Source organism: Lolium perenne, chromosome 5, assembly GCF_019359855.2.
Source record: "Lolium perenne isolate Kyuss_39 chromosome 5, Kyuss_2.0, whole genome shotgun sequence".
In the NCBI taxonomy this organism is placed as follows: Eukaryota; Viridiplantae; Streptophyta; class Magnoliopsida; order Poales; family Poaceae; genus Lolium; species Lolium perenne.
The window spans coordinates 263,195,741-263,255,152 of NC_067248.2; the positions used below are offsets into that span (position 1 = coordinate 263,195,741).

At 45.7% G+C, this 59,412-nt stretch overlaps 2 protein-coding genes across 2 annotated transcripts; both read left to right on the forward strand.

Annotated features, from left to right (window-relative positions):
* The first annotated feature begins 14,198 nt into the window (after positions 1-14,198).
* LOC127304411 (probable E3 ubiquitin-protein ligase ARI5) lies at positions 14,199-16,301 on the forward strand. The gene has a single exon (XM_051335100.2). It carries the CDS (start codon positions 14,466-14,468, stop codon positions 16,299-16,301), a length of 1,836 nt encoding a protein of 611 aa, XP_051191060.1. The 5' UTR covers positions 14,199-14,465.
* Positions 16,302-24,682: 8,381 nt separating this feature from the next.
* Positions 24,683-29,646, forward strand: LOC127302937 (mediator of RNA polymerase II transcription subunit 8). Its single transcript, XM_051333676.1, has 12 exons — positions 24,683-25,006; positions 25,143-25,267; positions 25,764-25,888; positions 25,992-26,175; positions 26,276-26,386; positions 26,483-26,550; positions 26,900-27,160; positions 27,348-27,401; positions 27,504-27,710; positions 27,906-27,971; positions 28,511-28,571; positions 29,119-29,646. The coding sequence occupies exons 1-12, from the start codon at positions 24,813-24,815 to the stop codon at positions 29,379-29,381; spliced, it is 1,719 nt and encodes a 572-aa protein (XP_051189636.1). The 5' UTR covers positions 24,683-24,812; the 3' UTR covers positions 29,382-29,646.
* The last annotated feature ends 29,766 nt before the right edge of the window (positions 29,647-59,412 follow it).

Below are 59,412 nucleotides of genomic sequence, written 5' to 3' on the forward strand. Positions count from 1 at the left end.
TCTGTGCCCGCGTGGGCTGCCTGACAGGGGGGGTCCCGCATGTCAGCGGCGTTTAAAACCCGAAACGGTACGAGCGACGTGGCGCGTTGGATTAGAAGGCAATCCAACGGCGCACGGTCGTCGTCTTCTCCGGCGAGAAGCAGAGGTTCTGGCGGCGAGCCTAGGGGGTGGGAGAGCTAACCAGGGCTCCCGCGGTGGCTGGCAGTGTGCGTGATGTAGATGTGGACGACGGCGGTTCTCCTGGTACCGGCGGCGACTCCTGGATCGGCTCCAATCGACGGCGGCGAGGTGCGGTACTGGCGGGCTCCGATCTTCAAATTGAAGCAGCTCCGGCGACAATCGAGCGAGTGGTTTGGTGGAGGAGAAGCAGTGGAGGGTGGTGAACGAGATGGTGTGCTCAACTTCGTCCAGGGAACGCGGTATTTATAGATGGCCAAGGGTGCGGCTTGGCCGTGAAGAAGTCGACCATGGCGCGGCTTCTCCGGCAAGCGATCGAGCTAGGCGAGGTGGTGGCAGTGTTCTACGGCTCCTGGCGATGCTATAGGCGGCGACAGCGGGGTCGGGCGGTGGCTAAATTGGTCGCATTGCTTCCGTGTCCGTCGCGTCCGCGGCGGACCAGGGTTCTCTTCTCCGGCGACGGCGGTGGCGGGTCGTGGTCGAGGGCGTGTCTGGGAGCGTTGCGGTGTCACGGTGATGCTCAACTTGTTGCAAGCGGGGCCAGGGCGTGCTCGAGGTCGTGGCGCGGCGCGTGTCCAGTGTATGCCCGCGGCGTGCCCACGCGCGACGCGAGCGGCGTTCAGGGCGCCATGGACGCGTGCTTGTCTGGCCTGTGCTGTGTTCCTCCTCGACAACGGCCGATGCTAGGCGATCCAGTAGAGTGAGGTGGAGTGCAGGGACATGGTGGCCAGGGTCGGCGATGAAGGAGAGAGGAGGTGGTGCGGCATGGCCGGCATGTGGCCGGCATGGCCATGCCATGCTTGTTCTCTCTCCCTCCCTAGGGTTTCTATGTTGAGGTTAGTGAGAGAGGGGACCAGGGGACCATTTGGGGTTGGTTAGAGTAGGTTAGTTTGAGTAGATCACTATTTGCTATAGTGTAGGAATAGTGTTCAATTTTGGAAAATACAAAAATATCCAAAATGGAAATAATTCAGATGGTGAACCTTTTTGAAAAGTGAGTGTTGAGATAAGTTGTAATTGACCAGAGATGAATGGAGGTAGTGGTGGAAAAATTAGATTTCAAATTTTGGCCAAAATGGCTAAGTGGAGATTGTTAATCTTATTATAAAGTTGCAACTTTGGATGAGCATAGCTAGTGATCAAAGATGAATTTGGCAGGGTGGTCTTCATCAAAGTTGTTCACCTTGATGTTGACTTTGAAATGGTGCAAGGAGTTAGCAAAGAATGGTTTGGGAAAATTGAATTGCAGGGGCTCAAAGTGGTGATCAGACTGAAATTGGCAGATTTGGTCATCATCACATGTGAGTGGGAAATGTGTTGGAAAATTATTTGAAAAGTGAAACCTTGGTTCCAAAAGTTGTGATAAGTGTTTAGTAACATTATTCAACTAATGGTGAAGACCAAATAGGTCTAGGGTCAAAATTTATAAAAATGCCATAGGGCATATGTGAGGGTTTTTAGGGTTTTTCAATTATGGGAATTTCTTCCACTTTGATTTATTTGGTTGGTGATCTTCACATGATCACTCTAGGGTTTTAGAGCACATCAAGATACAAGTAACAACAATCATCATGGCATATCACTCAAATGCACAAGTCCTATGCATGGTACTATATGCAAAAGAAAAGTTTTTGTTGGTTTGAAATTTTGCTTTCTGAATTCTCTAACTTTCTTTTCATTGAAATTTGGGGTGTTACACCTGTCGTCGGTGAACTCTCTCCCCTCCCCTCCCCTCCCTATTCCTCTCTCGCGCGAGCACAAAGTGCTCGACGAAATGCTCGTGTGCTGCTCTGGTTGTGCTGCTGTTGCTGTGCTACTGGCTGCTGTTGCTGTTGATGTGCTACTGGATGCAATCTATCTATCTATGCTAGCTTGCTGTCATTGTTGCTGCAGCTAGATGCATGCTCTTGCAGCTTCTCACCATTCCTGGTGAACTACAATTGCTATTGCTTGTGTGTGCATGCTCTAAATGGTCAAATGATCATCATGTGCTAGTGATTTACTTACTGGCTCATTGCTCATGCCTTTTACTTAATGTCCTATGCTATTGCTATGTCTCTGTAGCTTCTCACCATGTATTGGTGACCGCTCATGCTTGTAAAAGCATGCTGGAGGGTTTTGGTGATGTGCCTGATGCTTCCATAGCATCCTGGTATGATTGTTGTTGCCTAATTCAATTATCTGAAAAGTTTTTCTTTATTGATGTCAGATAATTGGATGAACTGCTTATGCAGTAATGATTCCTTTGATGTGTTATTGAAGCTTGGATGGAAGCCAACTAGTGTTGGGTACCCTAGCTTTGTTTTGAACTCAACTGAGTAATGATAAATTTCTATTTCTTGTTGGCTTGGATGAATTTATGGTTGATGTAACCTCAGCAGTGGTTCACTGGTGTGATTTCTTGTGATGTGCTGTGACCTCATTAGCTCTTGCTACTGCCACTGGTTCCATCTCATAGTTGGATAATTGGTTAGTGAAAATAGAGATATTCATAGTAGGGAATCATGTAAATGAATGCCACTGTGGTATCCTTTGAAGAAAATGGGAAGTTTTTGATGGTTTAAAAGACTAGGTGATGCTAGGTTATTAAGTTGGCTGGCAAGGTTGGTTTTATCTGGTTAACTTGGATAGGCTATGTGTTCTTGCTTACTTATGCATATCCATCTCTACTGGATTTACTAGCTCAGGCTTGGCCTCTCTCTTGCCAGCATCACTTGGTTACTACCAAAGTGATGAGTAATCCCTTATGGTACCCCAGCTTTATTTTGAACTCAACTGAGTAATGATAAATTTCTATTTCTTGTTGGCTTTGACGAAAATAGAGATATCCACACTAGGGGATCATGTAAATGAATGCCACTGTGGTATCCTTTAAAGAAAATGGACTGTTTCTGATGGTTTTAAAAGGCTAGGTGGTGCTAGGTGATTCAGTTGGCTACCAAGACTTGTCTCATCTGGTTAGCTGGGATATGCTATGTGTTCTTGCATGTTTAGGCATATCTATCACTTACTGGATTTACTGGTTCTTGCTTGGCCTCTCCTTTGCCAGCATCACTTGGTCTATACCAAGTGATGAATAATCCCTATGGAGCATCTGCTCCATTTTAGTGCCGATGATTAAATTGTTTGGTCACTTGTACACTCTGGGGTGGGGCCAGTGAGCCTGGTGCGATGGCACAAATATCAATCTCTTGTGCATTCTACCTGGCCTCGCTGACTCCATCCCTGAATGTTAATATTTGTTTCGACCAACAAAGTATGAGCCATTCCATTTAGTTCATACTAGCTACTTCTTAATTGTATTGGCCTTTCTTCCATTTTAGTGCCGATGATTAAATTGTTTGGTCACTTGTACACTCTGGGGTGGGGCCAGTGAGCCTGGTGCGATGACACAAATATCAATCTCTTGTGCATCCTACCTGGCCACACTGACCCCATCCCTGAATGTTAATATTTGTTTCGACCAAAAAAGTATGAGGCATATGATATCTAGTTGAGATACCACTTGGCTCTTTCTTCCATTTTAGTGTCGATGATTAGAATGTTTGGTCACCTATACGCCGCAATATACTTTGTAGACGGGCCCCCCTTTCCCCGGCCGCCGTTCCGTGAACGAGTCCTTGACGAGACAACAACGCCGACCTGCCTCTCTGGCGCAGAACCACACCAGTCCCAGCCGCCTCCCTTGTGGCCGCGTCTCCTGCGCCCTGCGCTCTTCTCCATGGCCGGACCACGATTGGACTCACTAGGGGAATAATGATAATCGCCATCACCACTATCGTCAGACTCCACAGGTGCAGAGTACTTTGCAGCAGATGCCACTTTTCTTCCCTCGACGTCTTTGCATCAAGGACTCGTTCACTGGACGGCGAAGGAAGAAAAGTGGCATCTGCTGCAAAGTACTCTGCACCTGTGGAGTCTGACGATAGTGGTGATGGCGATTATCATTATTCCCCCGGTGAGTCCAATCGTGGTCCGGCCATGGAGAAGAGCGCAGGGCGCAGGAGACGTGGCCACAAGGGAGGCGGCTGGGACTGCCGTGGTTCTGCGCCGGAGAGGCAGGTCGGCGTTGTTGTCTCGTCAAGGACCCGTTCACGGAACGGCGGCCGAGGAAAGGGGGCCCTTCTGCAAAGTATACTGCGGCGTATACTGCAACTATGGTTTCTGACCATAGTATTTGTGTTGACCAACAATGTATGCGACATTTATTCCATTTTGTCTTGTGCATCGGACTTGTTGGTCTCACTTTCTTCCATTTTAATCATAGTAGGAACCGGATGAAGACCCCGATGTAAGCGAGCCTGGTGGGTAGAGAGGAGGGAGCAAAGGAGGAACCGGATGAAGATCACTTTGTATCTCGAAATTGTGAAATTTGTATGAATTAAGAGTTGTATGTAAAACATTTGACACTTGCCACTATATATGTATCTCGATCGGGTTGTAAGTAATGTGATGATGATGTCTACATTATATCTGTGCAATGTACATGCTATTTATATTATATCTGCATATTTCTGTATGTTGTTGTATATAACCTGTATATTGCTGTCTATAAACTGCATGTGTATAGCAGGCAGCACAAAATCGTGTATAATACAAGCAAATTCTGTGGCGCGCTGAAAATCAATTCTGTGGCGCACGCTTTTCTGTGGCGCACCTAAGCACCAGTGCGCCACAGAAACCTTAATTATGTGGCGCATGGGCCAGTGCGCCACAGAAACCTTATTTTTTTGGCGAAGTTTCTGTGGCGCACCTCCCATGCGGCACAGAATCCATTTTTGGTGCGCCACTGATGAGGCTTTTCCTACTAGTGCAACCAACCACTCATCTAGCCCGGGAACTCAGGGCCGAATCCATAGGTATCGCACCAGCTTCCTAGCCTGGCAAATCTAAGGATGAATAGGCTAGAAGCAAGGACGGCAGTAGTCAAGTTCATCGGAAGTTGGCCGCAGCCCCGCACCCTGAGCAGGAGCGGCCACCGTGGCGGAGCTCATCAAATATGATACCTTAATATCTGTGTGACGATATGGGGACACCGGCAGCGAAGTGTTTGACGCTGGCCACGGTGCGGCCACGGCGCTCTGCCGTTCCTGGAGAAATCCCCGGTAGCCCCGAGGGCAGCTGTGCGACGACGAAGAAGGGGCCCGCCAGCCCAACAAGGATCCCGAGGTTGATGAGAGGAAGTGGGGGGGGGGGGGGGTTGGAGGAGAACTTGGCTGGTGATACACGTACAACACGCGTCCGTTGGGAACCCCAAGTGGAAGGTGTGATGCGTACAGCAGCAAGTTTCCCTCAGTATGAAACCAAGGTTTATCGAACCAGTAGGAGCCAAGAAGCACGTTGAAGGTTGATGGCGGCGAGATGTAGTGCGGCGCAACACCAGGGATTCCGGCGCCAACGTGGAACCTGCACAACACAACCAAAGTACTTTGCCCCAACGAAACAGTGAGGTTGTCAATCTCACCGGCTTGCTGTAACAAAAGATTAGATGTATAGTGTGGATGATGATTGTTTGCAGAAAACAGTAGAAACAATATTGCAGTAGATTGTATTCGATGTAAAAGAATGGACCGGGGTCCACAGTTCACTAGAGGTGTCTCTCCCATAAGAAATAGCATATTGGGTAAACAAATTACAGTTGGGCAATTGACAAATAGAGAGGGCATGACAATGCACATACATGACATGATGAGTATTGTGAGATTTAATTGGGCATTACAAGAAAGTACATAGACCGCTATCCAGCATGCATCTATGCCTAAAAAGTCCACTTTCAGGTTATCATCCGAACCCCTTCCGGTATTAAGTTGCAAGCAACAGACAATTGCATTAAGTATGGTGCGTAATGTAATCAATAACTATATCCTCGAACATAGCATCAATGTTTTATCCCTAGTGGCAACAGCACATCCATAACCTTAGAGGTTCTTGTCACTCCTCCAGATTCACGGAGACATGAACCCACTATCGAGCATAAATACTCCCTCTTGGAGTTACAAGCATCAACTTGGCCAAAGCATCTACTAGTAACGGAGAGCATGCAAGATCATAAACAACACATAGATTGATAATCAACATAACATAGTATTCTCTATTCATCGGATCCCAACAAACACACATGTAGCATTACAGATAGATGATCTTGATCATGATAGGCAGCTCACAAGATCAGACAATGATAGCACAATGGGGAGAAGACAACCATCTAGCTACTGCTATGGACCCATAGTCCAGGGGTGAACTACTCACACATCAATCCGGAGGCGACCATGACGGTGTAGAGTCCTCCGGGAGATGATTCCCCTCTCCGGCAGGGTGCCGGAGGTGATCTCCAGAATCCCCCGAGATGGGATTGGCGGCGGCGGCGTCTCAGTATGTTTTCTCGTATCGTGGCTCTCGGTACTGAGGGTTTCGCGACGAAGGCTATTTGTAGGCAGAAGGGTAGGTCAGGGGGGCTCACGAGGGGGCCACACAACAGGGCGGCGCGGGCCCCCCTTGGCCGCGCCGCCTTAGTGTGGCGCCACCTCGTGGCCCCACTTCGTATCTCCTCCGGTGTTCTGGAAGCTTCGTGGAAAAATAGGCCCCTGGGCTTTGATTTCGTCCAATTCCGAGAATATTTCCTTACTAGGATTTCTGAAACCAAAAACAGCAGAAAACAGAATCGGCTCTTCGGCATCTCGTTAATAGGTTAGTGCGAGAAAATGCATAATAAGGACATTTACTGTGTATAAACCATGTGAGTATCATCATAAAAGTAGCATGGAACATAAGAAATTATAGATCCGTTTGACACGTTTCAAGCATCCCCTAGCTTAGTTCCGACTCGTGCCGAGTAGGTAAACGATAACAAAGATAATTTCTTAAGTGACAATGCTACCAACATAATCTTGATCATACTATTGTAAGCACATGTAATGAATGCAGCGATCAAAACAATGGTAAATGACATGGGTAAACAACTGAATCATAAAGCAAAGACTTTTCATGAATAGTACTTAAAGACAAGCATCAATAAGTCTTGCATAAGAGTTAACTCATAAAGCAATAGTTTCATAGTAAAGGTATTGAAGCAACACAAAGGAAGATGAAGTTTCAGCGGTTGCTTTCAACTTGTAACATGTATATCTCATGGATATTGTCAATGTAAAGTAATATAACAAGTGCAATATGCAAGTATGTAAGAATCAATGCACAGTTCACACAAGTGTTTGCTTCTTGAGGTGGAGAGAGATAGGTGAACTGACTCAACAATAAAAGTAAAAGAAAGGTCCTTCAAAGAGGAAAGCATCGATTGCTATATTTGTGCTAGAGCTTTTATTTTGAAAACAAGAAACAATTTTGTCAACGGTAGTAATAAAGCATATGAGTTATGTAAATTATATCTTACAAGTTGCAAGCCTCATGCATAGTATACTAATAGTGCCCGCACCTTGTCCTAATTAGCTTGGACTACCGGATCATTGCAATACACATGTTTTAACCAAGTGTCACAATGGGGTACCTCTATGCTATCTGTACAAAGGTCTAAGGACAAAGCTCGCATTGGATTTCTCGCTTTTGGTTATTCTCAACTTAGACATCCATACCGGGACAACATAGACAACAGATAATGGACTCCTCTTTAATGCATAAGCATGTAGCAACAATTAATGTTCTCATATGAGATTGAGGATATATGTCCAAAACTGAAACTTCCACCATGATTCATGGCTTTAGTTAGCGGCCCAATGTTCTTCTCTAACAATATGCATGCTCTAACCATAAAAGTGGTAGATCTCTCTTACTTCAGACAAGACGAACATGCATAGCAACTCACATGATATTCAACAAAGAAATAGTTGATGGCGTCCCCAGGAACATGGTTATCGCACAACAAGCAACTTAATAAGAGATAAAGTGCATAAGTAAATATTCAATACCACAATAGTTTTTTAAGCTATTTGTCCCATGAGCTATATATTGCAAAGGTAAAGAATGGAAATTTTAAAGGTAGCACTCAAGCAATTTACTTTGGAATGGCGGAAAAATACCATGTGGTAGGTAGGTATGGTGGACACAAATGGCATAGTGGTTGGCTCAAGGATTTTGGATGCATGAGAAGTATTCCCTCTCGATACAAGGTTTAGGCTAGCAAGGTTATTTGAAATAAACACAAGGATGAAGCGGTACAGCAAAACTCACATAAAAGACATATTGTAAACATTATAAGACTCTATACCGTCTTCCTTGTTGTTCAAACTCAATACTAGAAATTATCTAGACCTTTGAGAAACCAAACATGCAAATCAGATTTTAGCATGCTCTATGTATTTCTTCATTAATGGGTGCAAAGTATATGATGCAAGAGCTTAAACATGAGCACAACAATTGCCAAGTATCACATTATTCAAGATGTTATACCAATTACCACATATATCATTTTCCAATTCCAACCATTTAACAATTTAACGAAAAAGAAACTTTCGCCATGAATACTATGAGTAAAGCTAAGGACATATTTGTCCATATGCAACAGCGGAGCGTGTCTCTCTCCCACACAATGAATGCTAGGATCCATTTTATTCAAACAAAACAAAAACAAACAGACGCTCCAAGCAAAGTACATAAGATGTGACGGAATAAAAATATAGTTTCAGGGGAGGAACCTGATAATATTGTCGATGAAGAAGGGGATGCCTTGGGCATCCCCAAGCTTAGACGCTTGAGTCTTCTTGATATATGCAGGGGTGAACCACCGGGGCATCCCCAAGCTTAGAGCTTTCACTCTCCTTGATCATAGTGTATATCATCCTCCTCTCTTGATCCTTGAAAACTTTCTCCACACCAAACTCAAAGCAACTCATTAGAGGGTTAGTGCATAATTAAAATTCACATATTCAGAGGTGACACAATCATTCTTTATACTTCTGGACATTGCACAAAGCTACTGAAAGTTAATGGAACAAAGAAATCCATCAAGCATGACAAAACAGGCAATGCAAAATAAAAGGCAGAATCTGTCAAAACAGAACAGTTCGTAAAGACGAATTTTTAACATGCACCAGACTTGCTCAGATGAAAAAACTTAAAACTAATGAAAGTTGCGTACATATCTGAGGATCACTCACGTAAATTGGCAGAATTTTCTGAGTTACCTACAAAGAATTAGACCCAAATTCGTGACAGCAAAGAAAACTGTTTCTGCGCAGTAATCCAAATCTAGTATTATACTTCGATTAGAGACTTTACTTGGGGAAATCCACTTTGGCTCATAGGAGCATATGCTCTTATTATGTGAATCCACATTTCAAAGTGTCAAAAAATTTTAACCTAAATTTTTACATGTACATGTAGACATTTTATGTTGGTACACAAGTTTTCATCAAAAACTAAAAACAATTGTGGCTCCTGTAAAAAAGACAAGTTTTGATGCTATAACATGACTACGTACAGGATATTTTTTTGTCTTTTTTGTACACGTCATATAAAATGTTGTTTCTCCACGAAAATTTGTGCACTAACATAGAATGTCACGATGTACACCAAAAAAATTATATCAGTATTTTTTAACATTTTTAAAATAGTTTTTTAATTATTTTATATAATGAGAGCATTTGCTCCTATGAGCCAAATTGCCACCTCCAGCACAACAATGCAATAAAACTAAGATAAGGAGAGGTTGCTACAGTAGTAAACAACTTCCAAGACTCAAATATAAAACAAAATTACTGTAGTAAAAACATGGGTTGTCTCCCATAAGCGCTTTTCTTTAACGCCTTTCAGCTAGGCGCAGAAAGTGTGTATCAAGTATTATCAAGTGATGAAGCATCAACATCGACATGTACCTTAGATGCTCTATTATCTATAGTGGTCTTAAGAGCTTTGTCAATTTTAAGCCTATAATAATTTTTTGGTTTAGGCACCTTAGAGACATACATGAACTTTTGCTCCTTACCCACATAAGCTTTCTCCCTATAATTAAAAGAAGAAAAAGTTGAACCCAAAATTCTCATAGCTTCTTCAAGTTTATTTATCCTATGGGTTTGATTATCATGAGTAGCACAAGTTTTTTAAGATAGAAATTCTCTCATTAATTCCTCCTAGAGATTCATCAAGTTTATTAGTGCTACTGAATAGTATTCCCAATTTAGTTTCAATACTCGGAAGGTTTTGCTCTATGGTCTCTATCTTTTTCATAATATCTTCAAGAGAGATTTCAGTTTTCACTTCATTAACAGGTGGTTTTCCAAATAGACTCTCAATAATGCAACTAGCTTCTAAAGCAGGAGTACCTAGGAAATTACCTCCCGCGAGACAATCAAGAACATACCTATTCCAACTAGAGATACCAACATAAAAATTCCTGAGTAGGATAATAGTGGAGTGTTTCTTAGTGCACCTATTATGAGCATCACTAATTCTATACCAAGCATCTTTTAAACATTCTCCCCCTTGTTGTTTAAACGAACGAACTTCAACTTCAGGATTACTCATTTTAGTAATAGTAAATAAAGTAAACTAGATAAGGTAAATGCAAGTAACTAATTTTTTTTTGTGTTTTTGATATAGAGTGCAAGACAGTTAAATAAAGTAAAACTAGCAACTAAATTTTTTTGTGTTTTGTTTTAGTGCAGCAAACAAAGTAGTAAATAAAATAAAGCAAGACAAAAACAAAGTAAAGAGATTGGATTGTGAAGACTCCCCTTGATACGCGTACAACACGCGTCCGTTGGGAACCCCAAGTGGAAGGTGTGATGCGTACAGCAGCAAGTTTCCCTCAGTATGAAACCAAGGTTTATCGAACCAGTAGGAGCCAAGAAGCACGTTGAAGGTTGATGGCGGCGAGATGTAGTGCGGCGCAACACCAGGGATTCCGGCGCCAACGTGGAACCTGCACAACACAACCAAAGTACTTTGCCCCAACGAAACAGTGAGGTTGTCAATCTCACCGGCTTGCTGTAACAAAGGATTAGATGTATAGTGTGGATGATGATTGTTTGCAGAAAACAGTAGAAACAGTATTGCAGTAGATTGTATTCGATGTAAAAGAATGGACCGGGGTCCACAGTTCACTAGAGGTGTCTCTCCCATAAGAAATAGCATATTGGGTAAACAAATTACAGTTGGGCAATTGACAAATAGAGAGGGCATGACAATGCACATACATGACATGATGAGTATTGTGAGATTTAATTGGGCATTACGAAAAAGTACATAGACCGCTATCCAGCATGCATCTATGCCTAAAAAGTCCACTTTCAGGTTATCATCCGAACCCCTTCCGGTATTAAGTTGCAAGCAACAGATAATTGCATTAAGTATGGTGCGTAATGTAATCAATAACTATATCCTCGAACATAGCATCAATGTTTTATCCCTAGTGGCAACAGCACATCCATAACCTTAGAGGTTCTTGTCACTCCTCCAGATTCACGGAGACATGAACCCACTATCGAGCATAAATACTCCCTCTTGGAGTTACAAGCATCAACTTGGCCAAAGCATCTACTAGTAACGGAGAGCATGCAAGATCATAAACAACACATAGATTGATAATCAACATAACATAGTATTCTCTATTCATCGGATCCCAACAAACACACATGTAGCATTACAGATAGATGTTCTTGATCATGATAGGCAGCTCACAAGATCAGACAATGATAGCACAATGGGGAGAAGACAACCATCTAGCTACTGCTACGGACCCATAGTCCAGGGATGAACTACTCACACATCAATCCGGAGGCGACCATGGCGGTGTAGAGTCCTCCGGGAGATGATTCCCCTCTCCGGCAGGGTGCCGGAGGTGATCTCCAGAATCTCCCGAGATGGAATTGGCGGCGGCGGCGTCTCAGTATGTTTTCTCGTATCGTGGCTCTCGGTACTGGGGGTGTCGCGACGAAGGCTATTTGTAGGCGGAAGGGTAGGTCAGGGGGGCTCACGAGGGGGCCACACAACAGGGCGGCGCGGGCACCCCCTTGGCCGCGCCGCCTTAGTGTGGCGCCACCTCGTGGCCCCACTTCGTATCTCTTCCGGTGTTCTGGAAGCTTCGTGGAAAAATAGGCCCCTGGGCTTTGATTTCGTCCAATTCCGAGAATATTTCCTTACTAGGATTTCTGAAACCAAAAATAGCAGAAAACAGCAACTGGCTCTTCGGCATCTCGTTAATAGGTTAGTGCCGGAAAATGCATAATAATGACATATAATGTGTATAAAACATGTGAGTATCATCATAAAAGTAGCATGGAACATAAGAAATTATAGATACGTTTGAGACGTATCAGCTGGGAGTCCCGCTGCCGCCACCGCCGCCTAGTCAACCTCGAGCGGACAACGCGAGGGTCACGACCAAGCGTTCCACTCCCAATTAATAAGCATTAGAAGATGCTAGCAACATAAAATTTTGATTCAGCATTTCTGGTCTTTTGGTTTTAAAGGATTTTATTTGAGAATTTATGCTTGCCAGTACCATTACAAATTATAAATAAAAGAGGTTGTGTCTCTCTTTTTTCATCTATATATCTGAATTACATACTAGGGTACTAGCTCTGTACGCACTAGAGTGTACAGAAATTCAATTCAATTCGGCTCCCATGCATGTTCGTCAACAATATGCTCCTATGTTCCAAAACAACATTCTCCTAGAGTGTATATAATTTTTCTGTATGTTTTATATTTTGTATATGGGAAATTTGTGTTTTCTTGTGCGAAAAGTGTCTTTGACTCATGGGCACCAGTGCTCCCGCTGTTTTAAAAAATTCGACAATCATACATATTTATTTCAAAAAAATGTGAAAATAAATCTAGACATAATAAATAGCGTGTAAAATTTAATAAAAAATTCTTTATATTGTAGACTACACAAAAAATACAAAATCTGTTGAAATTTGGAGATTTGAAATATGCATACCCAGATCCACACGTTTGTTATTTTTGTGTAGTCCAGAATTTTTTGTATTTAAAACTGAAATTTTGCACGTTTATGGACAATTCATTAGCTACACCATGATTTGTTTTTCTAATTTTTTTGAAACACATAATTTTTTTTTATTTTTTTCTAAAATAGCAGGAGCACCAAATCTCCGTCCGTTCTTGTGCCTTTTTACATGAGATTTTTTTTTTTGCATTTGTATATGCTTATGTACATAATTTATAATATGTTTGAAATGCAAATTTGAATAATTCTCTATCGCAGTACCAATGACAAGTTAATTTGTATGCCTCGTGACTTCAATTTCATTCCCTGTTGCAACCAACGGGCATGCTTCCTATCTTTAATTTAGAACGTGACAAGTGTTGTAAGCAATCACCCTCAACTCAACTGATAGAGGGGCAATGACAGCAGCATGCCTTCGGGTCGTGCTAGTGTATGTAGTCGTCGCTAGGTGGTCCGAGTACCACTTTGTAATTTCATTATTTTGGTGAATATTGTACTATTATTAATGATTATTAATAAATCGGTGCATTTTTCGTAAAAAAGCTGATATTTGGTATTTCTACATAACAACAAAAAAATGATCAATTTTTTATAACATGAGAAAATCATTTCTTGTTTTTTTAACAAAGTGCGTTCTATTATTTAAAATATTTAAGAATTATACCCGGTCCCTGCATAACTAGAATGCATACAGCCGCACACCACACACACTACGTCCAACAAAAAGTACGATACATGAGACATGATGAAACTGCATGAACTCCTAAGACGGGTGAATGACCAATCCTAAGATTATGTTGCCACTTATGTTGGATAAAAAGTTCCTTCGCCGTATCCTCTAACCGTGTAGACACCTCCGTAAGTAAGATCGCGATTATCCGTATGCTGTAGAGGAGATTTTTTTATCGTCAAACACTATCGTTTCTACATAGCCATAACGATCAAATAACGTGCAAATGCTTCCACCTGAATAAGTACCTTAAACCTATGATGTTGGAGAAGTATCAAAGAATACGAAGTTCATGTAAAAAAGAGAATACGTGTTATTATATCAGATGAACCGACCTCCTATCTACGAAGAATCGGAGATTGAATCTGTAAACCCCGTGAGACCCGGCCGGAAACGCGCGGTGCAAGTTTGTTGTTAATCAAAGTCCGAGTAGGAGATCCATATATATACTGCAGGAAGATCAAATCAACGGAACCCTAACCCGACTCGTGACGGCCATGGCCACAATATAGTGATAGAGATCGAGCCACCAGACCCTCGATCCATCGCCAACAAGAACCACCTCCAACCCGCTGTATCGTGCGCACGTCCGAGATCGATCAGCTCGCCGATCTCGCTCGCACGCACAGGGCAGCAATAATGGCGTCCGGCGAGAACAACGAGGAGGAGTACTACAGCAGCCCGGAGGAGGCGGAGGACGACGACGAGAAGATGAGCTACCGTTCCGCCTCCAACGACAGCGATCCCGGCGAGAGCGACGGTGATGACTCCATGGGGTACAATGATGATGATGACGATGATTATGGTGAAGAGGACGAGTCGATGGAGGAGGAGGAGGAAGGAGTCATGGAGGAGCGGAGGGAGCGGGAGGAGCGGTACGCGGTGCTGACCATGGACGCCGTGCGCGCGCGGCAGGAGGAGCACGCGGCGAGGGTGGCCGACCTGGTCGCGCTCACGCCGGCGCAGGCCGCCGCCGTGCTGCGCCACTTCAAGTGGAGCGCCGCGGCCGTCGAGGACGGGTGGTTCGCCAACGAGCAGCGCGTCCGCGACGCCGTCGGCCTGCCCCAGTACTCGTGCTCCGGCGTGTCCGCCAACGCCGCGCCGCTGACCTGCGCCATATGCTTCGACGTCCACCCCGCCGGCGCCATGCGGTCCGCCGGGTGCCAGGCCCACTTCTACTGCTGCGGTTGTTGGAGCGGCTACGTGCGCGCGGCGGTGGAGGACGGCGCCCGCTGCCTCTCGATACGGTGCCCTGACACGTCCTGCTCCGCCGCCGTCGTGCAGGACCTGGTCGACGACGTCGCCGACCCCGACGACGCGCGCCGGTACGCCGAGTTCCTGGCCCGGTCGTACGTGGAAGAAAGCAAGAAGCTCCGGTGGTGCCCGGCGCCCGGGTGCGACCACGCCGTGGAGTTTCTGGATGGTGAGCGCTGCACGGTGCAGCTGGACGCGGACTGCATGTGCGGCTACGGTTTCTGCCTCGGCTGCGGCGAGGAGGCGCACCGGCCCGTGGCCTGCGACACGGTGCGGGCGTGGCTGGTGAAGAACGGGTCGGACTCGGAGACGGCCAACTGGGTGCTGGCCAACACGAAGCACTGCCCGGAGTGCCGCCGGCCCATCGAGAAGAACCAGGGGTGCATGCACATGACTTGCTCGCCGCCCTGCCGGCACGAGTTCTGCTGGCTCTGCCTCGGCTCCTGGAAGACACACAACGACAACGGCGGGTTCTACCAGTGCAACAGATACCAGGCGGCCAAGCGGGAGGGCAAGTTCAGCGCGGAGGAGGTGCGGCGCCAGCAGGCCCAGGCCTCGGTGGACCGGTACCTGCACTACTACGAGAGGTGGGCGGCGCACGAGCGGTCGCGGAACAAGGCGCTGGACGACCTGGCGGCGCTGGGCTCGGCGGAGACCGGGAAGATGGAGGAGGTCGCGGCGGCGTTCGGGGTGCTGGAGACGGAGATGGACTTCCTCAAGGACGCGTACCGGCAGGTGGCCGAGTGCCGGCGCATGCTGCGGTGGACGTACGCATTCGGCTTCTTCGTGGAGGACCCGGCCAAGCTGCAGCTGTTCCAGATGCTGCAGACCGACGCCGAGACCTCGCTCGAGCGCCTGCACGGCTGCGCCGAGAAGGAGAGGGTGGACATCGTCGCCGCCGCCGCCGCCGCCACCGTCTACAGCGACAGCGGCGACCTCGTCCCCCAGGCGCCCGCCCCGGAGCACTACGCCAAGTACAGGGAGAAGCTGTCACTACAGGAAAAAAGCTCAGTGCCGTGCACGGGTCTTTGCCGTGTGCTTCCAGTGCCCTTTGCCGTGCGGAAGTTCTTTACCGTGCGACTCGCGCACGGCAATGAATTCTTTGCCGTGTGGCTCCGGGGCGACGCACGGCAAACCAGCAGCGCACGGCAAAGAGCCAGCACGGCGCTCGGCAAAGCAACCCCGCACGGTAAAGCAGCCAGACGGCGCACGGCAACGTAACCCCCCACGGCAAAGAGGCCACGAAGGCGCACGGCAAAGATGCATGCACGGCAACGACGGCTTTGCCGTGTAGGCCAACCCTTTGCCGTGCGTTTTTGCACGGCACAGAGTACAGTTTCATTTCTTTCCCTTCTTTTGTAGTATTCATATTTATATTAATACTTATATTTGTTGTAAAATTAGTTTTTACTTTTTGTAGACTATTTGTTAGTGTTACTTAATACAATCTGTATACCGATAAAACAAGTAATCTACATCTTCATCGACCCCTCCCCCCAACATATCAGGGTTTTGGAGCAAATTAACGGGGGTTCGGTGTCTGCTAAGTGTTATCGCCCCCACATATTTGGTGCAATTTCTTGCAGCTTTACACCTTACACGACACTTCCAAACATATTCTAGGTCCACATGAAAGTTTTGGTGGCATTCCGGTGCTCCGGCGGTCGTTCCCCCCCGATAACGGCGGTCTACGTGCCTCGGGGGGTCTACCCCCCTAGATTTCACCGCGCGAGGTTTCACAAATATACTTTTTGATAGGTATAGTTTTGTTTAGGACATATACACATGGAAAGCTAGGTTTGGCACACTTTGGCACACTATAGCCACCGGTATACCCTTGTGGGACACTTCAGCCTACAAGTCGAGGAATCTTCCAAGTGTTATCACCCGAAAGAGAGGAATCTCACACATGGGAGCTATGCCTTGCACCATTTGGTGAATCACACCTTCCAACACACTTTCACACATATCCTAGGTCCACATGCAAGTGTTGGTGGCATTCCGGTGCCCCGGCGGTCGTTCCCCCCCGATAACGGCGGTCTGCGTGCCTCGGGGGGTCTACCCCCCTAGATTTCACCGCGCGAGGTTCCACCAACATACTTTTTGATAGGTTTAGTTTTGTTTAGGACATATACACATGGAAAGCTAGGTTTGGCACACTTTGGCACACTATAGCCACCGGTATACCCGCAGCGGGACACTTCAGCCTACAAGTCGAGGAATCTTCCAAGTGTTATCGCCCGAAAGAGAGGAATCTCACACATGGGAGCTATGCCTTGCACCATTTGGTGAATCACACCTTCCAACACACTTTCACACATATCCTAGGTCCACATGCAAGTGTTGGTGGCATTCGGTGCCCCGGCGGTCGTTCCCCGATAACGGCGGTCTGCGTGCCTCGGGGGGTCTACCCCCCTAGATTTCACCGCGCGAGGTTTCACAAATATACTTTTTGATAGGTATAGTTTTGTTTAGGACATATACACATGGAAAGCTAGGTTTGGCACACTTTGGCACACTATAGCCACCGGTATACCCGCAGCGGGACACTTGACCTACAAGTCGAGGAATCTTCCAAGTGTTATCACCCGAAAGAGAGGAATCTCACACATGGGAGCTATGCCTTGCACCATTTGGTGAATCACACCTTCCAACACACTTTCACACATATCCTAGGTCCACATGCAAGTGTTGGTGGCATTCCGGTGCCCCGGCGGTCGTTCCCCCGATAACGGCGGTCTGCGTGCCTCGGGGTCTACCCCCTAGATTTCACCGCGCGAGGTTCCACCAACATACTTTTTGATAGGTTTAGTTTTGTTTAGGACATATACACATGGAAAGCTAGGTTTGGCACACTTTGGCACACTATAGCCACCGGTATACCCGCAGCGGGACACTTGACCTACAAGTCGAGGAATCTTCCAAGTGTTATCGCCCGAAAGAGAGGAATCTCACACATGGGAGCTATGCCTTGCACCATTTGGTGAATCACACCTTCCAACACACTTTCACACATATCCTAGGTCCACATGCAAGTGTTGGTGGCATTCGGTGCCCCGGCGGTCGTTCCCCGATAACGGCGGTCTGCGTGCCTCGGGGTCTACCCCTAGATTTCACCGCGCGAGGTTCCACCAACATACTTTTTGATAGGTTTAGTTTTGTTTAGGACATATACACATGGAAAGCTAGGTTTGGCACACTTTGGCACACTATAGCCACCGGTATACCCGCAGCGGGACACTTCCTCTATCAAGTCGAGGAATCTTGCAAGTGTTATCGCCCGAAAGAGAGGAATCTCACACATGGGAGCTATGCCTTGCACCATTTGGTGAATCACACCTTCCAACACACTTTCACACATATCCTAGGTCCACATGCAAGTGTTGGTGGCATTCCGGTGCCCCGGCGGTCGTTCCCCCCGATAACGGCGGTCTGCGTGCCTCGGGGGGTCTACCCCCCTAGATTTCACCGCGCGAGGTTCCACCAACATACTTTTTGATAGGTTTAGTTTTGTTTAGGACATATACACATGGAAAGCTAGGTTTGGCACACTTTGGCACACTATAGCCACCGGTATACCCGCAGCAGGACACTTCAGCCTACAAGTCGAGGAATCTTCCAAGTGTTATCGCCCGAAAGAGAGGAATCTCACACATGGGAGCTATGCCTTGCACCATTTGGTGAATCACACCTTCCAACACACTTTCACACATATCCTAGGTCCACATGCAAGTGTTGGTGGCATTCCGGTGCCCCGGCGGTCGTTCCCGCGCGATACCGGCGGTCTGCGTGCCTCGGGGGGTCTACCCCCCTAGATTTCACCGCGCGAGGTTCCACCAACATACTTTTTGATAGGTTTAGTTTTGTTTAGGACATATACACATGGAAAGCTAGGTTTGGCACACTTTGGCACACTATAGCCACCGGTATACCCGCAGCGGGACACTTCAGCCTACAAGTCGAGGAATCTTCCAAGTGTTATCGCCCGAAAGAGAGGAATCTCACACATGGGAGCTATGCCTTGCACCATTTGGTGAATCACACCTTCCAACACACTTTCACACATATCCTAGGTCCACATGCAAGTGTTGGTGGCATTCCGGTGCCTCGGCGGTCGTTCCCCCGATAACGGCGGTCTGCGTGCCTCGGGGTCTACCCCTAGATTTCACCGCGCGAGGTTCCACCAACATACTTTTTGATAGGTTTAGTTTTGTTTAGGACATATACACATGGAAAGCTAGGTTTGGCACACTTTGGCACACTATAGCCACCGGTATACCCGCAGCGGGACACTTCACCTACAAGTCGAGGAATCTTGCAAGTGTTATCGCCCGAAAGAGAGGAATCTCACACATGGGAGCTATGCCTTGCACCATTTGGTGAATCACACCTTCCAACACACTTTCACACATATCCTAGGTCCACATGCAAGTGTTGGTGGCATTCCGGTGCCTCGGCGGTCGTTCCCCCCCCCCCGATAACGGCGGTCTGCGTGCCTCGGGGGGTCTACCCCCCTAGATTTCACCGCGCGAGGTTCCACCAACATACTTTTTGATAGGTTTAGTTTTGTTTAGGACATATACACATGGAAAGCTAGGTTTGGCACACTTTGGCACACTATAGCCACCGGTATACCCCCATCGGCACACTTCAGCCAACAAGTCGAGGAAACTTCCAAGTGTTATCGCCGAAAGAGAGGAATCTCACACATGGGAGCTATGCCTTGCACCATTTGGTGAATCACACCTTCCAACACACTTTCACACATATCCTCGGTCCACATGCAAGTGTTGGTGGCATTCCGGTGCCCGGCGGTCGTTCCCCCGATAACGGCGGTCTGCGTGCCTCGGGGGGTCTACCCCCCTAGATTTCACCGCGCGAGGTTCCACCAACATACTTTTTGATAGGTTTAGTTTTGTTTAGGACATATACACATGGAAAGCTAGGTTTGGCACACTTTGGCACACTTTGGCACACTATAGCCACCGGTATACCCGCAGCGGGACACTTCAGCCTACAAGTCGAGGAATCTTCCAAGTGTTATCGCCCGAAAGAGAGGAATCTCACACATGGGAGCTATGCCTTGCATCATTTGGTGAATCACACCTTCCAACACACTTTCACACATATCCTAGGTCCACATGCAAGTGTTGGTGGCATTCCGGTGCCCCGGCGGTCGTTCCCCCCCGATAACGGCGGTCTGCGTGCCTCGGGGGGTCTACCCCCCTAGATTTCACCGCGCGAGGTTCCACCAACATACTTTTTGATAGGTTTAGTTTTGTTTAGGACATATACACATGGAAAGCTAGGTTTGGCACACTTTGGCACACTATAGCCACCGGTATACCCGCAGCGGGACACTTCAGCCTACAAGTCGAGGAATCTTCCAAGTGTTATCGCCCGAAAGAGAGGAATCTCACACATGGGAGCTATGCCTTGCACCATTTGGTGAATCACACCTTCCAACACACTTTCACACATATCCTAGGTCCACATGCAAGTGTTGGTGGCATTCCGGTGCCCCGGCGGTCGTTCCCCCCCGATAACGGCGGTCTGCGTGCCTCGGGGGGTCTACCCCCCTAGATTTCACCGCGCGAGGTTCCACCAACATACTTTTTGATAGGTTTAGTTTTGTTTAGGACATATACACATGGAAAGCTAGGTTTGGCACACTTTGGCACACTATAGCCACCGGTATACCCGCAGCGGGACACTTCAGCCTACAAGTCGAGGAATCTTCCAAGTGTTATCGCCCGAAAGAGAGGAATCTCACACATGGGAGCTATGCCTTGCACCATTTGGTGAATCACACCTTCCAACACACTTTCACACATATCCTAGGTCCACATGCAAGTGTTGGTGGCATTCCGGTGCCCGGCGGTCGTTCCCCGATAACGGCGGTCTGCGTGCCTCGGGGGGTCTACCCCCCTAGATTTCACCGCGCGAGGTTCCACCAACATACTTTTTGATAGGTTTAGTTTTGTTTAGGACATATACACATGGAAAGCTAGGTTTGGCACACTTTGGCACACTATAGCCACCGGTATACCCGCAGCGGGACACTTCAGCCTACAAGTCGAGGAATCTTCCAAGTGTTATCGCCCGAAAGAGAGGAATCTCACACATGATGTGCAAATACTCTATATGTTATGCTATATATGGATCTGGATATATATTTGTATTTGTGAATTGTATATGCAGGGATTAATGAGAAACAGAAAAAATCTGGAATTTTTCCAGCACCTTTGCCGTGCATATGCACACGGCAAAGACACATGCACACGGCAAAGAAGGCCTTTGCCGTGCACATACACACGGCAAAGGTTGCCCTGCTGTGCACTGCGCGGCTGTGGCAGTGCTGCTGTAGCATCTTTGCCGTGCGGGGAGAAGTGGAAGCGCACGGCAAAGAGGAGACTTTGCCGTGCGGGATGGGGGCGGAGCACACGGCAAAGCCGGCCGCACGGCAAACGCTCAAGGCGCACGGCAACCACACTCGCACGGCAACGCTGTCCCAGCACACGGCAAAGCCAGTGCGCACGGCAAAGGCCTTTGCCGTGCCTCTTCCGCGCGGCGCACGGCAAAGGCGGCTTTGCCGGGCGGTTCATTGCCGAGCATTCTTTGCCGTGCAAGCCCGCTCGGCAAAGGCTTTGCCGAGCGTATTTGGCCCTTTGCCGTGCGTTTTGGCTGCACGGCAAAGCCCTGTTCTGCCGTAGTGTGTCGAGGCTGACAATGGTGACCAGGGACCACTTCGAGAACCTGGCTAGAGCCTTCCGGGACGGCCTCTCGGAGGTCGACACCACGGCGGCGGCCGCCAATGCCATCGCCAATGCCGCCAAGGCCGCTCAGAAGGCCGCCCAACGCGCCGACCCTGTCGCTTCTACACGTTTCTTGTTTACTGAAGAAGATGAAGATTGATTGTATGGTTTTGCTGTGGACATGTAATTCAGCGTCAGAAAATGCACAATGTACTGGGTCAATGTTCAGAAAATCATTTCTTTTTTGCCTTCATGGGACAAAGTGTTCTTCTAATGGAAACCTCCTATCTTCAAGATTTAGTGTCGCTTTCTTATTGAGCCTCTTATTGGGTGGTTGCCATCACACCGTAAAAGAATGATCTTCTTTTTGACTGAAATCATATACTCTCCTATCATGAATTATTTGTCGTACATTTGTGTAGATAAGTAATATCGAAACACATTTTAATGAATAAATAAATATAAATCTAGACAAATATGGGATATCTAATTCTTGCTAGGAGGGAGTAATATGTCACTATCAAGAAACATGTTCGGACATCGTCAAACCTATGTAGCATGAAACGAAAGGAAGAGCGTAGTGGTGCATACGAGGCTCGATTCGGTTCAACAAGGCTCAAAGGTCGAAGCCAAGCTTGAAAACTAACTTGGTGCAATAGAAAGAAACCGGCATGGCCTTTGGTGTAGTGATGCGTACAATGCTCGAGGCATTGACGAGAAATGCAAAACAAGGGAAAAGGGAAAAAAGGCTCGGTCAAGGATGGTCTGATTGGGCTGTGGTTGAGGGATGTAGGGCCGGATTTAGGGAGTGACGCCCTTGTGGACTTCTTCCTCCTGTGGCAAAGGCTCGTGGCCATCGCTCTCGTGCCGGAACAGGAGGATGTGTTGGTGTGGCGGTGGTCGGGAGACGGCCAATACTCCTCCAAGTCGACCTATGAAGCTTTCTTTGCGAGCGCGGTCGAGGCCCCCGTCTCGGCGAAGATTTGGCGGTCAAGGGCACCCTGCAACTGCAAGTTCTTTGCGTGGCTCGACTCGAAGAACCGTTGCTTTGCTGGATGGAGGACCGGCTGGGCCGTCGGGGCTTGCCTTGCCCGGCGGCCTGCCCCCTCTGCGACCAAGAGCCAGACTTGGGCTCTAAGGCGGTGGGACATGATGGACTAGCTCCCCGATTGAGACGCAGAGCTTCTTGAGTGCAGGACGTCTCTGCATTGCCCCGCGGCGGTCGCGGAACAAGGCGCTGGACGACCTGGCGGCGCTGGGCTCGGCGGAGACCGGGAAGATGGAGGAGGTCGCGGCGGCGTTCGGGGTGCTGGAGACGGAGATGGACTTCCTCAAGGACGCGTACCGGCAGGTGGCCGAGTGCCGGCGGATGCTGCGGTGGACGTACGCATTCGGCTTCTTCGTGGAGGACCCGGCCAAGCTGCAGCTGTTCCAGATGCTGCAGACCGACGCCGAGACCTCGCTCGAGCGCCTGCACGGCTGCGCCGAGAAGGAGAGGGTGGACATCGTTGCCGCCGCCGCCGCCACCGTCTACAGCGACAACGGCGAGCTCGTCCCCCAGGCGCCCGCGCCGGAGCACTACGCCAAGTACAGGGAGAAGCTGTCGAGGCTGACAATGGTGACCAGGGACCACTTCGAGAACCTGGCCACAGCCTTCCGGGACGGCCTCTCGGAGGTCGACACCACGGCGGCGGCCGCCAATGCCATCGCCAATGCCGCCAAGGCCGCTGAGAAGGCCGACCCTGTCGCTTCTACACGTTTCTTGTTTACTCAAGAAGATGAAGATTGATTGCAGCGAGGCTGTAGCTATGGTTTTGCTGTGGACATGTAATTCAACGTCTAGATTTAATACACAAAATGCATAATGTATTGGGTCAATGGTCAGCGTCTAGCTATGGTTTCATTTTGTGTAGATAAGTAATATCTAGACGCGTGTTAATGAATAAATAAATATAAATCTAGACAAATATGGGATATCTAATTCCTGCTAGGAGGGAGTAATATGTCACTATCAAGGAACATGTTCGGACATCTTCAAACCTATGTAGCTGTGCCGAAGCCGAAGATCCTCCCATTCACGTGGCACATCGGCTAGGAGGTAGAAAGTTTGAGGTGCATGGAAGGCACCAAAGCACATAGTGTCTACCTCACGGGACAATGATCATAAGGGAGAGACATGGGTGAACCATGATTTCAGAAACAACCCAAGGAACTACATATATGGTACCCCATCCTCCCTCCCGCCACCATGATGGACTGATCGAACAAGAACACCAATAAATATAGCTCATTCGAGCTTACTGAAGAATCCCGAGCCAGATTGACACCTCTTCCCTCCACCATGGAGGGAGGATACAGGAGGTTGCCGACGACCGCAACTTTCATGCGATATGGAGAGGCTTCGGAAGAGTGGCATAATGCCAAACTTCACAAGGTCGAACACTAATCTACAACTAGCCTACTACTAGTAGTTCTCCAGGAGGAAGCCGACCTCCTCTCCCCCTCCAACTCAACTCCGACCAACGAGGGCGCTGAAGGAGGGAGGAAGAGGAGCCGATGCGAACTTTTCAATTCTCAGTACGGGAACGGGGGGACAAAATGAGACATCACCTCTGACGTAGGTTAGAGAAACACTTTGGTCCAATGAAGCCGATTTGACGAGGAGAACAAAACGGTGGACGAAGAAGGGGATGAGATTTGGATGTCTGATTCGAAACCTGCAATATTATGTTGTACTTTTTTCAATACTAGATTTTTTCCCTTTTCTACATTCTGTTCTTTTAAATTTGTTGGGATTCCAGTCAAGTGTCCAGAACTCTTTATTTTTTTGATTTTGATGAGGAAAATACTCCGTCTGTGTCAGGCTGACCCCCGCTGAAGTCTGAAGCCGACCTCTTCTCCCCGCCGGCACCTCCTCTGACACCTTCCGATCGAACCTCCCCGTCCTCTGCCCCACCGCCACCACCCAGCTCCGGCGATGGACGCGGCGGCGGCACAGGCCGCCGGGGCGGCGGCGGTTCCCCGGGTGGAGCGGCTCAACTCGGAGGTGCAGAACCAGCTGAACCTGGAGGGCATGCGCGCGCGCGCCGTGGGGCTCTACAAGGCCATCTCCCGCATCCTCGAGGACTTCGACGTCATCGCCCGCGCCAACCCCAACGCCTCCCCCAAGTGGTACGCGCCCTAGGGTTTCCCTCCCCGCCCCTCCATTGCTGCCGCTGAGCGACACCCTAGGGTTTCGCTGGCTGGATCCCCCCTGCTTGTGTGCGCGATTGGTTGCTGACCGGTGCCTCTTGGTGGTGGTGGGCAGGCAGGACGTGCTCGGGCAGTTCTCCATGGTGAGCATGGAGCTCTTCAACATCGTGGAGGACATCAACAAGGTGAACAAGGGCTTCGTGGTGTACCCCAAGAACGTCAACGCCGAGAACGCCTCAAGTACGCGTGCTCCTCTGAATTTTCCCTTTTAGTTGAATATACATGTCATACAGGTTCGTTTCCTCTTTTTTGGTTAGTGTATGCAATATTCATGAGATCAGGAGAACTGCTGAGTGAGGTTGATGTTTTGGTCAGTGGAATGGTACTTTTCCTGATTTAAACATGCTGATTGCAATTTCAAGAGATACGGTGAATGGATTCGTAGATGCCAATTTCAGTCCGGCGTGACAATAAACCATCTAATATGAAGAAACTTGCTCAGTTTCCTATGCTGGTGTGGCCTCTTAAGTTAGTTTCTGCCCTAAATAAGTACGATAGGAATCAGTAGAAATCAGTTACCAAAATGGTATTCCAGGATTGCTCTAGGTGGTTTTGATGTGTTACAGTTTAGTGTTCCCGTGTCACTTATTGTCAATACAAACAGTTATTCTTCATTTGCTACTACTAGTATTGAATTATTTTCCCTTTCTGACCTGTACGCGTATTGCGGCCGCAGTACTACCTGTAATGCTGTCGTCGAAGCTCCTACCTGAGATGGAAATTGAGGAAACTACAAAGAGGGAACACTTGTTGGCTGGGATAACGAACCTACCTGTGCCTTTGCAAATCGACAAGTTAAAGGTGCTTAATGCTGACTGGAAGACGTAAACCTGTATTACACTGTGGTTGATTGATCTGTTGGCTGTCTATTAGATGAAATGAGATTTGCTGCTATTCCTTTCAGACTCGGATATCGATGATTGGAAGTGCGTGTGAAACTGCTGAGAGAGTAATTGCTGAGTGTCGTAAGACTTACGGTCTAGGAACCCGTCAGGGCGCAAATCTTGGTCCTACATTGGACAAGGTACAAGCTGCAAAGATACAGGAACAGGAAGGCCAACTTAGAGCGGCTGTGAATTATGGTGAAGGTGGAGAGATATTAATTCTTATTTGACTTTCAAAATAAATAACTCCTGCGTTTCTCCTATTTGTATTATGATCCCAATGAAAAAATAACCTGATCCTCAGGACTGAGGGTACCGGGAGACCACCAAAGGCAGATGCATTCTGCTCTTCCTAGTCATTTAGTTGAAGTGCTTTCTACTGGAGATGGTGCCCATAATTTCGGTGATAATTCTGGTATGCTTCGATGTTGTGAGGGTATCAACTTCACGATGAAGGCATGTGTCGTAGAATGCTCCAGCATCATTGTCTAACAGGTATTTATATCTGCAGGTGCCTATCCCAAAAATACATCAGGATTTGCACCTAATGGTGTCAGCGCACAGGGAAATCCAATGCAGGTTTGTGTTGTGCCAGTATTAGAACTTCTAATTATTATGAAATTAGAACAGGTCCATCTTATTTCTCATTGGGTTGAAAGCAAGATAGTCATAGAAGGGAGGTTTACAACGCATGTGCGTAATTCTTTTTTTGTTCTTGTGTCATGACGTTAGTGTTCTCTCCAAGGTGCTGTTTTCCTGTTTTACTGCTTAATTATATGATTTATTCACTGTAATTTTCGACTGTAGCAAGTGCTGTTTAAAGGGTACCTTCTGTAGAACATCAAAACATGATTTTGTTTGAGACTTGAGAATGGCAATCAATCTGTATTTTCTTAAGATGTGTGACGTTCATACGGGATTCATGCAGGCATCTGGAGGACTTGGCAGATCTGCTCCATCACCTGGAACTGCAGGAACCCCTAATTTTGAGAATGTGTCCACTCCTCCAATGCCATATGCTAACTCCCCTAGGTCAGGTACCAATATGATGAATACCCCTTCACCGCAGCAACATCTGACACCACAGCAGCAGAGGCAAAAGATGATGCAAGCATCTCAGCAGCAGCAGCAGCTGCTATCTCAACAACAGCAGCAGCTGAGGCCAACAGCTGTTGGGATGCTGGCTCAGGTAAGGCAAATTCTCCTTTTAGTTATAAAGAAGTTGTTTCACGCTTGTGGCACTGACAGCATGTTGTATATTTTCTTAGCATATTTCTTCTATGCTTTTCTATTCTGATGAGTGATGTCTTGCAATAATTCTACACCATTTACTTCAAACTGGTTTAGTGCTCACAAAATCGACACTTTTCTTGTAGAGCACAGTTCCTCAGTTACAAGATTTACAGGGACAGGCTCAACAAAAACCACAGGCAATTTTACCATTGAACGCCTTTTGTCTTCTATATTTACTGTACACAGAAACGTTTTTAGTTTCACAATGCTCATGACTTGCCGTTGAAAACCTTTGTCAGGTTCCTGGCCAACAGCAGATGCAGTACAGCCAAGCAGCCTTGTCACAGTTACAAAATAGGCACTTGCAGGCTGCACGCATGCAACCGGGCATGGCCCAGAGCCAATTGAACCAAGGAAATCAGTTGAGAAGCCATTTGGGCCAGTTCACTGGTGCTGCAAACAATGCAATGTTCACTGCTGCCCAGGCATCTTCAAATTCACAAATGGTTTGATAACACCTTTCTTGTTAGTAATTTGTGAAAAAATAAGTTTGTTGTTCTAAAAGGATAACTGGACTCTCTATGTATGCACATTCATGAGCTCGTGAAGAAAGATTTGAGTTTGTTCAGTTGTCACTCTGTCGGCTGGATATTATGAACGCATTCCTGTGTCGATTGAACTGCCTGTTTTTTGCATTTTAGATGGCAAACCTACCTGGGACAATGCAAGGGACAATGCAATCACAGTCAATCTTGCCGCAGATGCAGGTAAATGCCTTGTTCGTTATCACCAAGTTGCTTTGGCTGCAGATGTATTTGCTGAAACAAAATAGTGCACTGCATATGGTTTGATCATAGCTAACACCAGGCAGTCACACAAGTTAGTAATCTTTGCCCTTTTAAATCTTCAAAGTGATGCCTAATGTCACTACAATGGAGGTGAGAAATGGTTAATTAGAATAATCAGATTGCCTGGTTTTCTTACTTGCATGGCTCGTCCTACTGGTGTGAGAAGCTGGCTAGTCCCAGACTACCAGATAACTTTGGCAAGTACAACTCGTAATTGGTAGGCTTGGGATCTAGGACAATAAGGCAAGTGCTGGTAGTGGTAGGCAGTAGATTGGAATGGCAGCAGAGGTTCACTATTTCCCATCCATCTTTCATTGATAATGCTCCTCAGCATGGCATGGAGAATGTATAATATGTTCAATTTTCCCATATGTTTCTGCTATGCCTTTTTTGCACATGTCTAAATCCTTTCTTATATTTATAAACTATAATATTGTCTTCTTATGATTGTTCATCAGTTTGGTCTGACTGGTGGGCATCCTCAGAGGAGTCATCCATCCCAAATGATGACTGACCAAAGTACGTACAGTTTCATATTCTTTAAAGCTTTTGTCATTGTTAATAAGTGGATGGAAAATGTACATTTTCAAGTCATGAAACGGTGATACATTGTTTTGTACAGCTAGTGCTAAACTCATAAGATATGAACACTGGACTACTGCTAGGAAAATAGTTACTGTTGTATAAAACTGCACTCTGGTCACAGTTCTGAAGATAACATAAATTAATTCTATATTGTTCAGTTCACTTCGGCGCATAATTGAGCATGTAATTACCAAGGCAATTCTACGAAGTAAAAGTTAGATGCACCGGTTTATAGCCCTTTGCCATTCCAGATACATTTGGTTTCTCCAGTGCAAGTTTCTAGCTCTGTAGTGTTTCAAAATTCAAATAGCAGTGTCGGCGAAAAGCTTTAAATCTACATGATTCACAGCTGCACATCTTTATATCATTTTTGTATGCTGTCCTAATTTTAGGTCGTGGTCACATCCTCCTTAACCCTCACTAGGTAGCTTCATTTTGAAGATAAAGTTTGAGCAAATTTCCCCATCGTTTCTTGATGCAGTGTATGGTTTGGGAGGCACAAATGCCAGCAGCATGATGGGAATGCAGCAGCAGCAACAACAGCAACAGCAGCAGCAAGGGCTCTATGGGAACATGCAAGGAGGCGGCCAGAACTTGCAGCAGCAGGGCATGGTGGGCCTTCAGAACCAACAGAACCAAATGCAGAACCAGCAGAACCAAATGCAGAATCAAATGCAGAACCAGCTGCAGAATCAGATGCAGAACCAGAATTTCCCCCAGCAGAGACAACAAAACCAGCAATGATTCGAGCCAGCTAACAGCATGCTGCTATAACCAGCTCCTAAGCAGAGTCGAGACTGTTGTTTGGCTGGACGATGTTGCTCCTGTCACATCTCGGTCTTTACTGACGGTTTGCCATCAGATTGCTCCCCTCTAGTAGCTCTCCACGCTGGGCAAGTGGCGTAGCCATGAAATTGTTGTAGATCGATATAGATGTATCGATGTTTGTGGCTTTCGGCTGGAATATGTTGCCGTTTATGATATGTGCTAAGATATGTATCTGCACGCATTGAGCTTGTTTCTTCAGTATGTTTTACCCATATGTTGCAACATATGGGTAATACCTGCAACATATGGCTAATACTATAGATTTTACATTGTAGATGTTGCTATTTAAAAAAAATAGTCAAATTTTATAAAATTTCGACTAACCTTGTTGACGCAAGGCACCATGCTGATTGTAGAAGAGGTAGGTAACCTGGCGGTTGTAAGAAAACAAAACATACTGGAGTAGTGCATTGAGATTCACATGTGGGTAATACCTGCGCAGGACTGTCTCCATGTATAAGTAAAGAGATCATAATTCCTCGTTATACCTCTTGCCTACTAGGCGCACCAACTTTTCAATCAAATACTCCGGTTTGCCTCTTTCGACTAGATGCCTCAAGGGTACAGATGTGAAGCTCCATATTGACAAAGTCCTCAAGGGTAGAGATGTGCAGCCCCATATTGACAAGTCGCTTCCAAGCTCGTCCCATGGCAATGCAAGACTATCACCGTCACCGGTAGAGGCACACTTGTTAAATCGACGATCACTTCCCAAGCCATCTTCAACACCACAATCTCTTGTGGTGTCCCATGGTACCTTGCAAACCATCAACAAGCTTGAGAGGTCCTTCTTTTGGGCGCGGATGGGCAAAGTGTCAAACGATCAATGCAAAGTTAATTGGAAAATTGTTTGTAAGCAAAAAAGAGAGGGGTGGAATGGGTGAAAGGACACAGATGTCACCTAGGGGGGGGGGGGGGGGGAGGAGGTGGTTCAAAACTTATGAGATGGGCTTAACAAATACGGAATAAAACTACTGTTTACTTTGTCAAACTCAAAGCCTATATACTATGGTTCACCTATGTGCACTAACAACTTATGCTAAACAATACAAGCAACTATGTGATAGCAAGATATATAACTTCAAGCATGATGGCTATCACAAAGTAAAGTGCATAAGTAAAGAGCTCGGGTATAGAGATAACCGAGGCACGCGGGAGACGATGATTTATCCTGAACTTCACACTCTTGCGAGTGCTCATCTCCGTTGGAGAGGTGCGGTGCTTAGTGCTCCCGAACGCCACAAATGGCCTCACCTTGAGGTGTGGTTGCTCGATGCACACCAACGCCACAAAGGCCTCACCCCAAGACGCGGTAGTCACACCACACACCGAGCGCCACGAAGGCGCCTCACCTTATTCTCCGGTGACCCTCACCACAAAGGCCCAGGTCACGGTTCCACTAAGGGATTTCCTTCGAGGCGAAAACCGGACCTTACACAAAGGTTGGGGCAGTGATAACCCACAAGTATAGGGGATCGCAACAGTCTTCGAGGGAAGTAAAACCCAAATTTATTGATTCGACACAAGGGGAGGTAAAGAATACTTATAAGCCTTAACAACTGAGTTGTCAATTCAGCTGCACCTGGAAAAGCACTAGTAACAGGGGTGATGTGAAAGCAGCAGTAATATGAGAGCAGTAGTAACAATAACACAGCAGCAGTAGCAGTAATATGAGAGCAATGGCACCAGAAAATAGTTGGTACTACTTCCAATGACATATAGAACGAGTATATGATGATGAGAGATGGACCGGGGTTCCCAGCTATCTACACTAGTGGTAACTCTCCAATAACAAGTGTTGGGTGAACAAATTACAGTTGGGCAATTGATAGGATTGAAATAGCATTAAGACAGAACATCAAGATTATTAATCATGTAGGCATGTTTCCCATATATAGTCATACGTGCTCGCAATGAGAAACTTGTACAACATCTTTTGTCCTACTAGCCGGTGGCAGCCGGGCCTCTAGGGAATCTACTGGAAATTAAGGTACTCCTTTTAAAAGAGCACCGGAGCAAAGCATTAACACTCCGTGAAAACATGTGATCCTCATATCTAAGCCTTCCCCTCCAGTTGTCCCAATTTCTGTCACTTTGGGGCCTTTGGTTCCGGACATAGACATGTGCATACAACTTGTAGATACAATCTAAGCAATAAGTATAGAGCTTAAATCTAAGATCATGCCACTCGGGCCCTAGTGACAAGCATTAAACACAACAAGATTGTAGCAACAATAACTTCACAAACTTTATAGATAGACTAATCATAATGTAACAATCCATCGGATCCCAACAAACACAACACCGATTACATCAGATGAATCTCAATCATGTAAGGCAGCTCATGAGATCATTGTATTGAAGTACATGAGGGAGAGAATACCAACTAGCTACAGCTAGAACCCGTAGTCCATGGGGGAACTACTCACGGAGCATGATGGAGGCGGTGGCGTCGATGGAGATGGCTTCCGGGGGCACTTCCCCGTCCCGGCAGGGTGCCGGAACAGAGACTTCTGTCCCCCGAATTGGAGTTTCGCGATGGTGGCGGCGCCCCTGGAGTCTTTCTGGAGTTTCGTCAATCGGTATCGATGTTTTAGGTCACCAGGGCTTAAATAGGCGAAGAGTCGGAGTCGGAGGGGCCATGGGCCTCCCCACACTAGGCCAGCGCGGCCAGGGTGGAGCCCGCCTGGCCCTGTTGTGTGGGGCCCCCAGGGCACCCCTCTGGTCCCCCTCTGACTTTCTGGAAGGTTCCAGGAAAAATAAGGTTCTGGGCGTTGATTTCGTCGAATTCCGAGAATATTGCCCGAACAGCCTTTCTGGAACCAAAAACAACAGAAAATAGCAACTGGCCCTTCGGCATCTCGTTAATAGGTTAGTTCTGGAAAATGCATAAAAACATTATAAAGTGTAAGCAAAACATGTAAGTATTGTCATAAAACAAGCATGGAACATCAGAAATTATAGGTACGTTGGAGACATATCAGCATCCCCAAGCTTAGTTCCTGCTCGCCCTCGAGTAGGTAAACGATAAAAAGAGTAATTTCTGTAGTGACATGCTACTTACATAACCTTGATCATACTATTATAAAGCATATGACATGAATGCAGTGACTCAAGGCAATGATCTATAGTTGCTAACAAATAGATAACATATAGCAAAACTTTTCATGAATAGTACTTTCAAGACAAGCATCAAAAGTCTCGCATAAGAGTTAACTCATAAAGCAATAAATTCAAAGTAAAGGCATTGAAGCAACACAGAGGAAGATTTAAGTTTCAGCAATTGCTTTCAACTTTCAACATGCATATCTCATGGATAATTGTCAACACAAAGTAATATGATGAATGCAAATAAGCAAGTATGTAAGAATCACTGCACAGTTGACACAAGTGTTTGCTTCTAAGATGGAAGGGAGTAGGTAAACTGACTCAACATAAAGTAAAAGAATGGCCCTTCGCAGAGGGAAGCAGGGATTAAATCATGTGCTAGAGCTTTTTAAGTTTTGAAATCATACAGAGAGCATAAAAGTAAAATTTTGAGAGGTGTTTGTTGTTGTCAACGAATGATAGTCGGCACTCTAACTACCTCATCAACCAGACTTTCAAGAGCGGCTCCCATGAAGGACGTTATCTCTACCAGCAAGGTAGATCATCCCTCTTCTCTTTTGTTTACACATGTATTTTAGTTTCATTATTTATGGATGACACTCCTCCCAACCTTTGCTTACACAAGCCATGGCTAACCGAATCCTCGGGTGCCTTCCAACATTCTCATACCATGGAGGAGTGTCTATTTGCAAAATTAAGTTGCTTACTGATGAATCAGAGCAAAACAGGTGAAGAGAATTATTAATGAAGGTTGATTAATTGGGGGCTGGGAACCCCGCACCAGCTCTTTTTGCAAAATTATTGGATAAGCGGATGAAGCCACTAGTCCATTGTGAAAGTCTGTCAGAAGTAAATGACAAGATCGAAAGATAAACACCACATACTTCCTCATGAGCTATAAAACATTGACACAAATAAGAGATAATAGCTTTTGAATTGTTTAAAGGTAGCACATGAAGTATTTGCTTGGAATGGCAGGAAATACCACATAGTAGGTAGTTATGGTGGACACACATGGCATAGGTTTTGGCTCAAAGTTTTGGATGCACGAGAAGCATTTCCTCTCAGTACAAGGCTTTGGACTAGCAAGGTTGTTTGAAGCAAACACAAGTATGAACTGGTACAACAAAACTTACATAGGAACATATTGCAAGCATTATAAGACTCTACACTATCTTCCTTGTTGCTCAAACACTTTTACCAGAAAATATCTAGACCTTAGAGAGACCAATCATGCAAACCAATTTAAACAAGCTCTACGGTAGTTCTCCACTAATAGGTTTAAACTACATGATGCAAGAGCTTAAACATGATCTACTTGAGAGCTCAAAACAATTGCCAAGTATCAAATTATTCAAGACAATATGAGGCATTTTCTGTTTCCAACCAAATAGCGATAAATGCAATAGCTTCCCAATTTTATCATTGAACATTAAAAGTAAAACGAAGAACACAAGTGTTCATATGAAAAAGCGGAGCGTGTATCTCTCCCACACAAGGATTGCTAGGATCCAATCTTATTCAAGCATAAACAAAAATAAAAACACACAGACGCTCCAAGTAAAGCACATAAGATGTGACCGAATAAAAATATAGTTTCAATAGAAGAACCTGATAAGTTGATGAAGAAGGGGATGCCTTGGGCATCCCCAAGCTTAGACGCTTGAGTCTTCTTGAAATATGCAGGGATGAACCACGGGGGCATGCCCAAGCTTATACTTTTCACTCTTCTTGATCATATATCATCCTCCTCTCTTGACCCTTGAAAACTTCCTTCACACCAAACTTCTCATAAACACTACTAGGAAATGCCTTACCGCCGGCGTCCCAAAATGCCTTACCGCCGGCGTTTACGCATTCGCCGGCGATCACCTCGCCGGTGGTAATGTCGTATCGCCGGCGTTTTCCAAATCGCCGGTGGTAACTGCCATTATCCCCGGCGCTTTCCCCTAATCGCCGGCGGTAATGACTTAGCACAGGCGGTTTGCGAATTCGCCGGGGGTAATCTGCTGCAGCGCTGGCGAAATTGAAATCGCCAGGGGTACAGTTTAGGGGGCGCCGGTGGTATTGTTTACAGGATTAAAAAAATAAAACTCGAAATATACACCAGAATACACACAGAATACATAGTATACCAGAATACACAGAATACACAGAATACACAGTTATATAGAAAGTCCCAAATGTTCATAACATGCATGCATTAATAACACAAGTTTAGATACTAGATAGTTGACCATATGGTTCAAACTCGAAGTAGCACATGTTACACAAATACATATAAGTCCAGTGTCGATGGCCTAGCTAAACAACAATGACATAATAAACTAGAGAGACGGTGGCGACAAGCATCATCACGATGAAAGGGGTCCTCCACATCTCCCTCCTCTGTCCCGCTCGAAAGTTGGCGTATCGAGTTTCCGCCTCCTCCAAAGTGGTGTACCCCTTGTAGCTGTTGCCGCTGAAACGGTGGACCTGCCTCCTACAGTCTTCCTAGTCCTCGTAGACTCCAGGAACCCTGCCGTGGTAGACGACATAGTACGTCATCTATGCAAACACATAAAAAAGAAATGAAAGTTGTTAGTACATTAGTAGAGAGAGATATAACATAGAGTAGTGCAAAGAAAAAGCATGAAAATTACTTAAGTAATTTTATGACTAACATTTGCAAAGGACAAAAGTGTTTGAGTCAAGTCGGCTTCGGCGGGAAGGGACGGATGCCCTCAAGCGTGTTGAATGTTCTGTCATCATATCCATCTTCTAATCGGCCTTCTATCTCGGCCTTAGAAAGTGCGGGACCATAGTGGAACAAGCCACCATTACCGCAGAAATCCCTCCAGAGTATTGTGCAAATGGTCCGCTGGATGGCACGGAACTCGGCTCTCACGTTTTCATCGGTGGTGTCCGCCATGTTCACGAACATCCGCTGAAGACTGGATGGCAACAAGAGATCGTTACGAGACCTTACAATCGACCTCATCTCGTAGGATGGCAAACCAGGCCTCCATCCCATTGTCATGCGCCGATTGCTTGAGGCAGGGGAACTTGGTTATGTGGTTGCACACATAGCAACCTTTCACTTTCTTCTCATGCCTGATTTTGTCGATGCCAACCTCGGCTATGAAGCCGCTGAGGGCTTTATCAAGTGTAGACTTAAGGTCGGTGAAGTCCTTGTCCGGATCAAGCCCGGAGTCGAGGTAACTGACATGTGAATGATACGGGTGAAAGAGGAGGAGGGTGCAGTACTTGAATCTGCGCAAAATGGAAATAAACCATCATACTCGATCAACTATGAAGGAAATTCATGAAAGAATGTAATAGAGGGTACTCTAGTAACCAAATACTTACTCGCGGAAATATGGTATGGCAAAGCATTTCTTATCCTTGTTTAACACCAAGAAATCCTTGATGTACTTCGCGTAAACGCTTGTTCGTTCTGGACGACAGTTGGAGTCATGTAGAAGGGGTCCATGATAGCGATGTCCGCTGTGTTCTCCATGGCGATATCGTGCGCCATGCTGAGCGATAGGAGGCGGACCAAGTTTCGGTCGAGCTGTTGCATGTTCAATAGCCTGAAGATGTCTTCATATCGAATGAACATCAAGTCCGCAGGGTATGTGGTGACAAAGCCAAAGCCACTGGGCACCTTGGCCATCAAAACCGGGTACGAGGGATTTCTATCTCGAAGAAGTAGTTCCTCCTTCATTAGAACAGCATCATGCAAGCTCCTCATATCGGGCGTCACCTGCTGGACAATGTGTGCCGGCAGCATAGGCTGGCCTAGGTGATGCATCTTCCTCCACGGGGTCGGCAACTTGTCATTAACCACTTTCTTGCTTGCGGCAACATCTCCGGACTTCTTCCGCTTCCTGGCCTTCTTCTTACTGCAACTGGGAGTGGCGTTTTGTTTCATACCCTCCGTGGTCGCACCAAGGAGTGTCCTCGGGGTAAGCCCAACTCGGGGTGGAGCGGTGAAGGCGGTAGGGTCTTCCTGCTCGGGAGTTTCTTGTGAAAGGAACAACTTCTTCTTTAGCGTACGATCGGCGGGTGGCTTGTAAGGAGAAACCCCGTCGCCCTCCATCTCAGCGATGAACGTATCGATTGGAGCTTGATCGATGTCCAACGCGTCGCCGTGCTGACTCTCGGGCTGACTGTCGGGCTAGCTATCGGGCCCAAAAGGACCACCAGCCGGTGGAGGACTCGGGGCAGCCGTCGCATCCTGAGGAGTGACCATGCCATAGCTTGCCTTCGAACCTGAGGCGGCGGTGTTCAGCCGAATTAGGGCTTTCGGCCATAGAAGGATGTGATTCTTGAGGTCCCCGAGAGTGAGCGGGGTTTCCGTTTCCGGGGGTTGATAAGGAGGATGGAGGTCTTGGCATCCCGGTAACGACCGGTTCACGCGAACCCGGCTCACGCTATCATCCATCCTGACGCAGTGGAAAATCCGCTGTGTTGGCAGGATGACACTGCCGCTCGCTACAGCCTTCAACTTGTTGTCCACATTCAGTAGCAAGGTGCAAGGAGTCGCGTTCTCCTGTGAAAACATGTGTAGGTCAGAGAGGGGCGACGACAAAGTAACTAATTTGTAGAGCTTGAGAGACTAAATTAATTACCGTGAGGGCGTCGAGCTCGGCTCGCGTTGAAGGACCGAGGCCAGGCGTGCAGGTGACTGAGGGGCTAGTACTGTGGCCCCCCGCCAGGTCCGACGAATGCTCTCTAGCGCCCACATTGCCGGCGGGTGGAGTCACCAAGTTGGGTGTGCATTGAGCGTGTCTAGTTGGAGGCCGGTTGTCCGAGTTGCTGGCGCCTAGGCTGATAACCGGCATCGGTCCCTTTTGGCCGCCGGCGAAGTAATTCTTCATCGACAACACAAGATCAGGGATGATTTCATTGACCCTGGTGGCCACCGCGTCATCGACCTTGCTAGCAACCTCGGCACTGACGCGTTGCTGAACCTCGGCACTGACTCGTTGCTGAACCTCGGCACTGACGCATTGCTCCATGGTTGTTTCCAAGTCGGCCACCTTTTTCAGCAGAGCCTCGTGCTCCCGGTCCTTCTGCGCCTGCCGCGACTCCTTAGTGCTTGCGGGCACGTCCAAGCCATAGTCGGCAAGCTTGCGACCTCCTCCGGCGCCGGGGACACGGTGGGGCTTGTCCAAAAGCGGCCGCGCCTTCACGGTGTTCAGACCCCTGATAAAAGGCGTGTCCCACGGGACTTTGCCCGTCGACGTCTGGGATGAGGAGCCAGCTGATTCAGCGGCTGCTTGTTCCGCCAACTGCCAGAAGTAACATGAACAATTTTAGAATGTAATGGACTTGGTGAGCAGTATCAAATTAATAAGCTGGTAAATTGCTTACCACTGCTATCTCTAGTGCCATCACCTTCGCGTCGGCGACCAACTCAACTCCCACCACCACATCAGGTTTTGTGACACGTTTCCCAGCCAATTCTCGATGGTATCGGGACCTGAGATATGCCCTGAAGAGTGGGTCTTTGTACTTGCCAAAAGGGGGCTCGAGGCCAGCATTTATGTAGGCCTGGTCCTCCTTGTCCCATATCGGCTGCTTGCCTTCGAAGCCACGGCAACCGAGATTGTGGTGACCGATGTTCTTATCCGCCAGCTCCTTCCCCCAGGTCGATTGTCTTTTGGTGTACTCGAGCTCCTCGTTTTCCAAGAATTTATTATACTGCTCCAGCGTCATCCGCGGGAAGTGGCGCTGGATCTCTTCCCAAGTCTCATTGTCACCAAGCATCCCCCTCAGCATGGTTTTATAACCGCTGAGGTTCTTGGAGAACTTAGAGAGGGCTCGTCTGTTCACGATGTTATCCTTGGTATCCTCGTTCCTGTATTCCACAGGGAACTCATACCGTGCGTGCAGCCGCGCAAGGAGTTGGGCCTGCAGATGCTGCTTCTTCTTGGTTCGGAGTTTCGTCTCGTTGACGTCGACGACGTCCCGAAGGATTGCTCCCAGTTGGAGGCCGTACCCCTTCGCCACGTGCTTGGGCTCAGTAGGAATCCCGGTCTTGGCGTCCACCGCGGTGATTATGTCACGAGTGGTGCCGACCCTGTTTGGGCGCCGCTGCTTCCGTTTCCTCTTGGCCTCGGTAGTAGTATCCGAGCTACCCCCGGCAACGCCACTGTCGGTGGTCTCGTCGGCAGCCCCCCTCTCATCCTCACCATCGTTGTCCATCTCATCATCCCCCTCCTCTGAGGACTCGTCATCGCTGCACGGAAGGTCCTCCGGCTGATCCGAGACCATGAGCACCGTAGTGCTCATCCAACTTCCGCTGAGAAGACCCGTCAACGTCTTCGTTGGGGTCTGCAGAAGACGACATCGCTAGCTATACCTTCTGTAAGTGCACAAGCTATTGTAAGTGCAAAAGCTACTGTAAGTGTTCATTTTAAAAATATACTCAGAAATTCATATACTGTAACTATCACTTGACAAATTCAGAAATTCATATAAAGTAGCACATTAGCATGGTTAGTCACTAGTGATGTTCAGTTGATCCAGAAACCTATTGTTCAATGTAGGTTACAAGTTGGAGTACAGTAGCACAGTCATCAATTCAGGTTTCAGACATAAACTACTCCACATATGTTTCAGTCATCAATTCAGGTTTCAGATCATATAGGTGCACAAGATTTGGATATGGGTGCCTACACTATCCATCACAAAGAAGGATGCATATAAATACATAATAAAAAAGAAAGATTTATCAAAGAGGTCATAATGAAACCATACATATATATGCATGCTTTATTAACAGGGTGGAAATCCACTACTAGTTACTACCCCTAGCTCTGTTAAGCTTATGCTTTTCATTTAATTGCAATCTCTCTGCCTACATCGAAAATTCGGCATGACCTTTGCTAAAAATGGTCATGCCGGAGTGCCAGAAATTCGCCGGAACGGAAGTTAATCGACATTCCGGCGAAACATTGGCACTCAATGTACCTGCAGACACATATCTAGGCAACAAACTACATGCAGAGATACATAATTTTCAATACATCTGGGCAACAAGCTGCATGCCATGATCAAGCATACAGTGTTATCATTTCAAAGTTGCTTTTTGTACCCGCAGAGACATATCTGGGCAACAAACTGCATGCAGAGATATATAAATTAATCAGGTAATACTTCGTGGTGTTTTGCATACTTGGATCAGAAGTAGAATCATATTAATGGAACAGGTACATATAAAATTCCTTTAGGACTTCCTTAATGGCATGTGTTGATTAGCTAATCCAATAAGATACCAGTGGCTCCAAGAACTTATCAGTTAGTAAGTTGAGTGTTGTTACATCATTTTGTGAACTCTTGCAAGTTGATGTTCGAAAAATATAGATATGCAGGCTATGTGATGTTCAGTGTATGTGTTACTGACTTCAAAAGACTACAAACACTGAAAAGCAGGGGGGAAATGAACAGGTAGCAGGCTACTAAACAGTTATCCTAAGCAGTTACCTGTCTGAGCTCATAAGCCTTATTTCTGTTGCTATCATTTCAAAGTTGCTATGCTTTCTGGATAGTAAATAACAATCATGCTATGCTTTTTACCAAGTAATGAATTAATCAGGGATGGGGCCAAACTAATGCAATTACTATATACTATTATCAATGCTCAAAATATGCACATTACATTTTCTGAAGTTTAAAACAGTATGAAGCAAGACTTACAGGTACAGTATGAAGTTTAAAAATTGCCTGCTCTCTGCAGAAGTTGCAGAGTAGCTAAACACATCTAATTTTCTAATGTATAATCTACTTAGTGGATGAGCAGTGGGAGTGACACTTTTCCCGTGGCTTGATCATGGCGACAGAACCGCAGCAATTAACAAACAAAGCGAGAGCAAACCACACGAGCAGATGCGTAGTAGTAGGAGCAATGGAGGGGGTACGTACGGGCGGGGTGGTGGTAGAAGCGCGCGGCGAGGGAGTCGAAGCCCCAGCGGATGGGGAGGAGGAGATCCGGCGGGACGGGCACGCCTGCGACGAGGTACTTGTAGATGAGCGCCTGGTGCTCCAACTCCTCGTACTGCGCCACCGTGAAGGGATCCTCGGGGTCAACGGAGGGCGACGGGACGAGCTTCTGCGACGGCGGCCTCCTTCCTCCTGCTAGTGGCACGGCGGCGGAGGTCTGGGGGAGGCGGCGACGGTGAGGAAGGAGGAGAGGGGAACGACGGTAAGGGAGAGAGGGAGGCAGGGGAGAGGGGCGCACCTGCGGTGGATCGACGGCGGCAGGGGGCAGCGACGGTGGTGGATCGACGACGGCGGCTGGGGAGCGATGGCGGCGTGGGGGATTTTTTCGTCGATTTGGCCGTGGAGGGGAGCGACGCGCACACGGCTAAGTCATGGAACTACTACCCCCGGCGTTTTGGCGTAAACGCCGGTGGTAACTTCGCACTCACTAACATGTGGGCCACAGTTAGTTTCCACTGGCGGAAAGGGCCTAATTCGCCGGGGGTATTTTTTTCGTTCCCAGCTGGCGAGACGCCTTTAGTTGTATAAGCATGTTAATTAATCAAAACCGAGTCCTTAACACAGTGGTGCCACTCTCGATCTTATGCTGAAGCACCCAGGGTTCGAATCCCTGTGGATGCAAAAAGGCCAACCTTTTTTTCCTTCCCTTTTCTAGCTAACACTTAATTCTTAAATTGTAAAGTGCTTTTGGCGACATATGATAAAAAATCAATGAAGGATAAATTGCGAGACATCAATTTATGATTTTAATTCTTGAATGACTTCAAAGTCCTTTCGGCGAGATCCGATAAAAAACCATTACATAAATTTAGGATACACTTGAGAAGAACAAATGGTTGTTCGAGAGATAATTATTATAAATACACAAATGACTTCAAAGTCCCTTCCGCTTGGTCCTTGTGACCCCACCGGTATCATCGCGACTCCTTGTGTACGGAGGAACACTTGACCTAGGTAGCGTCGTCCTTCTTCTTCTTAGTGTGTAGGTTCTATCGTCTTCATCGGGTTCTTCCATCATTGGGTCTCCGACGAGGCCGTCGAAGTCTTGCTCGTCGGCAACTCCATCCATTCCGACGAGGGCCCTTTTTCCTCTCCTTACGACAACACGGCTAGGCCTTGACGGGTCAGTTATGAAGAAGCATTGCTTGACGTGCTTAGCCAATACCCAAGGCTCATTTTGCGCGGTGGGGTTCTTGGTCTTGGATTTGGGGGGCAGTCGCATGGTGGTGACATACACATCTTCTTTTGTGACGTCCGTAGCCCATCTGACACGAAACATCGGTAGCTTCTCCCCGACGTAGTCGAGCTCCCAGATTTCCTCGATCCTTCCGTAGTACCTTTTCTTCTCTTCACCCGTGTACGATTCCATCGTCACACCCGAGTTCTGATAGTCGCTTCTTTTGTCTCTCTCCTCTGTAGAGAATGTGTAACCATTGATGTCGTATTTCTGATAAGTCATGAGGTTGGGGGCGGGCCCACAAGACAAGGCCAATATCATTTTGTCTACGACGCTTGCCATTGGTGGGGGATTGGCATCAATCTGGTCTTTGAACCAGCTCGCGAAAGAGGAGTTGTGCGCTCTAAATACCTCTTGTTCCGTCATCGGCTTGTCAGCCCTGCTCTTGATCATGTTTATGTGCTGATCCACCCAATGCTCTACCTCGTTCATGTGCTGTAGTGCTACTAAGTGGGCCCTGTTAAAGTCTGTTCTCCTATCATCTTGATCCGCGTCGAGTTCCCTCCTGCCAGCGTTGTGGCCTACTCCCTCGAATCTGCCGAGGTGCTTGTTGGCGGGCAATCCAACCGGACGTGGGTCGTCCTCGTTTAAATAATTCTTGCAGAAAGAGATGCACTCCTCGGTGAGAAAGCCCTGGACGATGCTTCCATCCGGATGTGCCCTGTTACGAACGTATCCTTTGATGAAGCCGTTCATTCTTTCTAACGCCATCATGTTGTGAAGGAACGCGGGCCCAAGATCCTCGATATCGTCCACTATATGCACCAGCAGATGGACCATGATGTCAAAGAATGCGGGCGGGAAGTACATCTCCATCTCGCATAGGATGGTGACGATCTCTTCCTGCAGCCTCCCGAGTTTCTTGACGGTTATCGACTTTCGAGTGATGACGTCGAAGACGTTACACAGGTCAGTCAGCGTCGCACGAATGTGCGGTTCCATTATCCCTCGGATAGCAACCGGAAGTATCTGCGTCATCATGACATGACAGTCATGAGACTTCATCCCGTCGAAGATTTTTTCGTCGGGTCCAGCCATCTCTGCGTATCAGCCCGCGTAGCCTAGGGGAAATTTGACTTCTAGTAGGCACTTGAAGAATTGTTCGAGCTCATCGGGATTTAGAGTGAAGCAGGAGGGGCGAGGAGTTTCGCGCTGCTTGGCCACCCTTTTGCGTTTGCGACCATCTGTTTCCTCCTCCTCGGTTTCCTGGTCAACCTGGGCGAAATGAAGCTCTTTTCTGATATCAAGGGCCATCAGGTCGTGTCTTGCTTTCGACCCGTCTTTGGTCCTCTCCGGCATGTTGAGCACAGTGCCAAGCAAGCTCTCGCACACGTTCTTCGTGATATGCATGACATCAAGGCTATGAGGCGTACCGAGGATCTTCCAGTACGGCAAGTCCCAAAACACGGACCTCCTTTTCCATACCCCCAAGAGCGGCCCGGGTTCCTTTTTCTTTCTCTTGTCTCCTTTCTTCCGCTTCTGGATCTTTATCTTACCCGCCGGAGGGCAGTCTTTCCAGCTTTTTCAACAGAGTATCTATCTCTTCGCCGCTTCTCCTAGGTGGAGGTCCCTCGACCTCATCCTTCCCATTGAACAGGTCTCCACGCTTCCTCCACGGGTCATTCTTGGGAAGCCACATTCGATGCCTCATGTAGACGGTTTTTGAAGACCCGGGATCCTTACCCAGCTGTAAAAACGGCGTATTTTCCATGCACCTCACACATGCCTTGTGTCCGTGGCACACCTGGCACGCGATATATCCGTATCCAAGATAGTCCCGCACCGTCGTCAACAGTGCGGCTTTCATACGGAAAGGTTCTTGGCCGGAGGCGGCCCCAGGTTCGGTCCCTTCCTCCCCCAGAGTGACGAGCTCCTCCCACAATAGCTCCAGATACAGCGTTGATATCGCTCCCCGGCTGCGTCGGCCCTTGGATTAGCATACTCATGTGTATGTACTTCTTCTTCGTGCATAGCCATGGAGGGAGGTTGTACATCCATACAAACACGGGCCAGGTGCTGTGCTTGCTGCTTTGGTTCCCAAACGGATTGAGTCCGTCGGTGCTCGCACCCAACCTGATGTTCCTTGGTTCTTTCCCGAATTCTTCGTAATACTCATCGTCTAATGTTTTCCACTGGCTTGCATCCGAAGGGTGTGTTAGCACTGGGTTTTCAACCCGTTCCACATCACGCATCACCGCCTCCTTTCTTTCCGCGTGCCAGCGCATGAGCTTTGCTTCCTTGGGGTCCACGGGTACCGCTGCAGACGGGGCGTGAGCGGGAAGTACCACACAACTTTTCGAGGAGATTTTCTTGTCCCTCTCTTGTATCAAGATTCGCCACACTGTGGGCATGTATCGAGATTGGCATGCTCGTTCCGATATATTACGCAGTCACTGATGCATGCGTGGTATTTCTGGTGCGGTAAATCGAGAGGGCACACGATTTTCTTGGCCTCCTGTAGGCTACCGGCACACGTGTTATCTTTAGGAAAGTGGATCTTCAAGTATCCGAAGAGTTCGTCCACGCTTGTGTCCGTCCATTTGTGCTTTGCCTTCATCTCCATAATATCGAGAGCGTATCTCAGACGGCTCTCCTCCGTCCCACGAGCTGCATCGTACAACGGAGTTCTCGAGTCTACCTCGAGTTGATCCAGCTTAGCCTTCCGTCTACCAGCGATTTTGGGGTCGGTCGATGTGTTGCTGAGAAGAAGTTCTTGAACATGACGGTCCTGCACGGCCACGGTTAGCGGGGTATTTCTACTCATGTCCTCGTCGGCCGCATGTTCTTCCCGGCCTTCTTGATCACCATCAACGTGTGCGCCATCCTCTTCAACCTCCTCTCCATTGTCGTGTGGGGCATCCTCTCCATCACCTTCGTTATCATCATCTCCACCATCATCACCTCCATCTTCATCACCATCGATATCATCATCTCCATCATCACTCATCCACTGAGTATGCCCCTCCATGAAACTATACCTGAGCAGGTGTTGATTCACTATGCCTGAGAAGGGGTCAAACAACGATCCTAGCTTGCATCTTCGACAAGGACACATTATATCCTTTCGCTTTTTTTGATACATGTCGGCCGTCGCGCGTTCCACGTATCTATCCACGACGCTTTCCCTCATCGCGATGACCATCGCCGCCTACAAGACAAGATAATTGATTACACCGCCGTCTCGGTTTTCACGGAAAAAATTCGGCATGACCTTTGCTAAATATTGTCATGCTGGAGTTCCAAAATTCGCCGGAACGGAAGTTAATCAACATTCCGGCAAAACATTGGCAACTCAATGTTCCTGCACGCGTAAACCAAATGCAAAACAATGCATTTACATATATGGACCACCTTTTGCCACCACTAGTACTAGATATAACCGCGAATTTTCGCCAACACATGAACATTCCACTCATTAGTTATGTACCTATTAGTTGACGCGACGTCCAAAAGCACCGGAGAGACGCCACACGTCGACTTTAATGCTTGAGAGATCTAGAGATCTAAGAAATGGAGAGATCTAGCTAGATCTAGTGGAAAAGGTGGTGGGAGGAGATAGATCTAGATCTAGATTATGCAAATCATGCTAGAGGGGCTAGGTAGTGCATGATTTGCTCAAATACATCATATTTTATTGGTTGAAATAGCTAAAATGGGTGGGGGAATGAGCTAACTAGTGCTTGGGTTGATTTGCCATCACATATGAGTGTGTGTGGGTGGTGGTAGGTGGCTGGTCGTCCTAAATGGACATGCCCAGGTTACCGCCGGCGCCTATAACATAAAATGCCAGCGGTAGGGCACGTTACCGCCGGCATCTGCTGGCCGAAAACGCCGGCGGTAACTTAAGGCCAGGTGGCCCACCCTGGCTCGGCTATACCGCCGGCATCTACTGCGCGCGTTCGCCGGCGGTAGAGCCCACTATCCCTGGCGCTTCGGCCCGAAGACGCCGGCGGTAAGGCTAGGCCCAATTGGGACCCCGGGGCCCATTGCACCCCCGGCGCCTCGATTTTATTTTCGCCGGCGGTAAAGGAGCTACCCCCGGCGCCGTCCTACCTGTTCGCCGGCGGTACTGTTAGCCCCCCCTGGAAGGTATTACCGCCGGCATCTTCAGCTCGTATTTGCCGGCGGTAAGGAGTGCGGCTATAAGCCTTTCCCTAGTAGTGAAACTTCATTAGAGGGGTTAGTACTCAAAAACTTTAATCCACTTTAGCCCTGTAGTGACACATTGCAAGAACTCAATAAAACATTAGCTACAGCTCTCCACGTCTAGAAAGCCTCACTTAAAGTCCACAAGAGACAATGCAAAAAACAGAGACAGAATCTGTCAAAACAGAACAGCCAGTAAACACGAATTTTTAAGAGGTACTTCCGTTGCTCAAATCAGAAAACTCAAAACTAATTAAAGTTGCGTACATATCTGAGGATCACTCACGAGTTACCTACAGAGAATCATTCCCAGATTCGTGACAGCAAGAAATCTGTTTCTGCGCAGAAATCCAAATCTAGCATCAACCTTCTATTAGAGACTTCACTTGGCACAACATTGCAATAAAATAAAGATAAGGAGAGGTTGCTACAGTAGTAACAACTTCCAAGACACAACAAAACAGTAGCAAAATAAAGACATGGGTTATCTCCCAAGAAGTGCTTTCTTTATAGCCATTAAGATGGGCTCAACAATTTTAATGATGCACTCGCAAGAAATAAGAGTTGAAGCAAAAGAGAGCATCAAGAAGCAAATTCAAAATACATTTAAGTCTAACCCACTTCCTATGCATAGGAGTCTTGTACACAAATAAATTCATGAAGAACAAAGTGACAAGCATAGCAAGATAAAACAAGAGTAACTTCAAAATTTTCAGCATATAGAGAGGTGTTTTAGTACCATGCAAATTTCTACAACCATATTTTTGCTCTCTCATAATAATTTTCAGTAGCTTCATGGTAAACTCAACAATATAACTATCACATAAAGCATGCTTTTCATGATCCATAAACACATAATTTTTATCAAGCTCAAAAATAGCGGGATTAAAACTTTCAAACCCACTTTTATCAATAATATAACAAGATGATCGATCAATCTCAAGAGATATGGGACTCCTAGATAAAGTCAAGACCTTTCCAATCCCATTTTCATTAGTAGTACAATTAATATTATCAAGTAACATAGGACCATCATCTAGAGATTTATCATAAAAATTTGCCAAGCAAAACTCTTTAGTACCATGCATTTCGCCATCAGGTACAAACAAAGCATTATCATAAGATTTATCAAAATAGCATGGATTATCATAGATAACAGTAGCATAATTATTCTCACAAGTTTTACTCATAGGGAATATTTCAAGAGAATCCACAGGAACATAACATTCATCCTCTTTCGGTAAGCATGGAGGACAATCAAATAGTGTAAGAGATAAAGAGTTACTCTCATTAGAAGGTTGGCATGGGTAGCTAATCCATTCTTCCTCCTTTTGTTCATCACTCTCCTCTTCTTTTTCATCCAATGAGCTTTCAGGTTCATCAATTTCTTCTTCCACTGGTTCCTGCAAATTGTGAGTGCATTCTTGTGCATTAATGAGTCTCTCGTTATAATCAATGATATAAGGATTATCACTGTAGCTTTCTATGCAAAAATTAAGGATAGAAGAGACATAATCTTTAAGGTCCTTACAAACAACACAAGTTTCATAATTTTTAGATATGAAGGATTCGATCTCAGAAGCTCCCATAAATAAGACAAATTGTTCTACTTCTTCGAACCCAAAATGAAGATAGCTATTCCAATTATAGTTCTTAATTAAAACTTCCTCACTAAAGCCACATTGAAATTTAAGATGTTTAGTATCCTGTTTAGAGCAACAGTTTATATCATGGCGTTTAAGCAAGATTTTAGCAATTGTATTCAATTTTTCTATCACAGCACTCATAACTTTTCCCGTTCTTGATTCTCTATAATTATTATATAATTCAATAAGCTCCAAATAGGTTGTGGGTTCTCCCATAACAACAGTTTTTAATTTTTCGGTTTTTCAAATTTTTATGGATTTTTGGGTATATGAGAAAAGTAAAACAAAACAAAAACAAACTATACAAAAGTAAACTAGGCAAAGTAATACTAGACAGAAATAAACTAAGCACAAATAAACTAGACAAAAGTAAACTAAGCAAAACAAAATAAAATAAACAGAGAGAGAGGTAGAGTGTACTCCCCAGGTGAACTTATGAGTAGAGCTATGCCTCCCTGGCAACGGCGCCAGAAAATAGTCTTGATAACCCACAAGTATAGGGGATCGCAACAGTCTTCGAGGGAAGTAAAACCCAAATTTATTGATTCGACACAAGGGGAGGTAAAGAATACTTATAAGCCTTAACAACTGAGTTGTCAATTCAGCTGCACCTGGAAAAGCACTAGTAACAGTGGGTGATGTGAAAGCAAGAAAGAATATGAGAGCAGTATTAACAATAACACAGCAGCAGTAGCAGTAATATGAGAGCAATGGCACCAGAAAATAGTTGGTACTACTTCCAATGACATATAGAACGAGTATATGATGATGAGAGATGGACAGGGGTTCCCAGCTATCTACACTAGTGGTAACTCTCCAATAACAAGTGTTGGGTGAACAAATTACAGTTGGGCAATTGATAGGATTGAAATAGCATTAAGACAGAACATCAAGATTATTAATCATGTAGGCATGTTTCCCATATATAGTCATACGTGCTCGCAATGAGAAACTTGTACAACATCTTTTGTCCTACCAGCCGGTGGCAGCCGGGCCTCTAGGGAATCTACTGGAAATTAAGGTACTCCTTTTAATAGAGCACCGGAGCAAAGCATTAACACTCCGTGAAAACATGTGATCCTCATATCTAAGCCTTCCCCTCCAGTTGTCCCAATTTCTGTCACTTTGGGGCCTTTGGTTCCGGACATAGTCATACGTGCTCGCAATGAGAAACTTGTACAACATCTTTTGTCCTACCAGCCGGTGGCAGCCAGGCCTCTAGGGAATCTACTGGAAATTAAGGTACTCCTTTTAATAGAGCACCGGAGCAAAGCATTAACACTCCGTGAAAACATGTGATCCTCATATCTAAGCCTTCCCCTCCAGTTGTCCCAATTTCTGTCACTTTGGGGCCTTTGGTTCCGGACATAGACATGTGCATACTGAAGGAGATATGCCCTAGAGGCAATAATAAAGTGGTTATTATTTATATCTTTATGTTTATGATAAATGTTTATATATCATGCTAGAATTGTATTAACCGAAACATTAGTACATGTGTGATATGTAGACAAACAAGAAGTCCCTAGTATGCCTCTTAAACTAGCTTGTTGATTAATAGATGATTAGTTTCATAATCATGAACATTGGATGTTATAAATAACAAGGTTATGTCATTGTGTGAATGATATAATGGACACACCCAATTAAGCGTAGCATAAGATCTCGCCATTAAGTTATTTGCTATAAGCTTTTGATACATAGTTACCTAGTCCTTATGACCATGAGATCATGTAAATCACTTATACCGGAAAGGTACTTTGATTACACCAAACACCACTGCGTAAATGGGTGGCTATAAAGGTGGGATTAAGTATCCGGAAAGTATGAGTTGAGGCATATGGATCAACAGTGGGATTTGTCCATCCCGATGACGGATAGATATACTCTGGGCCCTCTCGGTGGAATGTCGTCTAAAGTCTTGCAAGCATATGAATGAGTTCATAAGAGACCACATACCACGGTACGAGTAAAGAGTACTTGTCAGGAGACGAGGTTGAACAAGGTATAGAGTGATACCGAAGATCAAACCTCGGACAAGTAAAATATCGCGAGACAAAGGGAATTGGTAATATATGTGAATGGTTCATTCGATCACTAAAGTCATCGTTGAATATGTGGGAGCCATTATGGATCTCCAGATCCCGCTATTGGTTATTGGTCGGAGTGAGTACTCAACCATGTCCGCATAGTTCTCGAACCGTAGGGTGACACACTTAAAGTTGGATGTTGAAATGGTAGCACTTGAATTATGGAATGGAGTTCGAATATTTGTTCGGAGTCCCGGATGAGATCCCGGACATCACGAGGAGTTCCGGAATGGTCCGGAGAATAAGATTCATATATAGGATGTCATTTTATGTGAAATAAAATGTCGCGGAAGGTTCTATGGAAGGTTCTAGAAGGTTCTAGAAAAGTCCGGAAGAAACCACCAAGGTGGAGTCCCAAGTGGACTCCACCATAGGGGGCCGACCACCCCCCACATGGGAGGTGGGAATCCCACCTTTGGGTGGGAGTCCTAGTTGGGCTAGGTTTGCCCCCTCCTATGGAAGGTTTTGGTTTCGGGTCTTATTCGAAGACTTGGACACCAACACTTGGGATCCACCTATATAATGAGGGGCCAAGGGAGGGGGCCGGCCACCCCAAGACCATAAGCTGGCCGCCCCCCTTGAGTGGCCGGCCACCCCCTCCCAAACCCTAGCTTTGCTCCTCCACTCCATATTGCCCGCGTAGCTTAGCGAAGCTCCGCCGGACTTCTACACCGCCACCGACACCACGCCGTCGTGCTGTCGGATTCAAGAGGAGCTACTACTTCCGCTGCCCGCTGGAACGGGGAGGTGGACGTCGTCTTCATCAACAACCGAACGTGTGACCGAGTACGGAGGTGCTGCCCGTTCGTGGCGCCGGAACCGATCGTGATCAAGATCTTCTACGCGCTTTTGCAAGCGGCAAGTGATCGTCTACCGCAGCAACAAGAGCCTCATCTTGTAGGCTTTGGAATTTCTTCAAGGGTGAGACTCGATACCCCCTCGTTGCTACCGTCTTCTAGATTGCATCTTGGCTTGGATTGCGTGTTCGCGGTAGGAAAATTTTTGTTTTCTATGCAACGTTATCCTACAGTGGTATCAGAGCCGTGTCTATGCATAGATGGTTGCACGAGTAGAACACAATGGTTTGTGGGCGTTGATGCTCTTGTTATCTTTAGTTTGAGTACTTTGCATCTTTATGGCATAGTGGGATGAAGCGGCTCGGACTAACTTTACATGACCGCGTTCATGAGACTTGTTCCTCGTTCGACATGCAACTTGTATTGCATAAGAGGCTTTGCGGGTGTCTGTCTCTCCTACTATAGTAAAGATTCAATTTACTCTTCTATTGACAACATTAGTATCAACGTTGTGGTTCATGTTCGTAGGTAGATTAGATCTATATCGAAAACCCTAAACCACGTAAAATATGCAAACCAAATTAGAGAGCGTCTAACTTGTTTTTGCAGGGTTTGGTGATGTGATATGGCCATAATGTGATGATGAATATGTATGAGATGATCATTATTGTATTGTGGCAACCGGCAGGAGCCTTATGGTTGTCTTTAAATTTCATGTTGAGTAGTATTTCAAAGTAGTTGTTATAGTTGCTACATGAGGTGAACAACCATGAAGACGGCGCCATGAACCTTGACGCTACGCCGACAATGATGGAGATCATGCCCGAAGATGATGGAGATCATATCCGTGCTTTGGAGATGAAGATCAAAGGCGCAAAGACAAAAGGGCCATATCATATCACATATGAACTGCATGTGATGTTAATCCTTTTATGCATCTTATTTTGCTTAGATCGCGACGGTAGCATTATAAGATGATCCCTCACATTAATATCAAGATAATAAAGTGTTCTTCCCTCGTATGCACCGTTGCATTGTTCGACGTTTTGAAGCATCTCGTGATGATCGGGTGTGATAAACTCGACATACAACGGGTGTAAGCCATGTTGCACACGCGGAATACTTGGGTTTGCTTGACGAGCCTAGCATGTACAGACATGGCCTCGGGACAACGGAAACCGAAAGGTTGAACACGAGTCATATGGATGATATGATCAACATGTTGATGTTCACCATTGAAGCTACATCATCTCACGTGATGATCGGTTTTGGTGTAGTGGATGTGGATCGTGTACCACTTAACAACTATGAGGGATGTTGTATTAAGTGGGAGTTCATTAGTAATTAGATTAAAACATGAACTAATTATAATAAACATAGTCTGAGTAGTATTTTGAATTAATTTTGTAGTATTGGCATCCGTTTTCTACTATGCGCTAGTCTTGTTATTGAGATAGAAATACTGTTAAAATCTGACAAGAAACTTTACGGATTGGTACCGTATTGTTAAAGAATCAAGAATTGATTAAGTCCTATTGCAAACTTTTAGTAAACCTCACATTGTTGATTCAAAGAGCTATGGTTTCAATTAGTACATAAAGTTATCTTGTCTCCATGAAACTTGAAAATTCAAATATGTTTGAAAAATAAGGAGCTGAAAATTTAGTTTTCAGAAATAATCAAGGTATGAGATATATGTGATATCTAAGACCTTATTGCAAGATGATAGAATATAATTTGGTGAGACTACATAAACTCATAAGTTTTATGGGAATGTATGAAGGTTGAAGACGCAAGACGTCACAATCCTCCAGCTATTGGGGCACTAATGATATTCGCATATCCATGAAGTTATCATCCTTAGTATGCATCATTGCTAAGACTCGTCGTTTCGAAGCATCACGTGATGATCGGGTGTTATAGATTCTACGTGTGCTTACAATGGATGCAAGCCTGATTTGCACATGCAAATACTAAGGTTAAACTTTATGAGCCTAGCATGTACAGACATGGTCTCAAAAAGTTGTCATGAATTGATGGATAAAATTATGAGTGAAATTGTTCATCATAGTTACTAATATGTGAAATCTAGAACACTTGTCATATGATGATCAACTTCAAAGTAAGAACCTCAAGGTTATTGGTATTTGACCAACAAACCTAGAAGTTATTGATGTTGAAATGTTTTTCTGAATAATGAGGAAAGCTAAAAGAGAAACTGCAAAAGATATTTTGGCAACAGAAAAGAAAAGACTAGAAAGTCTAGCTCAGGTGTATATAAATGATATACATGTTATGGTTGTATTCCTAGTTAAGTCACACAATGAAATTCTTGGGTATTAATACCATATTGGTTGGTATGAAGTGTCATACAAAACAACGCAATTCAAGAATACAATGGCCTAAGTGACTGACAAGGAATATGATAAGAATGTTCGCCTGGAACAAAAATAAAGTGTTATTATGTTCGTCGTTGGCATTCTATCTAGCCCTTAGGATTTATAATAAAGAGCTTAATAAATTGTTATTTTGCTCTGGTCAAATGAAAACAATGAGTTGTTCAAATTATGACATTACTCCATGTATGATGGATAAGTTATTATAAATCTTAAATGGTGAAACACACATACATAACACTGACGCTAAAAATGCCATAAGGCAAATGATTTGAATTCCACTTATTTGTGGAACCGCAATTTAGGTCATGTTAGAAAGGATCGCATGAAGGAACTCCATGAAAATGGATTTTTGGAGTCATTCGATTTGTTGAATCGTTTGGCACTTGCAAAATCTTTTCTAAAAGGTAATGACTGAAATACCGTTCATAGGCCGAAGAGTTGAACGGGCAACTAACTTAGTGAAAACATACATAATGATATATGTGGTTCATGGGCATAGTTGTGTGCGAAAGATTCTTCTACTTCATGAAAACTTTCAAACAATGAATTGAGTATATATGTGGATATATTCAATAAGGAAAAGTTTGAAACATTTGAATAGGATTCAAATAAATTTCAGCATGAAGTGGAAATCATCGTAATAGAAATCAAATATCTATGATTGGATCATGGTGGAAATATTTGAATTACGAGTTTTAGCGAACATCTAAGAAAGTTATGAAATTGTTCTACAACTTACGTTTCTTGGAGTATCATAGTGATGATGAAGTATCCAAGAGATATATCCAAACTTTGTTGGATCAATGATGAGATAAAATATTGATGCCATTATATTTTTGTGGATTATGCTTTAGTGACTACCGCTTTTACACTGAATAGAGCATCATCATGATCCGTTGAAATGACACCATACAAGTTATGGCATGGGTATAAACCCTAAGAGTCAACCAAAATCGGATGAATGTCTTTGTTGGTTATCCCAGAGATTTCATTGGGAATTCTTCCCACGAGACAAAGACAAAAGTGTTTGTCAATGTTTCTTATTTCCGAGAAATTGTTTCGAGTGAAGTATTTGAGTGGGAGGACAATATAATTTGATAAGGTTTATGAACCTGAGCATAATGATCAGAGTAGCGCAGCATCGGAATTGGTTTCGGAAGCGGCCACGACGATCATGGCTCTCATGACTACAAAATGTTTTAGCCATGGAGATCGAAGTACATATTGAACCTTGTAGGTATGGTTTACTTTGTGATCAAATAAATGATTTGTGGACAAAGGATTGATTTTGATCAATAATAAACCAACTACAAAACAAAGAAGTTATGATGGGCCCTGACTCCATTAAAATGGCCATGCGCCATGAAATCCAAGATAGATGAATACTTTATGAAAGTAAATGGATCTATGAAATTGATAGACTTGGATGAAATATCCTTGAAGAAAGCTTGACTTATCGAAAAATTGTTTACGACAAAGTTCAAAGAGTTGAATACGATAAGATTAGATCTTCCGTAGCAATGCTTATAATCTATGTGGATTATTCTAGTAATCACTACATATTTCTTTTATGAGATATGCTAGTAGGATGGCAAAATACACTACTTAACAGAAGTATGTATACAAGATACAACCAAGAGTTTTGCTGGTCCGTGGAATACTAGATAGGTATACAAGCTTCAATTGGATGAAGTAAGTATCACGGAGTTGGAATCTTCACCAGATGAAATAGTCAAAGAGTTTTTGATTTCATCAGAGACGATGAAGAAGCTTGCATTTGCAAAAAATTAAGTGGGAGCGCTAAGACACATTTATAATACTTTATGTAGGTGACATATAGTTGGTTATAAATGATGTAATTATATACTTGATTAAAAAGGTTTCATTGAGAATTAACTTCAATGAAAGGATATGGATCGAAACAAATTTAGTGTCAAGATCTATGAAGATAGATTGAAACACATAAATAAGTTTAAGTCAAAGTACATATGATGGATATTGAAGAAGTTCAATATAGAAATATTAAGAAAATGTTCTTGTCATGTGAAGGTTTAACAAGACTTGAGTGTATCTGACACTCAATGAGTAAAAACACATGAGTGATTATAGATCACGAAAAATATGTACACAATCAGATATCATGTGCTATAAAGTGTTATGAGCATATACCAGGATGATTCATATGATGATCATTGGATTTATGAAGAATATCCTTGAGTACTTTAGAAGAACTAAGGATATATATATATATATATTTTTGTATGAAGAAATGACAAACAAATCGCTGTAAGGTGTTACACCGATATTGGTTTTGTCACATATAAAATATAATTTCAATCTCAAATTTGACTAAGTATTGTTTAAAAAGTAGCACAATGAGCTAGAAGTTGTCTATGCTAGATTTAGAAGAGTTCTAAATATTGTGACGGATTCTACAAAAGAAGGCAGAGTATGTCATTATTTTGACAATGACAAAGGATGTTAAGTCAAGAGCTTCTTTGAGAACTTGGTGTAGTTCGACAGAGTCGAACTTTGAAGCTATATTGTGTGTGACAATATTAGTGACATATTTCAGACAAATGGAATTAAGGTTCCACCAGAAGATCAAACATATTTAATGCCAGCTCATTTGGAAATGAGTGATGCGTTGAGATGCAAATGAATTACAAAATACATACGTTTCTGAGCGTGTCAGATCCGATGACTAAAAACCTCTCCCGTGAGCAATACATGATAAAACACCAGAAGGCCAAGGTGTTATATCTTTACAAATGTAAACTAGATTATTGACTCTAGTGCAAGTGGGAGACTGAAGGAGATATGCCCTAGAGGCAATAATAAAGTGGTTATTATTTATATCTTTATGTTTATGATAAATGTTTATATATCATGCTAGAATTGTATTAACCGAAACATTAGTACATGTGTGATATGTAGACAAACAAGAAGTCCCTAGTATGCCTCTTAAACTAGCTTGTTGATTAATAGATGATTAGTTTCATAATCATGAACATTGGATGTTATTAATAACAAGGTTATGTCATTGTGTGAATGATATAATGGACACACCCAATTAAGCGTAGCATAAGATCTCGTCATTAAGTTATTTGCTATAAGCTTTTGATACATAGTTACCTAGTCCTTATGACCATGAGATCATGTAAATCACTTATACCGGAAAGGTACTTTGATTACACCAAACACCACTGCGTAAATGGGTGGCTATAAAGGTGGGATTAAGTATCCGGAAAGTATGAGTTGAGGCATATGGATCAACAGTGGGATTTGTCCATCCCGATGACGGATAGATATACTCTGGGCCCTCTCGGTGGAATGTCGTCTAAAGTCTTGCAAGCATATGAATGAGTTCATAAGAGACCACATACCACGGTACGAGTAAAGAGTACTTGTCAGGAGACGAGGTTGAACAAGGTATAGAGTGATACCGAAGATCAAACCTCGGACAAGTAAAATATCGCGAGACAAATGGAATTGGTAATATATGTGAATGGTTCATTCGATCACTAAAATCATCGTTGAATATGTGGGAGCCATTATGGATCTCCAGATCCCGCTATTGGTTATTGGTCGGAGTGAGTACTCAACCATGTCCGCATAGTTCTCGAACCGTAGGGTGACACACTTAAAGTTGGATGTTGAAATGGTAGCACTTGAATTATGGAATGGAGTTCGAATATTTGTTCGGAGTCCCGGATGAGATCCCGGACATCACGAGGAGTTCCGGAATGGTCCGGAGAATAAGATTCATATATAGGATGTCATTTTATGTGAAATAAAATGTCGCGGAAGGTTCTATGGAAGGTTCTAGAAGGTTCTAGAAAAGTCCGGAAGAAACCACCAAGGAAGGTGGAGTCCACAAGGGACTCCACCTCCATGGCCGGCCAGCCCTAGTGTGGGTGGAGTCCCAAGTGGACTCCACCATAGGGGGCCGGCCACCCCCCACATGGGAGGTGGGAATCCCACCTTTGGGTGGGAGTCCTAGTTGGGCTAGGTTTGCCCCCTCCTATGGAAGGTTTTGGTTTCGGGTCTTATTCGAAGACTTGGACACCAACACTTGGGATCCACCTATATAATGAGGGGCCAAGGGAGGGGGCCGGCCACCCCAAGACCATAAGCTGGCCGCCCCCCTTGAGTGGCCGGCCACCCCCTCCCAAACCCTAGCTTTGCTCCTCCACTCCATATTGCCCGCGTAGCTTAGCGAAGCTCCGCCGGACTTCTACACCGCCACCGACACCACGCCGTCGTGCTGTCGGATTCAAGAGGAGCTACTACTTCCGCTGCCCGCTGGAACGGGGAGGTGGACGTCGTCTTCATCAACAACCGAACGTGTGACCGAGTACGGAGGTGCTGCCCGTTCGTGGCGCCGGAACCGATCGTGATCAAGATCTTCTACGCGCTTTTGCAAGCGGCAAGTGATCGTCTACCGCAGCAACAAGAGCCTCATCTTGTAGGCTTTGGAATTTCTTCAAGGGTGAGACTCGATACCCCCTCGTTGCTACCGTCTTCTAGATTGCATCTTGGCTTGGATTGCGTGTTCGCGGTAGGAAAATTTTTGTTTTCTATGCAACGTTATCCTACACATACAACTTGTAGATACAATCTAAGCAATAAGTATAGAGCTTAAATCTAAGATCATGCCACTCGGGCCCTAGTGACAAGCATTAAACACAACAAGATTGCAGCAACAATAACTTCACGAACTTTATAGATAGACTAATCATAATGTAACAATCCATCGGATCCCAACAAACACAACACCGATTACATCAGATGAATCTCAATCATGTAAGGCAGCTCATGAGATCATTGTATTGAAGTACATGAGGGAGAGAATACCAACTAGCTACAGCTAGAACCCGTAGTCCATGGGGGAACTACTCACGGAGCATGATGGAGGCGGTGGCGTCGATGGAGATGGCTTCCGGGGGCACTTCCCCGTCCCAGCAGGGTGCCGGAACAGAGACTTCTGTCCCCCGAATTGGAGTTTCGCGATGGTGGCGGCGCCCCTGGAGTCTTTCCGGAGTTTCGTCAATCGGTATCGATGTTTTAGGTCACCGGGGCTTAAATAGGCGAAGAGTCGGAGTCTGAGGGGCCACGGGGCCTCCCCACACTAGGCCGGCGTGGCCATGGTGGAGCCCGCACGGCCCTGTTGTGTGGGGCCCCCAGGGCACCCCTCTGGTCCCCCTCTGACTTTCTGGAAGGTTCCAGGAAAAATAAGGTTCTGGGCGTTGATTTCGTCGAATTCCGAGAATATTGCCCGAACAGCCTTTCTGGAACCAAAAACAACACAAAACAACAACTGGCCCTTCGGCATCTCGTTAATAGGTTAGTTCCGGAAAATGCATAAAAACATTATAAAGTGTAAGCAAAACATGTAAGTATTGTCATAAAACAAGCATGGAACATCAGAAATTATAGGTACGTTGGAGACGTATCAGGCACACATTCACAACTTAATTGGAGGCTCCCAACAAATCACCACAAAGGCCTAGAATCCATCTAGGGTTCCAAGAACCCAAGAGTAACAACCTTCTTGCTTTCACCACCACGAATCACTATGGAGAACTCAAACCGATGCACCACATGCAATGGAATATCCTTCACTCCCAAATTCCACCAAAGCTACAAAAGCTTGTGGGGGAAGAAGAGAGGAAGAACAAAGGAAATTCACAAAGAACTCCAAGATCAAGATCTAGAAGATTCCACTCACAAAGAGAGGGATTCGATTTGTGGAAATGTAGATCTAGATCTCCTCTTCCTTTTCCCTCAAAAAGATTCAAGAAGCATAGGAGGAGTAGAGGGATATGGAAAGCTCTCAAGGTCAACAATGGTGGAGAGAAAATGGGGAAGAGATGGCTGCCCAAGGAGGAAGAAGGGGGTATTTATACCCCCTAGAAAATCGAGCCGTTGGGGAATACCATGCCGGAATTTCCGGCCTAAGTGAGGGCCGGAAATTCCGCCCCCACCGGAATTTCCAGCCAAACTTCCGGGGGATCTAGTAGACCATTTTCGTAGGTCCTTAGCTGTTTTTCGGGGGTCGGAAATTCTGCAAATTTCCGGCCCGGAAATGCCGGCCTAGAGAAAACTGGCAGCATCACCAAACGAGAAAGACCATCACTTGAGCATCCGGACTCCAATTTTGATGATCTTGGGCTCGTTTCGAAGCTAGTAACAAGATCTACAAGATCATGCAGGGAACCATCATAGTCCATTAAGGGAGGATAGAAATAAATGATGAAAATATTTGACCTATCTAAAAAAGACATACCGGTAAAACCTCCAACCTCGAAAATGCAACAAGTTGCCCATGCAAAAAACCATTCTTGATGAACTAGAGCTTGTCATGAGAATAAGCACAAGCTCTAAAACATAACATGGATAAGATCCAAATAACAACCAAGAAAGATGATGCAATGATGCAAAGGTTTGAGCTCTCTCCGAACGATACGATCGAGTTACTCACTCGAGAGCCCTCTTAATAGTACGACAACTAAACTGTAAATCGGTCTCCAAC

Coding starts and splice junctions, on each gene's coding strand:
- LOC127302937 (XM_051333676.1), top strand. CDS start 24,813: ATGGACGCGGCGGCGGCACAGGCCGCCGGGGCGGCGGCGGTTCCCCGG. Junction 25,268..25,763: donor CAACGCCGAGAACGCCTCAA/GTACGCGTGCTC, acceptor TTGCGGCCGCAG/TACTACCTGTAATGCTGTCG. Junction 27,711..27,905: donor CATCTTCAAATTCACAAATG/GTTTGATAACAC, acceptor TTTGCATTTTAG/ATGGCAAACCTACCTGGGAC.
- LOC127304411 (XM_051335100.2), top strand. CDS start 14,466: ATGGCGTCCGGCGAGAACAACGAGGAGGAGTACTACAGCAGCCCGGAG.